This window comes from Manis javanica, chromosome 1, assembly GCF_040802235.1.
Source record: "Manis javanica isolate MJ-LG chromosome 1, MJ_LKY, whole genome shotgun sequence".
Taxonomy (NCBI): Eukaryota; Metazoa; Chordata; class Mammalia; order Pholidota; family Manidae; genus Manis; species Manis javanica.
The window spans coordinates 206,534,365-206,606,453 of record NC_133156.1 but is presented as its reverse complement, the minus strand read 5'-3'; the positions used below and the strand labels follow the sequence as shown (position 1 = coordinate 206,606,453).

The 72,089-nt window shown below is 41.9% G+C and overlaps 1 long non-coding RNA gene across 1 annotated transcript; it reads right to left on the bottom strand.

Moving 5' to 3' along the window:
- Positions 1-35,225: 35,225 nt before the first annotated feature.
- On the bottom strand, positions 35,226-56,788 carry LOC108398980 (uncharacterized). Its single transcript, XR_001853552.3, has 4 exons — positions 56,573-56,788; positions 47,058-47,152; positions 42,343-42,446; positions 35,226-38,688 (listed from the first exon to the last, which is right to left on the bottom strand). It is a non-coding gene; the product is annotated as an uncharacterized lncRNA (long non-coding RNA).
- Positions 56,789-72,089: the final 15,301 nt, after the last annotated feature.

The window sequence follows — 72,089 nt, the reverse complement described above, 5'->3', positions numbered from 1 at the left end:
GCAGTTAGAGTTGCACATGTCTTTGGTAACAGATATCCTCAAAGAGAAGCACTTGTTTATTTGCCTGATGGGGTCACTTATTATACAAAAACTCACTAGCCTTCTTTTATTTCCCCTCTGCCCTCCCTCCAGCCTCACTCCGAGAAAAATAAAGTGTCATAATAATTTCCGTAAATAGAATTCTTTTTAAAGCCACCTGATCATGGGGACACATTCTGAGAAGATCCTAGGATTTAGTTAGTGTCGGTGTGTGACAAAAGACTTCATTTTAGAGAGGTTTTTAAATACACACACACATACACACATGCAATCACACTATGAGAAGATTTTTCAGGAGTTAAGAACAAACATGTCTTGATTCCTTCAAATTCTCTCATGTTGCCTACTTCTTGTCATTTTCTGTTAAAGGAAAGGTTATGTTAGATTGTTGATTTCTTTTAGCTGGCCAGGCATCTATAATGTAGAATAAAACACAGTCTTTTAGTTATTATTTTCATAGGTTATATCAGAGAATGTTTTGAATAAAAAGTTTTCCATGTAATGCATTTATAGAGAATCTGAAGCAAGCAAGCAACATTTACCAAACTTCCTGGTGCTTTTCTCCTCTTGTGCTTATGTCAGGGTTTCTTTTTATTTATTTCTATAAAGTGTCCTTTGTCCTTGAGAATGTTGAATAGACCTCTTTCAAAAGTTATCAGAGATCGGTCTGATAAATCAGACGAGAAATTAGGAACATCTGAGTTATTTTCTAAGATGGGTTAATGAAGAGATGAGGATTTGCATTTTCATTTAAAGACCTAATGAGCAAGCAAAACAGACGAGGGAGGAAGGCTTGTAGGCTGTCACACTGTGAATTATCAGAAAGCAGAAAGGAAAATTTGATACAGACAAGATTCCAAGCTGGGGCTAGAGTACTCAGAATGTGTTAACTTTTTGAGAATAAATGTGTAATCACTGGCCTTTAACAAATAAAGATATAGTTTCAAAACCTCATATAATCTCCTCAGCCCTTACATATTTATCTCCATAAATGGCCTTTTAACGGAAAATAAAATAGTAAATACAAAAGAAAACATTGCTTCCTAAATTAGTAGAAACTGCATTTATATTTTCAACCTCCAGAGTTGAGATTGTTGAAATCTTTTCAATAAGAGGCTTATTCTTTACTGCTTTAAAAAAAAAAACAAAACTCGTCACCACATTGTCATATAAGGAGAGAAGCCTCATTGTGGAACATATTTATAAGTTTGAGGTTCTTCGAATGACTACCTTGAATTTGGAGCTGTGATTAAAGTTGGTGAAAGAATGGGAGTGTAGGGATGGTGCTGCATTTCTCTGATGTACTTGGAGAAGTTTTAGGGTGGGTAAGAAAGAAACCCAGGGATTCTTCGTTCCGAAGCCAGACCTCTATCCTTCCCGTTATAGCGTGATGGGGGCCAGAAAGGCAGCAAACAGGAGCAGCCAGAGAGAATTCTGAAAAGCCCTGTAAATACTTCTCACCAAGTCACAAGTGCTTTAAATATTTCAGGCTATTTGTGTCACAATTATGGAACTTCTGTTGGAACTTTAAAATGTTAGCTACTTAATAGTAACTTTTTGAAAAAATTCCTACTCATAAAAAATGTTACATGTTAATTTGTACTTTATGTTTGGTACAACAATACAAGAATACACTGTGTTGAATTTTAATGAAAGCTATTAGGCTGCATTCCCTAGTCCCTGCAGTTTTTTAAAAAATTAAGGTGAAATTTACGTAATATAAAATTCAGCACATTAAAGTATATAATTCAGTGGCATTTAGAATATTCATGATGTTATGTATATAGCTTGTTTTTTAGTTATAATTTCTCCCAGTTTTAGAATCACCAATAAGTCTTTGTACAATAGTCATTAAATACTAATATTCATTCAACAAACATTTATTGAGCAAATTGCTCTGAGAGAAGTGCTATGCTAAGCTCTGTTGTTAGTTATAAAGATGAAAAGGGAATTTTAGGCTCTCAAGACTATTTTTTTTTAATCTAGGAGAGGTAAAATATGTGCTAAAGCATTAACACTTTAGTCAGGGAATACTTAGTGATTTTATTAATAAACTTTATTCAGCTCCACAGAGTTTTGTCATCCTAAAACATCACAGTATTGCTGAATATTTCTCAGCAACATTAGCAGTACAATTAGACGACAAAGGGTTGAGACTACTTACTGTCGTGTTTCTCTCAGAGTGATTTCATTTTCTCTGACATGTTCCAAAGTCTTCACAACTTGTAATACTTTGTACAGCACATTCGCTCTGATGGGTGTTTACATTGAGTAGGTCTATTATTTCAATGTGAAATTCTCTGTGTAGCCTTTCAGGAAATTCCAGCTTCTGCATCTGTGAAAGGATGGAGAGAAGGCTCCACAGGGATATAAATTGCTTAACTTTGCTGGAAAAGCTATTCATGTTTCACAGAGGACTTGAAAGCAAATGGTGACTGTAAGGCCCCTGGTTCAGCACATTGGATGAGTAATAATAACGGTGATGAAACCGAGACTGTCGGTGACCTAAACTAGGTTTTAAAGGCTAAAATTGTTTACTGTAAAAAAAAAAAAGTGTGATGTGTCTGTTAAAATATTAGTCCTTTTCTTGAAAAACCTTTTTCCTTCAAAAATCTTTATTTTGATGCAGAAACAGAAGGAGAAGGAGAAGGCGGACATGGAGAGGAAGAAGATGATGATGGTGGCAGTGGCGGTTTGGAGGTGAGAGTTGGCACAGAGCAAAGGAGCCAAAAAACTTGTCTCACTGAAGTTAGGTTATACAGCTTTCGAAGGTCTTCCTTGGCCTAGAATGTATGAGAAATATAACAAATCAACAAATATTTATTAGGTCCCCTTTCAACAAAGGCTGTGCATAGTGTCATCTGGGGGAAAAAGAGCACAGTTCCTGGAGCTTGACTGTTTGGGTTCCAGTCCTACTTCCACCATTTTCTAGCTGTGTGCCCTTTGGCAAGTTACTTACCTGCTCTGAGCCTGGGTTCCTTCTCTTCTAAGGACAATAATAGCTGCCTTGCTTGGTCCCCTGTGAGGATCAGCAGTGGCATGATGCTACATCACATCCTCTGTGCTCAATAAATCAGTAATTGCTAAGATGAATACACATGTCAGTCCTGCTTGCCATGCCTTTCAACCAAAGAACAAAGTCTGACATTCTAACTGGTGAGAAAAAAGTGCCTTTTGGTGTGAGTTTTGCAAATCATAAAGCATCAAATTAATTTACCATAGTGTGTATGATGTCTGCATAGATAATTTTTAAAGCTATATAAGGAGGGAGGGAGGCTTCAGGATTACTATTCTGAATGACAGTGTCTAGAATCTGTAGTTTGACTGTTGAATACCATCTCTCGCTGCCACTGAAAGCTTACAAATATCACCTGAAAAATTATTCCAATTTGCCATCAGACTGGAACCATCAATTTACACCTGAAATGTGTCAAAATGTTGGGTATTTCTAAAATGATAAAAATGATTGGAATTTCCATGTTTAATTAAAATGTTAATCCACTGTCATCTTACATGATCTCTATTTATAGAGTATTTTCTATTTGCTGTTAAAATGTTTTATTATTAAATGAAAACCCTGCTGCTTTGCTAATGCCTGATGCTAACCTAAGGAAGAGGTGACAATCTGCGAGGGGTGAGGAGAGGTGACCCCTTCATCAGGAGAGTGCCTCTTATAGTTGAAGAAGGAGTGATTGCGGGGAGCTGCAAAGACCACCCTGTCTCTAAAATCCTCCCTATCCTGCTCCCTGATGTTCAGCATCTTTTAACAATGGATCTTGCTGAAATGCAAATGTGTCTGGGAAAAAGAACACCAAAGCTGGATTTACAAAGAGGTGTAAAATGCCTGATACTGAGCCCTTTGCTGAGAATGAGGGTTGGGGGGCTTAAGGGATACAACATAGGAAGAAGGAAGTGTATCTTCACTGTATTTATCATTTTGCTGAAATTGATCATGATCAGAGGAAAACTTCTGAAGGGTGCAAGGAAGAGAAAGGGAAGAGTGACATTTCGACCTTAGGAACTGATATCACCTCTGCTTTCCTGTCCAGAGGATGACTAGGTACAAGAGCAGCCTCTGTGGAGGTTCAAGAGCAGATCCCAGCGTCCGCACTCAGGATCCTTGGAAAGGACTTGGGGTAACTACAAAGGTCCCTACTTGGTGTGGCCACCATCTTAGACTAGGTTCAGCCTGTCCTGCCTGGGTCCCTTGCCCAGCCTTCTCCATCTCCAGCCATCTTGGCCCTAACCACTCCCTCCCTCCGTTGGTCAGCTTCTGGCTCCTCCTTCCAAGCCGCTGGTGACCTGGTCCTCGGCCTCCTTCAGCTTCTGATCCTCTGGATGCACTTTTGCTAGTGATTTGCTCTTCTACTCGTAGCCCAGTGCTTCCTGCAGTGGTGGCTCCATGACAGACACATTCCCCCCACTCCCCACTGAAGCCTCTGCCCCAGCACAGCTCTATGGATGGGGCGCTTTCTTGCCTGGCCTGCAGGATGGCTCCACAGCAGGTAGCACTCAGGCATCTCTGCCACCTGCCTGTACTTCACGGTCAGGAGCTGCTGGCCTGCGAGGCTCTCTCCTCCTGCTTAAAGGTCCCTTTGCACCTCTCCTAGCCAGATGCTACTCAAGGAGTACCTCCTCTATGATGCCATCTCTGACTTTCTAGCCTTTTCTGGATAATAATGTATATATTCTTAATTGCAGTAAAAATACATAACACAAATTTTACCATCTTAACCATTTTTAAGTCTACACTTCAGTGGCTTAAGTAGATTCATGATGTTGTGCAGCCATCACCACCATCCATCTCTGGAAGTTTTTCATCATCAGAAACAGAAACCCATTAAATAACAACTTCCCCTTCCCATAGCCTCTGGGAACCTCTATTCCATTTTCTGTCTCTATTAATTTGCCTATTTTAGGTGCCTCATGTAAGTGACATCATACAATATTTGTCCTTTTGTGTCTGACTTATTTCACTTAGCAAAATGTTTTCAAGCCTCATCCCTGTTGCAGCAGGCATCAGAATGGATTCCCTCTTTAAGGCCTTGTGTGCACATATTACATTAGTTTATCTGCTCATGGACACTTTAGTGGGTCACTTGAGACACTGATGGGGACTTTGGCCTCAAAACAAACTGTGGAATGTTGGTGCCCATAGGCTTTCTGATGCTATGGAACAGCCCTCCAGTGGCCCCACATCTGCACAGCTGCAATGAGCCTTAAGTTACCGTGACTATGGACATGTTTTCACTCCCTTTCCAAACTGTCAACCACAAGGGACTGTGTCATAATTATCTTTGTCTCTCCAATACTGTGCAGGTCTGGTACATGATAGGCCCTCAGTAAACGTCAGTTAAATGGATAAATGAATGAATGGGTTCTTGATGGAAATAGAGGTGACAAGAGGGAGGTGCCGCAACAGAGACATAGACAAGAAGGCCTCCTGGTACCTTCCTGCTCTGCCCTGGGTACCACCAGAGCTGGTGTCTCTGTATTGGCAGTGGCCTCCATTTCAGCACCCATCTGAAATGGCATTTCTTGCCCTGATTTCCCTGGCCCTGGGCATTCCTGCTCATGATGCAGTCCATACTCTGTTTTGAAGTTCACTGCTCCTGTGCCCATCCCAGCTGGATGGGAGGTTCCCTGAGGAAAGGCATTAGGCCTGTCACCCCAGCACCAAACCTCGTGCCAGGCACAGAATAGGTTCTTGGTGCATAGTTATTGTCTGACCAAATTTTGCAGTCACTGGACCTTGGGAACTTTCTCCTCTTAACTTATCCATGCACTGGTGGGAGGGCCATCAGCTAGAACACTGGATGCCCAGTTAAGTTTGAATTTCAGAAAAATAGTTATTCCTTTTCTTTAGTATAATGCCTTCTTTTCTTTTTATTAAGGTATCATTGATATACAATCACATGAGCAACATTGTGGTTACTAGATTTCCCCCATTATGAAGTCCCCACAACATACCCTGCTGCAGTCACCATTCATCAGCATTAGTAAGATGCTATATAGAGTCACTACTTGTCTACTCTGTGCTATACCGCCTTCCCTGTGCCCCTCCTACATTATGTGTGCTACTCATAATGCCCCTTAATCCCCTTATCCCTCCCTTCCCACCCCCCACAACCCCTTTCCCTTTGGTAACTGTTAGTCCATTCTTGGTTTCTGTGACTCCACTGCTGTTTTGTTCCTTCAGTTTTTGCTTTGGTCTTATACTCCACATATGAGTGAAATCATTTGATACTTGTCTTTTTCTGCCTGGCTTATTTCACTGAGCATAATACCCTCTAGCTCCATCCATGTTGTTGCAAATGGTAGGACTTGTTTTCTTCTTATGGCTGAATAATATTCCATTGTGTATATGTACCATATCATCTTTAACCATTCATCTTAGGTTGCTTCCATTTCCTGGCTACTGTAAATAGTGCTGTGATAAACATAGGGGCACATATGTCTTTTTGAATCTGGGATTCTGTATTCTTAGGGTAAATTCCTAGAAGTGGAATTCCTGGGTCAAATGGTATTTCTATTTTTGAGTTTTTTGAGGAACCTCCATATTGCTTTCCACAATGGTTGAACTAATTTACATTCCCACCAACAGTGTAGGAGGGTTCCCTTTTCTCCACATCCTTACCAACATTTGTTGCTGTTTGTCTTTTGGATGGTGGCCATCCTTACTGGTGTGAGGTGATATCTCATTGTGGTTTTAATTTGCATTTCTCTGATGATTAGCAATGTAGAGCATCCTTTCATGTGCCTGTTGGCCATTTGGATTTCTTTTTTGGAGAACTGTCTGTTCAGATCCTCTGCCCATCTTTTAATTGGATTATTTGCTTTTTGTTTGTTGAGGTGCTTGAGCTCTTTATGTATTTTGGATGTCAGCCCTTTATCGGATATGTCATTTATGAATATATTCTCCCATACTGTAGGATGCCTTTTTGTTTTGTTGATGGTGTCCTTTGCTGTACAGAAGATTTTTAGCTTGATATAGTCCCACTTGTTCATTTTTGCTTTTGTTTCCCTTGCCAGGGGAGATATGTTCATGAAAAAGTTGCTCATGTGTATATTCAAAAGATTTTTGCCTATGTTTTCTTCTAAGAGTTTTATGGTTTCATGACTTACATTCAGGTCTTTGATCCATTTTGAGTTTACTTTTGTGTATGGGGTTAGACAATAATCCAGTTTTATTCTCTTGCATGTAGCTGTCTCGTTTTGCCAACACCAGCTGTTGAAGAGGCTGTCATTTCCCCATTGTATATCCATGGCTCCTTTATCGTATATTAATTGACCATATATGGTTGGGTTTATATCAGGGCACTCTAGACTGTTCCATTTGTCCCTGGGTCTGTTCATGTGTCAGTACCAAATTATCTTGATTACCGTGGTTTTGTAGTAGTGCTTGAGTTGGGGAGCTTAATCACCCCTGCTTTATTCTTCCTTCTCAGGACTGTCTTGGCTATTCAGTCTTTTTTGGTTCCATATGAATTTTAGAACTATTCCAGTTCGTTGAAGAATGCTGTCGGTATTTTGATAGGGATTGTATTGAATCTGTAGATTGCTTTAGGCAGGATGGCCATTTTGACAATATTAATTCTTCCTACCCAAGAGCATGGGATGTATTTCCATTTATTAGTATCATCTTTAGTTTCTCTGAAGAGTGTCTTGTAGTTTTCAGGGTATAGGTCTCTCACTTCCTTGGTTAGGTTTATTCCTAGGTATTTTATTCTTTTTGATGCAATTGTGAATGGAATTGTTTTCCTGATTTCTCTTTCTGCTAGTTCATTGTTAGTGTATAGGAATGCAACAGATTTCTGTGCATTAATTTTGTATCCTGCAACTTTGCTGAATTCAGATATTCTAGTAGTTTTGGAGTGGATTCTTTAGGGTTTTTTATGTACAATATCATGTCATCTGCAAATAATGACAATTTGACTTCTTCCTTCCAATCTGGATGCCTTTTATTTCTTTGTGTTGTCTGATTGCTGTGGCTAGGACCTCCAGTACTATGTTGAATAAAAGTGGGAGAGTGGGCATCCCTGTGTTGTTCCCAATCTTAGAGGAAAGGCTTTCAGCTTCTCACTGTTAAGTATGATGTTTACTGTAGGTTTGTCATCTATGGCCTTTATTATGTTGAGGTACTTGCCCCTCTATACCCATTTTGTTGAGAGTTTTTATCATGAATGGATGTTGAATTTTGTCGAATGCTTTTTCAGCATCTATGGAGATGATCATGTGATTTTTGTCCTTCTTTTTGTTGATGTGGTGGATGATGTTGATGGATTTTCGAATATTGTACCATCATTGCACCCCTGCGATGAATCCCACTTGGTCATGGTGTATGATCCTCTTGATGTTTTCTTGAATTCAGTTTGCTAATATTTTGTTGAGTATTTTTGCATCTATGTTCATCAGGGATATTGGTCTGTAGTTTTCTTTTCTTGCAGTGTCTTTGCCTGGTTTTGGTATTAGAGTGATGTTGGCTTCATAGAATGAGTTTGAAAGTATTCCCTCCGCTTCTACTTTTTGGAAAACTTTAAGGAGAATGGGTATTATGTCTTCTCTAAATGTCTGAGACTATTCAGCAATGAAGCCATCTGGTCTGTTTTCGATAGCCAGTTCAATTTCCTTGCCCCTAATTGGTCTGTTCAGGTTTTCTGTTTCTACCCAGGTCAGTCTTGGAAGGTTGTATTTTTCTAGAAAGTTGTCCATTTCTGCTAGGTTATCCAGTTTGTTAGCATATAATTTTTCATAGTATTCTCTAATGATTCTTTGTATTTCTGTGGTACCCATCATGATTTTTACTTTCTCATTTCTGATTCTGTTTATGTGTGTAGATTCTCTTTTTTTCTTGATAAGTCTGGCTAGGGGTTTATCTATTTTGTTTATTTTCTCAAAGAACCAGGACTTGGTTAATTTTTATTTCTTGGTTAATTAATTTTTTCTATTGTTTTAGTCTTCTCAATTTTATTTCTTTCTTCTCTAATCTTTACTATGTCCCTCCTTCTACTAACTTTGGGCCTCATTTGTTGTTCTTTTTCTATTTTCAATAATTGTGAATTTAGACTGTTCATTTGGGATTGTTCTTCTTCAAATAGTCCTGGGTTGCTATATACTTTCCTCTTAGAACAGCCTTTGCTGCATCCCACAGAAGTTGGGGCATTGCACTCTTGTTTTCATTTGTCCCCATATATTGCTTGATCTCTGTTTTTATTTGGTCATTGATCCATTGATTGTTTAGGAGCATATTTGTGAAGCCTCCATGTGTTTGTGAGCCTTTTTGTTTTCTTTGTACAATTTATTTCTAGTTTCATACCGTTGTGATCTGAGAAGTTGTTTGGTACAATTTCAATCTTTTTGAATTTGATGAGGCTCTTTTTGTGGCCTAGTATGTGGTCTATTCTGGAAAATGTTCCATGTGCACTTGAGGAGAATATGTATCCTGCTGCTTTTGGGTGTAGAGTTCTGTAGATGTCTGTTAGGTCCATCTGTTCTAATGTGTTTATCAGTGCCTCTGTCTCCTTATTTATTTTCTGTCTGGTTGATCTGTCCTTTGGAGTGAGTGGTATGTTGAAGTCTCCTAAAATGAATGCATTGCATTCTATTTCCACCTTTAATTCTGTTAGAATTTATTTCACATATGTAAGTGTTCCTGTGTTGGGTACATAGATATTTATAATGGTTAAATCCTCTTGTTGGACTGACCCCTTTATTGTTATGTAATCACCTTCTTTGTCTCTGTGACTTTCTTTGTTTTGAAGTCTATTATGTCTGATACAACTACTGCAGCACCTGCTTTTTTCTCCCTATTGTTTGCATGAAATATCTTTTTCTATTCCTTCACTTTTAGTCTGTGTATGTCTTTGGTTTTGAGGTAAGTCTCTTGTAAGCAGCATATAGATGGGTCTTGCTTTTTTATCCATTCTATTACTCTATGTCCTTTGATTGGTGCATTCAGTCCATTAATATTTACAGTGATTATTGAAAGATATGCACTTATTGCCATTGCAGATTTTGGTTTCATGGTTATCAAAAGTTCAAGGGCAGCTTCTTTACTATCTAGCAGTCTACCTTAACTCACTTACTATGTTTTTATAAATGTAGTCTGGTGATCCTTTTTTCTCTCCCTTCTTTTTCTTCCTTCTTCACTCTTTATATGTTAAGTCTCATATTTTGTTCTCTTTATGTATCCCTTGTGGATAGCTGACTTAATTTTGCATTTGTTTAGTATTTAGTTGGTCTACATCCTTTGCTGTGGTTTTATCTTCTCTGGTGACAGCTATTTAGCCTTAGGCACACTTCCATCTAGAGCAGTCCCTTTAAAATATACTGTAGAGATGGTTTGTGAGAGGTAAATACCCTCAATTTTTGCTTATCTGGGAATTGTTTAATCCCTCCTTCAAATTTAAATGATAATCTTGCTGGGTAAAACATTCTTGGTTGGAGGCCCTTCTGTTTCATTGCATTGAATATATCATGCATTCCCTTCTGACCTGTAATGTTTCTGCTGAGAAGTCTGATGATAGCCTGATGGGTTTTCCTTTGTAGGTGATCTTTTTTCTCTCTCTGGTTGCTTTTAATACTCTGTCCTTGTCCTTGATCTTTGCCATTTTAATTATTATATGTCGTGGTGTTGTCCTCTTTGTGTCCCTTGTGTTGGGAGATCTCTCCACTTTCATGGCCTGAGAGACTATTTCCTTCCCCAGATTGGGGAAGTTTACAGCAATTATTTCTTCAAAGACACTTTCTATCTCTTTTTCTCTCTCTTCTTCTTCTGGCATCCCTATAATGTGAATATTGTTCCGGATTGTCACACAGTTCTTTTAATATTCTTTCATTCCTAGAAATCTTTTTTTCTCTCTCTGCCTCAGCTTCTCTGTATTCCTGTGCTCTGATTTCTATTCCATTCACTGTCTCTTCTACCTCACCTAATCTGCTTTTAAATCCCTCCATTGTTTGTTTCATTTCAGTTATCTCCCTTCTGAATTCATCCCTTAGCTCTTGAATATTTTTCTGAATACATTTCTTGAATGCTAGCTACATTAGCATGCTTATGACTTTTATTTTGAATTCTTTTTCAGGAAGATTGGTGTTTTCAGTCTCACTGAGCCCTCTTTCTGGTGTTTGAGAGATTTTGGATTGAACAAGGTTCTTCTGCCTTTTCATAGTCCTGGAGTGATGGGAATGGTCACCAGTGAGTGACGCAGGCATCAGCTGGGAGAACAAAGTCACTTCCTGGTTGCCAGTCACAGTGCCTCTCTCTGCTGTCTGTGCCAGTTAACCACACACAGGGAGCAGCCTCTGGGTTAATCCCCTGAACTGCTATGGGCGGGATGGCCCTCAGGGTGCCCTAGGGCAATGGCAGGGGTTGCAGGAAGGCCGTGCTGGTTCTGCCGTGATAACAAAGCCCCATCATGACTCCCAGTCTCAGTACCCATCTCAGCTGTCTGTGCCTGTCAGCTGTGTGCAGGAACATCCTCTGGGTCTAGGCCAGTTAGCCTCATGCAGGGAGAAGCCTCTGCGTTAAGCTGTTTAGTTGCTGTAAGTGGGGCTGCCCTCCGGCTGGTCTGCAGCAATTGCAGGGACAACCGGCTTGATTGTAGGTGCAGGTGGGGAGGAAGGAGTGGTGAAGGGCATCGGGCCTGGGTTGCCAACCAGGGGGATAAGGCACCTGAAGCTCCTGAAAGTTCCCAGCCTACTGGGCTGAGTGTGCCAGGATGATTTTGTCCACCTGTTCCTTCTCCTAAACCCTTGCCCCTTTAGCAGTCCTCTGACTGTTGAGAGGTCCTTTAAAGCACCTGCTTCTCTTTTGTCCCAGTGCAGCCCGTTGTGGAAACCTGTTCACATTCTTAGTTTCAGACTCTGCTTTTCAGCCTCTCTAATCTCCAAAGGACCATGCAATGTGGTCTGTGCTCCCAGGGTGAATTTCTAGGGCTGGGTATTTAGCAGTCCTGTCCTTCCAGTCCCTCCCTGCTCTGATTCTTTTCCTCCCACCAGTGAGCTGGGGTGGGGGGAGTGCTTGGGTCCTGCCGGGTCATGGCTTTTTACCTTACCTTTTTCTGTGAGATGTTGACTTCTCCTAGATGTCAACTGGCTGGTGTACTGTTACTTCTGGGCACTCTTCTAGTTCTATTTGCTGTATTTTCAAGATATATGTGGTTTTGGGAGATTTCCACCATACTACTCATGCTGCTGTCTTTTGTATAATACATTCCTACACTAAAAAATTATTCCTGTTTACCCAAAATTCAAATTCAACTAGGTGTCCTGTTTTTTTTTTTTTTTTTGCTAAATGGACAACACTAATCACTAGATGCTTCTTATGACTGTCACAGCCCCAGAATCCTCAGGAATGCAGAGGTGAGAGTGAGAGTCTGGTTTTCCAGAGCTGAATTGCTACCCATCTTTTAGTCTTAAAAATGCAGATTGAAGGGCTTTTTTTTTTCCTAAATGGAAAATAATCCTACACCTGCAGCAATTTAATTCTCATTTGAAATTTGAGTTTCTGCCTCCTCTCAGATAGCTTTGCTCTTGTGTTAAAATATTACAAGGGTCCACTCTGGCTTTGTCTAATGCTGGCACCCAAGCCATTTGCTCTGAGGATTTATGTGCCTGTGATCGTCGGAGACATTCCCCAAGGGCTGACACACATGGGTCTCTCTTGCTAGCAGGCCAACCATCCTGATGTGTGGAATTTATTACACTCATATTTCTGAAGGTTCTTCTGAGCTCCACTGGTCTATAATGCAGAACTTCCTGACCAAGACTTAATTAGGACATGGACTCAGTTTCTCCATGAGCCTGGGACACTGGCAGGAGACTGTCTAATCTCCCTCAGGGTCCATCCAGGTTCCTTTGCATGGGGGCCCTGAAGTCAGTTCTCTTCAACGAATGTACCTCAGACTTCCTGGAATGGAGGGGCCAAGGGCCCACATGGGGAGCAGCAGCAGCACTGCGCCTTTGACCAGGATGGTGTGGCTGGGGCTGGAAACTGGGGGGCTGGAGGCTGAGGCCAAATTGGGGTGAAAGTGGGGGCTACCAGAAAGGACCAAGAGAGAAAATGAGAATCCTTCATTTGGTGTTTACTTGTGTGGTGATCCTAAGTACTGAATTATAACACCCCCTGCTGCTTTTCTAACTCACCTAATTTAATCTTGCCAGGATGCCATTACTTATGCATCTGCTGAAATTAGGATTTTTTTTTTTAAACAATAGCTTTTCAGACTTAAGAGCAGTGTCAAAGAAGCAGCTGGGCTGATGAGAAGCCACAAAGTTGGGGGAATGGGAGGGCGGGGGGACTGGAGGTAGTGGCAGCTCACCCAGGGCATTGTGTGTGGTGGTCATTATGAATGGAGGGACAAGGAGCAGTGATACAGGAGAGGCTGCCAAGTGGCTCAAAGGCACTTCTGAAAGTCTGGGGTTTCACTCAGACAGTGACAGGGTTGGGGAGGGCAAAGAGGCCACACAACCCAGGGATGTCAGAGTTACTTAACACCAAAATCAGCATCTTGAACTTAAGAAGTTCTTGGGCTAAAGGATTGAAAAGTCTGTGTCCTTCCAGGGCCTTGATTTATCTGCTGCTTGAAGTGTAGAGAGTAACCTCTGTTACTGGCTGGCCAGGACAAGGGGAGGCTGCAGGAACTGGTCCAGGTCTTTGCATACTTAGGAATACAGATAGCATCCAAAGTCAAACTGGAATAGGTCCAAAGTGAACAGGGCAGAGGTCATCCTTCCAGAGCCATTGGTGGGGTGGGGAGGCTGGAATGTACAGAGGCGCCATACATACTGAGTTGTTCTTTCAAATCTCTGCTACCCTCTGGAATAGGAAATGGAATTTACCTCCTAACCTAAAACCCCAGCTTTAAGTTGGCTGTCACTCTCTTAAGGGAACCTGGTGGGAAGTGGAAGACAAGGATCCAGGTGGTCCAGGGGAAGCCAGCCTGCCCTATGAGATTTGTCACAAGGTCCCCCAAACTTTACAAATAGTAGGGCTTAGGCTGGAACAGAAAGTCCCACTGGGATCTCATCACCTGATACCCCTCATATGACGAAGGGAGGAGTTATATGGGGTAAAGTAGCCCTAGGTTGTGTTTAGAATCTATGACTAAAAAAAAAAATTGCTATCAGGAGATACACAACAGGAGATCCATGGAGATTTCATCATCTGATTACATCCACTTATGGGATTATATAGAAGATTTGACATGTGAGTTGCCCTCCAGCCACCTAACCATCAAGGAAGAGGCTGAGAGAGGGGAGTGTGGGGGAAGATGGTGGGTCAGGTTTGTGGAGAGCGTCAAGACCCGCAGCCCTTGCGGCTTCAGGAGAGGCCTCCTGGTGGGCACCAAGAAACCATCTAGACTAGAGACTTCTGAACGCTCAGCAAGGCCCAAAGAAGGCACCAGACCCCAACATCTGGGAGCTTATGGAATCCAAAAGATGTCAACTGTCCCCTTCCTGTATCTGGGAGGCCCCTTCCAGGGAGGAGCTTCTCTGACATGATCAAATAAACCTGATTAGATGATTTAATCATCAGATCAATCAGTCAATCAGATACATCTGATGAAAGGTCTAAGAAATCAGAGGGTCAGGCTTTATAAGCCCCACCTACTCCATTATCTTCCCTTTGTGAAAAGTCATGTTCATTCCAAGTTGGTACCATGGGCATGGGCACTGGGAATGGTGATTTATTCATAACGTGTGGGGCAGAAAGAGCTGGGCTGGCGCGAGGTGGGAGTTGCTGTGAACGGGCCAAGTCTGTGGTCGGGGAGCCATGTGCAGGAGGTGGGGGTGGACCCTCCGAAAGCTGCTGAGGACGGGACCAGAGGCGGGGCCAGAAGGCGGGGCCGGGGGAGGGGCAGACAGGCCCTTCCGCCCTAGCTTCCTCTCCTCACGGCTCTCAGCCCAGGCTTTGCTCCTGGGGCCCCCCGATTCCTTGCCATTTGTGTGTTGATGATGTGGGGATGGCCAGAGGGGAGCCAGTGTTCTGGCCTCTTGTATAATCCCATAATTGACTGTAATCCGTGTATGAAATATTTGGAGATCTGCCTCCCCATTAAGTCCTACTTGAAGGATAATCACATCTCCACACACAGGCCTCGGGGCCAAGTGCTCCCCTCACATCTCAAGCTCCTATCATGGCTTTGGCTCGGATATTTCAATTGCCCACACCCAGTCTGTGACATTTTTAATTTACCATAACTTGAAAAAAACATTTATATTCAAAGGGAAGGCCCTCCACTGATGTCTCTGAGTAAACATGAGGGTAGAATTCTTAGAAGCTGACAGAAAGGGGGTCTGTAAGGCAGAGCATGTGGCCAGAAGAGGGTCTTGATGAGCATGTGGGCAGAGGGGTAAACGCTGGGAGGGGGCGGGGATTCACATAGGTGTGAAACCACAGCAAAGCCTCTCATCGTCATGGAAACAGCACCAGGAGGTTCTTTAGGCACAGGGAAGGCCAGGACAGGAGGCCTGACACTCTTTCTAGGAGGGAACAACAATGAACCAAGGACAGGCATGTGTGTGAAGAGTCTGTTTTGGAGCTTCTGGGAGCACAGCCCCTTCTCTGCGAGCTGGCCTCTGGGCATTGCTTGGCCAGGGATGTGTTCTGGGTGGGAAACCGTTCAAGGACGGGCTGGGGAAAGAGGAAGAGGAGGAGGGGCTGTTGACTCTCAGGCGCTCAGAGCCGGTGAGGCCTGCACAATGAAAGCCTTTCAACCCCCGAAGAGGTGCTTCCCAGGGCAGGAGGAAGCAGCCTGGAGCAGGACCAGCCCCAGAGATCTGATTCAGGCTGGAACGTTGTGTTGTGTGTGATACTACCGCACTTGTGTTCCGTTATCAATTCATTCAGGCAGGGCTGGTGGACTAGGTGGTGACACAGCTGACCTATTTTGGGGAATACCGAAAGGGCCCTTCTCTTCCCAGATGTCTCTCCAGCACTTGTCAGGATGCCTGACATCCCGCCATTCCTCCTCCAGCTCTTCCTTTCCAAGCTAGTTCTCCTAGAAGGGCTCCACGTGAGTCCCTGCACCCCCGGCATAGACTAGTTTACCAAGTGCTTTGGCAGGACCAGGGCAGGCCTGAGCCTCAGGGACCTGGGTGCCGGAAGAAGGGAGAAGGACGGAGAAGCAGAGGTGGGATGTTTCAAAAGCCAATTTCTGACTCTTCCATTTGGTCCATGTGTCTGCCAAGGCTTAATGGCAGCTTGGATGCTGTGTTGATGGCTTTTCCTACAAGTCCCTACCTCTCCTCCTTCCCACTGTGCTGGAAGGCTCCATAGCTCAGAGGGCTGAGAGGAAGGTGCTCTGGAAGGAGGCAGCTGCTACACGGGGCATTTTGTTTGAAGATCCCAAGTACAGGAGGTGAAGACAAATGCGCCTCTGGTGCCCTCAGATGCTGCTGCTTGTCTCTGGTTGCACTGGCCCCCAAATATCCCCCATGTAGAGCAGGTACAGATTAAAAGGGATACCCATTAAATTGGTATTTCAGAAGACTACCAAATGATTTTTTTTTTAGTATAAGTATGTCCCATATATTGCATAGGGCATAATTAGGATTATTTGTCATTGATCTGAAATGTAAATTTATATCATTATTTACTGTGAGCAGCTGAGATTCCAGAGCCCTGCCTTCCCTTCCTTCAACATGGGGCTTCCAACAGGATCGACAGTGCTTTCCATCATTCTCCCTCCTCCCTCCACCTCTGGTTCCCCACCTCTTCTCCTCCCTCTGCCCCCCAGCATCCCTGTCTCTATCTCTATTTCTGTCTCTATCTCTGTCATCCGTCTCCCTTCAAGAGCAGAAGTTTTAGAGTCAGACACACCTGCATGCAGCCCTGTTCCACTATTTACCAGTCGCGTGATCCTGGGCAAGTGACCTTACCTCATTGAGCTTCAAGTCCCCGAAGTGAGATGGGAATGATATTAAAGCCTCACGAAGCGGCTGCCAGGACTAAACGAGGTCATGTGTGGAAAGGACCAAGTGCAGTGCTGACGTCATAAAATGGGCCTGTCTGCTCCCCTCAGACCCAGGTGCCCAGGTGCCATCTGGTTTCACCCCCATTCCAGCCCCGGTGGACACAGCAGCTGGTGCCAGAAGAGCCCTTTCACACAGAGTGCCTGTGAGCGGTGGACACTTTCCATGGGAGAAACAGAGGAGGGAAGTTAAGCCGCACAGTCCACAGCCAGCTGGGGAACCTGCTGGGGCTTTTCTCTCCTCTAGCATCACTCTCTGCGATCCCTTTGTTGCTTTTTAAAAAAATCTTCCCCTTTGCTCACATGGTGGATGGCTTCTCTTTCCCCTCTCTCAGTGAGGATGCCAATCCAGCATTTTGTCACATGGAGACAATTAGCCCCCATCTTTTGCTCTTGAGTGTTCCTGTCCTATTTTACCCCACTCTCCATGTTGTTTAGCACTATATTTCCTCCAAGCGATACAGAACTCTCCCCAAAGGGCGTTCCGGAGAACATGATTCTCTGCATATCCTTATCCTGTGTGATATTCATTTACATTAATCCTTACAACAACTCTATGATGTAAGTGCTGTTAATATTCCCATCCACAGATGAGGAAACTGGGACTACAAAGATTTAAGTGACCACCCAGCATATGTAAAGAACCCTTGCAAATAAATAAGGAAATGATGAGCAATTCAATAGAAAAATGGGCATCAGATATTAACGGGCAACTAAGGATAGAAGAAACCTGTGCAATAAACATTTGGACAAATTCCCACCTCTCAAGGAATTACAAATAAAATGAATAATATAACACCATGCTCATCATTTTGGCTAAACAGTTAATAGTCTGACAATACTAAGTATTGATGAACATGTGGGGAAACAGAAGCAGTGCCAGGAGGAATGTTAATGGGTATAATATAGCTTTGGAGGGCAATTTGACACTATCCAGGAAAACTGAAAACACATACTCTGTGCCATAGCAATTGCACATCTTGGTGTCTAGTTTCGAGAAATGCTCATATAGTGCTCAGGGAAGTGTGCACTGGGATGAACAATGCAGTGCTGTTCATAGCAGGAGAAAAGGGGGACCAACCCACCAGTCTCCAGGGTGAGGATTGGCTAACTGGCCTCAGGTCAAATCTGGCCTGCCACCTGCTTTTGCAGGGTGTGAGCTAAGAATGGTTTGTACCTTTTAAAATGGTTGATAATAACCAAAAGAAGAATAATATTTTGTGGCACATGAAAACTATATGAAAACTTATGTCCACACAGAAACCTACACACAGATATTTATAGCAGATTTATTCATAATTGCCACAAGTTGGAAGCAACTGAGATGTCCTTCAAAAGGTGAGTGGGTAGACTGTGGCACAGCCAATTGGCATGTTATTCAGCACTAAAAAGAAATGAGCTAGCAAGCCATGAAGAGACATGGAGGAAACTTAAATGCATATCCCTAAGTGAAAGAAGCCAGTCTGTCAAGGCTCCATACTGTATGATTCCAACCATATGACATTCTGGAAAAGGCAAAACTGTGGAGACAGTAAAAGGATCTATGGCTGGTAGGATGATGGTGGTGAGCAGAGAAAGCTCAGAGGGGAGCACAGAGAATTTTAAGGCAGTGAAACCACTCTGTGTGGTACCCCAATGGTGGACATGTCATTGTACATTTGTCCAGATCCATAGGATGAAAAACACTAAGAGTGAGCCCTGCTGTAGAGTGTGGATTCTGAGGGATTATTATGTGTCAGTACACTTACCAGTTGTAACAAATGTACCAATGTGGTGGGGGAGTGGCTAATGGGGAGACTATGGATGGGGAGGATGTATGGGAACTCTGTACCTTCCCTGTGCTGTGAACCACAAACTGCTCTAAACAATAAAGTCTCACTTTAAAAAAGTTGTATGAAATAAAATTTTTATTGGAGCACAGCCACACTCATACCATCTATGGCCGCTTTCCCCCTATGATGGTAGAGCTTAATCATTGCAAGAGACCATACAGCCTAAAATACTTACTGTCAGGCTCTCTACAGAAGGAAATTGCTGACCCCTGCTCTAGGAGATGCAGAAATAAACAGTGGCTCACTGTCAGAGCAGTCACACAGCCATCGACAGGATAAATCCCAGAAGACAATGCTGAGTGGAGGAAAAAAGAATTTTCAAAAGGATCCACAAAATGCGTACCCATCACTTAAAACTGGAAGCAGGATATATTATTACAGCACATATCATTTACACATACTCACATGGTAGTACAACTTTTCAAAAAATGCACTGGAATAATAACCACCAACCTCAGGACACTGGTTACTTGTGGAGAGGAAAGAAGGGAAGGCAATGAGAGCATAGTTTTAACTGATTGTTAACATTTCATTTCTTCTTTTAAAAGAAGGTGATAGGGAATACATATGATACATGTTTGTGTCTTTGATGCTAGTGATGTATACCAGAGTACTGTTTCACATAAATGTAAAAGATTATATATTTTATATAATATATATTATTGGCTGTTGTATATTTCTCTGAAATTTCATAATTAACTTAAGACATTATGGGAAACAAAAGAAAGATTAAATAACTCACTCAAGGTCACCCAGCTGGGAAAGGACAGATTTGAAGAGGCTGGATTTGAATTCAGCAGAGGTTGTCTAACTACAGAGATGAACTCCTAACCACACAGTCTCTGTCTCCCTTAATTTACTGACATAAACATTCAATAAATGACCTTTCTCTTTCTGCCTCCCCTAAGAGTTCATAAATACAAGTAGAGGTGGGTTCCTTGGCACCAATGCGTCAAGCGGTTTGGCTCAGCTGCCCTATCAGGCTCTCAGGTCCTGTCCATTTTTGTACAGAAAAGGATCCCAGCCTGTCCCCTGTGAGCTCACTGACACCCATGGGCTCCATCAGGAAGAGTTCGGGGTGCTGGCAGATGGAGCATGATGAAATTCCTAAGTGTAGCCTGGACATCCCAATGGGCCTGGTGTGTGACCTGGGGTCAGTGGAGGGCATGGGCGCATGTGAATGCTTTCAGACTTTGTAGGGCCACCTAAGGCCTTTTTACTGTTGCCACAGTTTTGCCTTTTCCAGAATGTCATATAGTTGGAATCATACAGTATGGAGCCTTGACAGACTGGCTTCTTTCACTTAGGAATATGCATTTAAGTTTCCTCCTTATCTCTTCATGGCTTGCTAGCTCATTTCTTTTTGGTGCTGAATAACATGCCGATTGTCTGGCTGTGCCACAGTTTACCCACTCACCTTTTGAAGGACATCTTTGTTGCTTCCAACTTGTGGCAATTATGAATAAATCTGCTATAAGTATCTGTGTGCAGGTTTTTGTGTGGACATTAGTTTTCAATCATATAGGTTTCATGTGCCACAAAATATTGAATGGGAATCTTTCCCCCACCCCATCTCTCCTCCTCAAAATGGCACCCATTCACCATTCCTATCATCCTTCCCCTCTCAGAATAGTGGGGAACCAATGGGAAAGGGGTTTCCTATAGGTGCAACACAGTGTACATAGTGAAGCTCTCCCCCACCACACCCAACCTTCTGGGCCACAACAGCCCAGGGCACGAAGGAGTCAGGGTTCTGGCTTCTATGCCCCCACTCACCCATACTTCCATGTTCTTCTCACCTCCAGAAATGCCTTCCCTTTTCTCTGCTTTGTTTGTGTTATCCAACCTTTAAGGCCCATTCTAAAGCCCACCTCTCCCAAATCCCCTGCCCACCATGGCCTCTCCACTCAAAACCCCTCCAGCATTTGTTGTCTGGTGTTCTCGTGGGTTCCTGAGGCATTGCTGTGTTCCTTATGCTTTCACTTCTGTTAGGTTGATCTGTGGGTGATTTGAGCACTAGGTCTATACCTCATTTGTACTTTCCTAAGATATCTAGCACAGTACTGAGCACATAGAAAGCATTTAGTAAGTATTCATGAATAAGTGAGTGAATGAATGAAGCATATTTGAGTAAACTCCTAGAATTCTGTTCCTAAGCAGGGACAGAGCCCCATCCTAGGGCAGGTGACAGCCGGCCTTGCCACTGCATCCTAGTCTGGCTTTGGGGAGACCTCAGCACCCTGGGCCTTGGAGAGGAGGTGTTTGCCTGATCTCTGGCCTTGGAAGTCAGGGACGACATAAGACTAGATGCCTACCGAGTGGGTGCAGGTATCACCGGCTGGGGGGCTGGGGTTCTTGGCATTGGCAATTCCTTATTATATTTTTGTTTATTTTTCTGTTTGTGCCAATTACTTCAGACAATGCCTCATGCTGGCTAAGAAATGAGAAAACAGCCTAAGAAGAAATAAAGCAAAAGAGAAAAAACAAGGAAAAGAGGGTAAACAAAGAGAGAATTCACCTTTCATTGGCCTGCAAAGTCCTCCGTTGGAGAATGAAGACACAAAGGCTTTGCAACAACAGCATTGTGGGGGAAGGCAGGAGAGGGAAGCAGACAGCCATTAAAGCAATTAAGAAAAGATTAAGGTTGCTTGTGGTGGAGAGAGGGAGAGACCCATTAATCAATAGGCCAGAAATCTCAGCAGGCTACAAAATTATAAGACTAGGCAAACTGGGGAACACACAGGCTCACCTCAACCTAGATGCCAGAGTAACTCAAAAGCAGAAACATTATATTCACTTCTCAGGCTTGGGGAAAAAAATGGTTCTTAGAGGAACTCTTTCCTTTTAATCAGCTAATGGGGCATCCTGAGGTGGGGGTGAGGTCCCCATTGATTTCAAGGCAAATTCTAAAAGCATCATGGTCTAAAGAAAATTTTGTAAAAATGCATGATATCAATATTATTGTGATGAAGGGAACATCATGGCAGAACCTATGTGATAACATTAGGAAAGATCATAAATCTTCCTGGAGGAGGTTATACTATTGTTCACAAATATCTGCTGCCCTTTCCTGCGAAAACCTACATCCCTGTCCCACTGACAGCAAGCTTGGCTGTATGACTTGCTTTGACCAGTGAAACTGGTGTTGCTTCCCAGAGGAAGTTTTAAGAGCCAGCACACTTTGCCGTGTGTTTTCTCCCCTCTTTGCAACAACCCTGAAATGTTCTAGACAGAGGCTGTTTCCTCAGTCTGGGTCCCAGAGTGAAGCTGGTGTAGGGCAAAGGCTCAGACTGTAGAAGACATATATTATGAGCAAGAAATAAACTTTATTTTACACTGCTGAGAATCCAAGTGGGGGTAGGAAGGCTGGGAATGGTAGTATGTTACACAGCCTATCCTGATTGATATGTTTCCTTACAACATGTCTGGGCTGCATGGAGCTTTCATTGATTCCCTATTATAGAATAAATCTGAAAGTTCTGGTCCTGACATCAAGCCCCTCCCCTACCCGCATCCATCATAGATTCCATCATTCTCTTCATGGACTCCACAGTCTTGCCTGACTTCTTTCTTCCCTATGCGCCACATATACCTTATTGGGCAAGTTTTAAGAGATCTGAATTGCTCAGGTTTTGATCATGCTTTCTCCGACACCTCCTCTGTGAATCCATTTTGAATTACCCCCAGCCAAAGCCATCTCTGGACCATTATAGCTTATGATCTATGCCATTTAAACAACATTTATTTTTATTTAACAAATATAGATGAAGTGCTTGCTAAGTGTCAGGTACTATATTCATAGCTTTACATATATTATTACATCTAATTCCCACACAATATTATTATTCCCATTTTATAGAGAAGACGTGGAGGCAAAAAGAAGTAAGTTCAGAGAGATATCAAGTGCCAAGTGGGCATTTAAATCCAATCCATGCAACTGGGCTCCCTGCTCTTGACCTTCCCAGCAAGCTACCCCCACGTGTTCCCAACCCATCTTCCCAAAAAAACTATAGTGTCCTGGAAGGCATGGGCTTCTCTAGACCGCCTTTATCTTCTCTGGCATTTAGCTCCACACATTGTCCACTAGCTCCCGGCCAAGATCTCTTCATTGATTAAAAATCTAACAGGTCACATCCTTTTATCCATCTCTTTGCCTCCAGGTAAAATAGAAGCAAAGCCATCTCAGAGGAAACTTGTCCCTAGCATATCTATTCCATTACTGGGGAGGCTCTCTGATATCTAGCTCAAGTATCTCCTGCTGCAGCATTGACTTGTTTTCCTTTGTTTTAGGCTCCCATGAAGATGGATAGCAGTTAACCAGCTCTTACTTAGGATAATAACTATTATTCCAGAAGATCATTATTTTATTAATTCCTTCCTCACTGGAACTCTGCCTTGTTGCTGAACGGATATATCATGGCTAATAAGGAATCAGAAAATAAAATAGAGAATACATAGAAAGAGTGAGGAAAGATTGCCAAACATAGCATTAAATAAATAATAGAGAATACATAGAAAGAATGAGAAAAGATTGCCAAACATAGCATTAAATAAACTAAGCACATTGCAGAATAATGCATTCAGTGTGAATGAACTATTCATAAAATTCATACAAAAAATAAGTCCACCCACAAATTTCTATAAGCACATATAAATATTTATTAAAATGATAAAAGGAAATATCTGAACTAAATTTAAGACAGTGCTTTCTGCTAGGGTTGAGGGGCAGGAAACAGACCCATAGAGGAACAGTAGGCATTTCCACTTTGTGCTACATTTTTTCAACTTGAAGCAAATAGAACAAAATATAGACAATTGTCAATTTTGTATGTCAGGTATCAGGTATAGTATTATACTGTGTGCTTTTTACAATTTTAGGTTCTTTAAGTTAAAAAAAAATGGAAAAGAAATAGAAAAAGATTTGGAAGAATACCTCAAAGTTATATTTACTTGCTCTAGGGAGCTGCTGATTTATCTCAGCTTTTTAAAGACCAGTATAAAAAAAGGAGCCAGGTTACTCATATAATTCACAGTGTCATGAGTGTCCCCAGGTGAGAATATATCTGGGCTTTGGAGGAGCCCGGAACCTGTGCTGAGAACACCAGAACCCTGGTGGCTCCTGAATGTCTGTATGGAGGGGCAGAATCCCGGGTGTGCGTGCACCTACGTGTGTGTGTGTGTGTGTGTGTGTGTGTGTGTGTGTGTGTGTGTGTGTGTGTGTGTGTGTGTTGAGGGAGTGAGCTATTTCTTGTGAATCTGCATGTGTGTAGCTCTTTACCTAAATTTGTCTGTAACAATGGCTCAGGTGGGGGCCACCCTTGGTCCTACTGCCTCCTTCTGACAGCCTTGCCACCAGCCAACGAGTAGCTTTCTAAAGGACATCGCAGCAAGGCCGGGTTCATAAGGCGGCTCTGTGAGAGGCCACCTCAGCCCTCTGCCTGCCTGGCCTGGCCTAGGGGTGGGTTTTCAAGCCCCTGAAGGAGTAGAGGGGCCGTGTGTCCTTAAAGTAAAGCAATGCAAACTATTCCAGCCCTTGGCAGAGGCTGTGACAAACACAAGGAGGAGATGAGGCAGAGCTGGGCTGCTGGCAGGCGCCTGGGAGGCTGCCAGTGTTCCCGTCCTCCTGTGAGGTGATGGCAGCCAGCTGGGGACAGGCTTGGCCATTCCCTATGGAAGCCAGGAAAATGGGGACTCTCCTCTCCAACAGCCATCCCCCTCCACTGGAAATGAGCTCAAGGAGACTCACTGCTCTGCCAAGTTTTCCCTCAAAAAGCATTTGGGGTTGGCTCTAGCAAAGAAATACACCATGAATCCGGGTCGACTCCTGGTGGCGTGCCTAACAGTCTAGTCTGCACAATGTTTAAGGCAGGTGTAACCAGATATCCACACCCACCCACCCTGCCAAAAAGGAATTCAAGAACAGTTGTCCAGACTGCCCACACTTCCTGGTGTGTCCCCTGGATGCACTGCTTGGGAAATTAACTCCACCAGAACCCCAAGAAGTGCAAAGCTGACATTTTGCAATCGTTTAACATGATTTTTTTCCCCTTCTTTGGGACAATTAGCAGAAATCCAATTGCCTGTTCAGGCCTCTCTGGAACACATATTCCCTAAACATCCATACCTCAGAGCAAGGGTTCTGGAGCCTCAATCCAGCCCCCCAACTCAGTAGTTGGCACATTACTTTAACTTGCTAAGCTTTGGCTTCTTCATCTGTTAAGTGGAGAAAATATTAATAATGCCCTTGCTTCCCTGGCTTGTTGCAGGGAAATGTATCAGTGTGGCTGTGCTACTCATAAATGTTAGCTACTATTATTGTTATGTGGGTGGTGGTGGCATTTCTATTTCTACCCTTAAATGCTTCTCTCTGCCTTTTATTCCTTTGTGACTTGAACCTCCAGTGCTTGAAAGGCTTTAATTGATTTGATACTGAGCCACAAGCTGTTTCACCTTCTCACGGCAACACCATCTCACACACACAGTCCTTCAGCCTGGGCCTCAGGACACTTTCCTGGGTCAGATGGCTTTGGGGATTCTGGTGTGTGTCTCACTGAGTGTAAGCTCTCTGTAACAGAACCAGGATGCTCAGCCTGGCAATGGTCTTCTGGAAGGGACACCCCCTTCTTCCTCCTTCTCCCCACTTCCCCTGTCATCTCCAAGGGAGAGTGAAAATTGGGATTCAGCTAATCCTGAAGGGTAGGCCTTGAGAAACAGTCTCTTGGCTCTTGCTTTGGGAAGAGGGTTTGTTTGTGAGCTGAGCAGTGCTGGCTGTTGGAAAGGTCGAGTTGTGTGGAATGAGACGCCTAATTTCTGAGGTGATAAGAGAGGCTACTGGGCCTCCACAAAGAGGAAAAAGCAGAGGCCTGCTGGCCCGTGCGGGGAAGGTGCCCAGGGACCCTCACTAAGCTCCCTTCCTAGCACAGCTGGTCTGTCTTCATTAGCATGCCGCCACTCAGGGCCACTGGGAGCCACACTTGATGGATTATCCAGCGCAAAGAGTAATCCCCAAATTCACAGTCACAGGCTCCAGGAATAAAAGAGAGATGGAAATAGGGTGAATGGGGGAAAGGGGCGCTAACTACCAGACAGGCGAGAATACTCATGTTCTAGTGCAAAGATGTTGAAACTTTATGGTCTTGTTACATGTTAGCATAAATAGAATGTGTTACAAAAAATAACTATATTTACTAAAGCAAAAAGAAAAGTCAACGAGTAGAGTGGCATTGTTTTGCATTTTTGCAAATCCCTTTAGTGTCTGACTTAATAGAAGACAGCTGCATCCTTGTATCTGCTTCTGCATTCTGTCTTTTGTGATATCACATACTATGTAGCTTTTGGAAAGTGCCAGTGTGTATTCCTGAGAGAATGAGAGTGAAGAAAGCAAATAATATCTTAGTATTATTTTGGAAATACTTTTGACCTCAGAGCCCCCTGAAAGGGTCTTGAGGACCCCCAGGGATCTCCAAACCACACTTGGAGAACTGTTGTTTTAGTGAACACTGGCGATGACCCTTCTAAGATTCCTAAAGTTTCATTTAACTTTGAATCGTCACCCCCTCTTCCCCTACCCTTGATCTGTACTTGAGAGTTTTCTTGAATTAAAAACCCTCCATGCTCCAGGCACTGCACTAAACCCTAGAGACACAAAGAAGAAAAAGTCAAAGGCCCCAACCCAAAGGAGCTGGCGGTCTGAGGGGAGGCGGACACACTTGGGCTTGAGAGAAGCTCTTTGCTGCCCCAAGCTCAGAGGTTATGGCACTCCCCCTACAAGTGAAGGAGAGGCCCTTTCCAGAGTGGACACAAGAGAGGCAGGCATAATTGGTCAATGAGCCTATCAGTGCTGCCTGTGAAGTGCTGTTTAGGCTGAAGTAACCAGAGAGGTCTGCCTGGAGGAGGTGGGATTAAGAGTCTAACATGGTTTTCTGGGCACCTCCCAGACTGAGTGAAGGCAGAGCATGGGGCTGAGTGGTGAATGTGGGAGATAAAGGAGATTGCCTGAAGGGTAAGGGTACAGGGGAGCAAGGCCAGATGAGGGCAAAGAGATGACAATGGAGTGGAGACCAAAGGTGGGCTTGGAGATTTGGGACTCTTACACAGGCCTGGCCACTTTCTGCAGAGTAAGAACTCTGGGCTGCTGTGGATCAGCAGGGCCTTGTTGGGACTTCCTAAACAGGCCTCCAAATCCCACCCTGCCATTGAAATTTGGGCTGTGAGGACTGGGGACCCCAGCGTGAAGTTGGGCCCCTCACACTTGGGTCCTGGAAGCCCACCTGGGCTTTTTCCCCTTCTTCTCTCACCCAGTTAGCACACCCCCATGGCAGGACTCAAGCTCCTGGGCTCTGCATCCAAGCCAGTATTCTTTTACCAAACTATTCACTTCCCTGGATGGCAATGAAGAGAGAAGGGAAGGAAGGAAGGGAGGAAAACAAAAAGAAAAAGAAGTGAATCAATTGAACAAGAATACTTTCTAAGTCCTTCCTAGCTCTGGAGTTTAGCAAATCTCATTTCAAGTGTGCTAATTGCCAGCCCAGCTCCCTGGCCGAGCCTTGGCCATCATGTCCTAGGCCAAGTGCTCACATCAGTAGACCAGGGAGCTCCCCTTGGCAGATCTTCTGGCATGTTATCCACAGAAGAACTGAGCCCACGGTGATGCTCCTAATGCTGCAGCGTTTTCTGAAGACGCAGCTGCGGGAAGCTCAAAATTTCTCTGTAATGAAAAAAAAACCAGAAAACAAGAAACTTCCTTAACCTGGTGAGAGGGTAAACCTCTCCGTCATTGTCATTTCTGTTTCTGCTGCTCCATCCTCGTGTCTCCAAGAGTCAGGCAATACCCCTGCGTGGAGAGAAGAACCCATATCAGCCCCTTCTCATCTGCTGGTACAAGGTACAGGGGCACCTATTATCAAATGAGTGGTCAGCAGTGCACAAAGGAGCAGTAATATATTATATGTAAGAGTAATTGGATCAGGCAGGAGCCGGAAGATGGGGGATTAATGAATTAGGAACCAAACAGGAATGGAGGAGAGCCTCAGAAGGCTGGAATGAAGCTGACTGAAGACCCATTCCCCATAAATCAACCACCTTCCCTAATGAGACTCAAGTCTGTGTGGACCATAATATGCAAATTTCCAGGAAAGCTATATTCCTCCCAAGCTGGACAGAGACACTGATTTTGTGGAGTAGAAAAGGAAGAGCAGCATAAAGGGAGAAATACATCAGCAACCGTGAGGGCCATTGCTGTTCTACCTCGGTCGGCTTTCTCCAGGTTCCGTGGTTTCTGATTAGCTCTGTGGCTTGCTGGGTGATTCAACGGATTTGTTTTTTTCTAAACTTACTGACAAGGAGGCCCCAAACTTCCAATAAATTTGCCATAGAAAGCCAGCTGGGACCCAAGGAGGGAGGCACATGGGAACTTATGAAAACATGGCTCTAGTAATTCTCTTTCCAGCACTTCCTTCTGCAGCCTGGTTAGCCCTGATCTCCCCCAGGGAGCAAGAGGACTTTGGCTGGAGGAGGGAGATGGGGTGCACCACAGGTGGGAGGTAGGAGAAATGGCCTGAGCCCCCATCACTGTTAGGAAGCCAAGCGCTCTCAGGGGAGCTAGGCCTACAGAACTAGGCCCACGTTGCTGCAGGCCTCCCTTGTTATTGTTCCCGTGTGATGCTTTTACAAAGGAGATTCAGGTCCAGGGGAGAGCCATGACTTGCTAGGGTGGGGCTGATCCCCCGTCCACACCTACCAACTCCCGTACACGTGGCATTCTTCCATCACTCTACGAGCAGAGATGATGTGAAATGCTGCCATGGCTGTGGGGAACAGGCCTTCCAGTGCAGTGCTGTAGAAATATAAAGCTGCACCTCGGGGTAGGGTGGTTAATTTGGTGATATATGACAAAAGCTTCGATGAGTAGAGGTACTTTACCCTGGCCATTGCATTTCTAAGAATGTATTCACGGGAAATAACCACATAGCGTGCACAGTTGAATGTGCGAGGATGCTTACTTGCACAGTTGTTTATAACAGCATTAGAACACTAACCACCTACCGAACGGGTTGGTTGGTTGATAAATGGTGGTACAGCTGTGCTTGGAGTAGTGTGCAACCTTTCCAAATGAGGCTGTGGACCCATATCTATCACCATGGACATACATTCACAACATAGTTAGATTTTAATTGTCAGGTTGCAAAAGACCACTGCACGATAGGATTCCTTTTTTGGTAAGTAAACATCACACATATGCATGAAAAGAGTCTAAGAGGTCATATATCAAAATGTTGACAGTGTCCATCCAGCATGTGGGGTTTCAAGTGGTTACTTTCTTTTTGCTTATTTGTACTTTCTAAATTTTGTACAATGAATAAATAGTATAGACTTTAAAGGGCCAGGTGGGAAAAAAGGGGTGTATATCTGCGGGTGAGCCAAGATGGGTCTAGTAACAGTCAGATTCCAGCTCAGCTATTTCTCATCATTGAGGGCAGCAAATGGGACTGACTCCACTTTCCAGAAAGATCATCAGAGACACAGTCTCATAACAGCACAGGCAGCCCTCATAGAGGGTCTGGCCCAATGCTTCAGAGCCCTTGAGTATATTTAGGGCCTCGGAGCCCCTGGCTCTCTCCCCCAGGAAGGGAGAAGGCCCACCAGGGCAGGGGCTCTGAAGTCGCTTGCCCCTCTGCCTTCAGGGGAAGCTCTCCCAGGGCCTCATCATGCTGCCTAGGTCCTGGTGACAGAGAGTAAGAGAATAGCAGGCAGGTAACAGAGAATAAAAGGCATAACTTAAATCTGTCTAATGTTACAGTAGAGAAGATCTGAGGAAGCTGGCAAGCATTAAAAACATTTTGAACCTAAATAACAAAACATTTTTATCCCAGGGTCCGTCTCTCAACTTTTTCATTCCTCCATCAAGGAAAAGTGTAAACAGAAGTCTTGAAGGCATCCCACCTTTTTACTTGTAATTCAAACTATGGCCCTGACCATTGCGGCAGGATGGGGCATTTGTGAGGCTGGAATCTGCCACGGGACATGCCCCAGTGGGTGGAGCAGACCCTGGAGGGACAGCCAAGAGAGGGACTACATGAGGTCAGGGGCAGGTCACACGTGGAAGTCTGGACAGATGAGCATTGGCCTCTGAAAAGGGAATTGGCAGAGAACTGGGCTGAGACAAGAAAGCACAGACAGGGAGAAGCGAACTGGCCTGGTCAAAGCAGGGGTCTAGTTCTGGAAATACTGGACAGAGACTTACCCAATGGATCCCAAACCAGCCTGGGGGCCAAGGTGGGCCAAGATGGTGGGCCTTCTTTAACGACAGGGAAAGAACATCTTTCAAAGAACAATGAAGAACCTCTTTGTGTTTCCAAAAGCCACACAGAGTCTGGGTGTTTATTTAAAAGGGGTAGTGATTGCCAAGCTCCTACAAGCTTTGGAGGACTCAGACTCTATCTTAAAGGTGCCTGGGACCTCTACCTAATTCTCCTAATGCCTCATCCTATTTATTGTAGATTCTCATTATTTGCAGTAGTTTTGTTCTATAAAGCCACCTGAACACTGAAGTAGCAAACACTGAATCTTTCTTTTCTTTTTAGAAGAAATACGGGCTTTGGTTCCTGCAAGCCTCTGGTCATGTTTTCATTAATTGGTCAAAGTATAGCCTTGTTTTATGTGTGTTTCTGTTTATAAAGATGCCTTATATAATATATAGGTGATTCATTAACCTTGAACTCATGGCCAAGAGCACTATGGCTCATGCATGAACAAAAAGCTTATTAACATGTATTTTCTTTGTAAGGCACATCACAGCCTTCTTGTGCATTAGGACCCTTGATGCTGGTTGTCTTTATGTTCACTTCTACCCAAAATAATGACAGCACTTGGAGAGATAAGAATATTTATTATTCCTTACTAATTTTGTAGCTATAATTCTAAGCATAGTATCTGGCAACTAATAATCCCTCAATAGTAAGAATCATAGAGTCAGGGAGGAAGTCCATTTCCAAGGATTTACACTGGGCCACTGTGCAAGTGATCACACGCTCTGTAACTCATCTCTCTGATCCGATCAGACTTGGTCCTCTCCTAGGCTAAGCTTGCAGCAAGGGATCCAGCCAAAGAAAGACAAGTGAACACTGGCAGGGCTCATTGCAGACAGATGAGCACAGGGAACCATTAACTTTCAGTGGAGGTGCACACTTGGCCACTCATAGCATAGGAAGCCAAGTTCTAGGACTCAGATGGTCAGCTCAACTGGGAGGGGTCAGAAAGGTATCCCAGTTGGAAGTGAAAGGAGATGCATCTGTGCAAATTGCACTTACATAAATGTTCTGAGGAATAATTTGCTGTATTAACATAACACCAAAACTTCTAGTAACATTGAGTCAAATAAATAGATTAGACAACAAGCCATACATACAGATCATTGTTTTCCTAACGTTTTTTTTTTATTTCCCAATTCATTTTATTCAACCAGCATAAACTTGATGGCAAACCAAACAGAACATTAGAATAAAAATAACTGGTCATTCCACTTAATAAAGTAGTACAGAAGACATATGATCTGTAAAGATTATACAACACAGTAAAGTCTGGTTTATTCTAGGAATGGAAACTTTGTTTAACATTTTGAAAACCAATGTTATTCACCACATTAACAGAAAAAAAGAAAAAATATGATCTTATATGTAGAAAAAAAGCATGTGATAAAATTCATGTTTGCATAAGGATGTTTTGCTCAGACCTTGTTCCAGCAACAGTGTGGACAGTTGGTGTCAAGTGCATATAAAGTGATCACAAGTATATATAAAAACTGAATTAGCAATTTCATACTTGTTTCAGGAGAAAATAATTTCAAGGAAATAAATATGCAAAATTGGAAACAGTTTCACTGCAATGTACATAAATTCTTTGAGGAGCTACACTTACATTCCTGAAATCCTAAGAAGGCGATAAGAGAAGAATGTTTTGGGTCCAGGTTACTAAAAATGGGGCAAAGGTCTCTAAAAAGGTGAAACTGTCTGCTCTGCAATTAGCAGGATGGTTATAAATCCCTGCCTCAAATCGATGATATTATGTGGAGAAAAGACTTAGGCAAATGAAGTGCACAGTAAACTGGGTGGAACAGACCATGTAGCTGGTTCTGCCTAGTGATAGTGGTTGTTTTCCTAACTTTTTATCTCCCTCTTTTATTAGTTTACCCCCTGGTCACTGTATTTTAAAAATCATGTCCATGAAACAAGTAGCATTTTAAGTAACTGCTTTTTCATTTTGATTAGAAACACAGAACTGCCACTCAAGCCTCTGACCATCAAGAAATGTCACATGAGTTGATCAATTCTAACCAAAAGTAAAGATGCTTAAAATTTACTCTGCTTATGGTGGTAAACTATATGATTTCTACCTGACTTTTAAAATATTGAACTAGCTTCAGCATGCCTTTCACTAAGAGTCTCATTGGCCTCTTTGAAAACCTCAGATTGACAGTAACTGAAGTCAGTGTCTGAATTCACCAGTGGCTCCTAACAGCAGTACATTCACAGTGAACACGGGAAACCACTTCTTGGGTTTTGACTGTGACTCACCCAGCCGGGGTACAGTGGCTTCCAGTCTCTCTCTTGTGCTCTGTTCTCAGCAGACCCAGACAGTCCTTCTGAGCTGTCCTTGCTCCTGGCATGGTGAGCTGGGAACGTCTACTCTTCTCTGTACTCCGCATACCCATCCCAGCATGTGCCAAACACACACTAGGTGCTTAATTAATGTTGCTTGATGTACTGTATGCCTTCTATTCCACTATGTCTGGCTCCCTGGCTCCCCTGTGGTAATGTATGAAATTCTCTTGTTTGAGGTTCCTCTTCCAGTGTCCCTAGGGCTCTCTTAGCCGTTTCCCCGCACCAACAGATAGAAGAAATGCCCAAACCTGACCTAGCAAGTTCAGAGAAGGAATTTCAGGGGGCTGTGGCTGGGCCGGGGTAGAGCAGGGATGGAGCAGCCTGCTGTTTTACCGTCTCTGCTCCAGTGAGAAGAATGAAATGCCGTAATTATACATTGGGTTGCTTCCATAGGCACGAGATTCAGTCTCTTGGCAGACCACCATTCCTGTCAACAGGGAGACGTACCCGAGATCCTGCCTGTGGGTCATGCTGGCCAGTTAGTCATTCCCATACCCCGGACTGGCCATCTGGGCCTGCCTCTTCCCTGCTGCCCAGCATGGGCTGTCAGCTCACCCAGGCTGGGCCCTGCAGGCAAGCCGGGCAGTTTTTTCTGAAGGTCATGGAAACACCTTTGGCCAAGGGGCCCGTAAGGCCTGAATGCTGATCCTTGGCGGGCAGAGCACTCAGTTGGGAAGCAGTCCTCTGGCTCTTCTCAGCTCCGGCATTCCTGAGATTCGCTTAACTTAGAGGCCTCAGTTTCCCCACCCAGGGTCATGTGCTCTGGATAAACATAATCTCCATCCTAAACAGTCCCAGCTCCTCAGCAGTAGAACATGCTGGAGAAAAGCAGGTGGCCATGCCGGCTGAGCTCCCCTTCATCTTATCACCACTGTCTCAAGTGGGCACGCAGCGCCATTTAGAAGTCCTCCCATTCCCCAGGCTGTTCCCTCACTTCAGATTCAGATGAGTACTGTCCAACCTCTCTCTCCTTAAACCTTCAAGCCCTTCTCCCTGCTCATTACTCTCAGATATATTCTTTATTTCACTGAAAAAAAATGGAAGCATCAAAAGGGAACCACTTTTTCATCCTGTCACCAAGCAAACAACTTACCCACATCCGCATCACCTGCTCTGCCTCGCCTACCCCCGACTCCCTGTACTTAAGGCCCAGTCTCCACTGGGTGACCAACCATCTCAGTTTTCCTGGTTCGGAGGGTTTTCCTGGGAGGTGGCACTGTCACATCAGTGAGCGGGCAAGTCCTGGGCTCACCAAGATGAATGGCTCACCCTGCTTCCCGTGGTCCACTGGACTCCACCTCCTCATGAAAGCGGGGATGCCGCTCCCATAAGTGTGCCTAGTTTCTGCTGCACCACTGCTTGCCTTCTCTTCTGGATGAGTCTCTTCAATACATAAGCATGCTGTGAATTTGTCCATTTTAAAAAAATCTTCCCCCCAGGCCTCACCTTCCCCTCAGCTCCTGCCCTCTTCTGCTGCCAGCTAAGCTGGCAGGTGACTAGGTCCCATCATCAGCCAAGTGTCTCCTGCCATGTACAGGCCTCCCTGAAGCCACCACTCAGCACTAATGGCTGCATGTCATGGGCCTCAACGCTGACCACTAACATGAGCCAAACCTCCACGTGGTAAATCTGGGAATGCCAAGGGCCTGATATATTGGAATCATTTGGTTATGTGTCAGTCCCTCTTCCTCACCTCCCATGAGGAGCATCCTGATGACAGGGCCTTGTTCTACTTATCTTTGCATACCCAGTGTCTAGAACATTGCAGGGACACAGTAGAAGAGCATAAGTGTTCATTGAGTGAATAAATGACTAAACACGTGAATGAATTATAGGCTCAGTTCAAGGCCCTTGATCACTTTGGCCGATTGAGCTTCACCCTCCTCAGTTCCCAAAGCACTTCTTGCCTTGGCTGGGTAGTTGCCATTTAGCCACACTTTCATGTCACATGTCCCCTGTCATCATGTGGCCACTGATCTCCTGAAGCATCCTCACCCTTACGTGCTAGGCCTGGCTTCCCCATAAGCTTGCTCTTTCCTTGTCAGCAGCATATACCCTTTACAGCATCCAATAAACATGTATTGAGGCAGTAGATAGTTGGTATAAACCAAGAGTACCTAATGGGAATGGTCTTCCGGGTGCAATGGGCCATTCAAACAAAAAACATGGCTCCTTCTAGTAGGTGCTTGCACAATAAAATAATGAGAGCGAATAAGTAAGTGACAGAAGCATATTGCCAGCAGATAGGGACACTTTCTTTTAGCTACCCTATAGCTCAGGAAGGATAGGTGTTTTGGGATCCAGTGGAGAGCCAGCAGCCAGAGGGGGAAAATCACTGAACAAAGCTTGGAATGTGGTTCATCCATGCTGCCTGGATACTAGCGGAAAAAATAGACCTGACTCTAGAAATCCTCATCTGGAGGGATGGGCTCTGAGGGCATGCTCCCCAGAAAGCCTCTTCCTTGTGTGGTTGGAATGTTTGGTGTTGTTATAATACGAGATTTCCCCTTAAGGAAATGTATCAGTCCCTGCTCAATTAGGTTGGTCGTCTTTAATTTTGTTCTCAGAAAACACCACCCTCTCCCGCATCCACTTCATCTCCACCCCCCAGTCTCCTAAAGAAAACCCACCAAGTCACTTAGGTCCCAGCCTCCAGCAGCCTTTTAACCCTCCCCTCCTATGCCTTCCCCTTTCTCCTCCCCTGGAAGCACCTGCAGCCCTAGCAGAAATACGGAAGTCAATGTATGCAGCTGATAGAAGCATTTTAGCATATTGAGTGGTCCAAATATTTAAATATCTATGATATAGGAAGTGTGGAGAACATTAAAACCCATTTTCTCCCTGCTGAATGCAAGAGAGGAAATAGACACAGTCCCTGTGCTCCAGCACAGTCGCAAAACCCCGGGCCTCATTATATTGCTGATGTAAAGTACCTCTCCCTCCTCCTCTAGTCTGTCTTTAGGTTGCATTTACTGTAAACAAAGATATATTTTGGGGGGCAGTTGGATTGAGTTTATTGTTTATGTAAATCTCTCAGAATGTGACATAGTAAGATAGCTTCCTATGTTGTGTTGATCCACATTTTAGGCCAACAGCCAAAGTATTTTATCTTTTCCTTCATTATAGTGATCTTCCAATTAGCTGTGGTCTGTAATACCCTGATTTTGGTGGCAGTGGTTTGGACAGGATTGTTTGATAGTTCTGCTCGAGAGGCAAAATAAGGGGTCTTATTATAGAAGTGCAGAGGTTGTGCAAGGGCTGAGTTCTGTTGCAAAGTTTGCCGATAAGGGGAAAACCGGCCCTTAAGCGTCCATTCTGTTCTGTATATTAACACTTCTAATCTGCACTGCTGATAAAACTGCAAGCCATTTGCCTTTGGAGGAATTAGTTCTGCCTCACTTGTGTAACCAGGCGATGGTGATTAACCTTTAAACTGTCCAATATTCCCAGCAGCCTCCTGCTCCAGATTAGAAACTATTTAGTTATGACCAACTAAATTAACAACACTCCCTCCTCTGAAGAATGAGATTTGGAAGGTGGATGCATTTTAAGGTGGAATTGTGTTTTGAATTGGGGATCCATATCTTTCTAAGGTGCTTATTTCCTTGTTGTTCAAGTCTAGGCTGCCACATTAGGGAGGGAAGGCTCAACTGAAGGATGGGGAGGAGGGAGAAAGGGGAGGGGACCAGTTGTCCCCTTGGGCTTGCTGATCTGAGGCCTCATAGGCACAAAGGAAACCTGTCTTAGGTTTAGATTTCTTTCCCTGTTACCATCCTGGGTGAAAAGGGGACTTCGGCTCTTCTGCTAGGCCAAGCCATGCTCACAGTTGTTCCTAATGGGGAGATTAAAGAGTGAATAAAGTAGCTTCCTTACTATCCTACTCCCAATTTCTTCCTGGAGCTGAATGTTAGAAAAAGATGCTAACCAATCTTCACGTTCCATTTACTTGGATCTGCCCACCGCAGGTGGGTCTGCCCACCTGAACTGGAATCCTGCTAACAGTCCACTTCAGCCCTCTCCTCTCTGCCCATTTCAAATGTGTAATTTATCAGTGGAATAATACCCTCGGTGGTGAGGGCCAGGCAATTACGTAATCGTGTCATGCCTTAAATCCCCAAATTGTTGGTCATCCCTGGATAACAAATAAAATGGAGCAACACATCCTCCCCACCAACACCCAGTGCCACCCAATCCTGGTAGCAACCTTTTCATTTTACTAGTTTCATATTAGCTGCCTCCTTAAAAACTGCTAATCTAGATACTGCATTAGCAGGATGTCAGTCAAGCTGCAGTCACAGCGAAGCCTTCTTCATATACCAATTTAAATCATTCATGGTCTTTTCTTTGGCATTATTCAAAAGATCATAATAATTTTCTTGTGCCCACGGCACAAAAAAATCAATTATTTCCCCACAAAGACTTGAAAGTACTTAGCGAGTGTGGCAAGAAAAGCTGAGGGTGATATCAAATTGAAATTGCACTCATTACATACAACACAATTAGTTGCCACTAGCCTGGCCAGGCTTTAATTCTGAATGGCATATCTTTATTATTACAGAAACAAGCATGCAAATGGCATTGTTCAGGATTTGCCGAAATCAATAGGATATAGTGCTGTGTGTTTGGTGACCACTGTCACTCACGCTGCTGTGGATGCGAGATAATGTGTGTGTTCGAATTAATGAAGGGAGCGGGCAACATCATAAGTGACACCCAAATAAAAGAAATGGGTACATGATATTTGTAATTATTCTACTTGTGTTTTTGTTGTAAATACTTGTGCTTTTTGTTTTTTAATCAAAGGATTAATTGCATTTTAATAAGGCATTATGATTTGCAGAGCTTTAGTTAATTAAAACTTGTAGTATATAATTATGAAGTGATGCTGAGATTTTCTAAAGATCACCCATATGTTTAGAATATGTATAATTTTTCTGTTAAGCAGTTGTGATCCTCCACCCACCCCCCCACCCAGCCTTTTTCCTTGGTCCCTCCTCCAACCAGAAGATATGAGTGCCTTCTGTAAAATATTGGTGAAATGACAATTGCAGGTGGATTTCTCCAAGTGGCAGCTAGGTCCCAATTTATGTCATTGCACAGATTAAAATGACTCTGAAGCAGTATTCATGTGACAAACTGTGGCAGAAAAGTTTTTTGTTGACACCTGCTTTCCAGTTAATCCTCCTGAGGGTACAACACTCAGGTCTGGGGAGTTGATGTGAGGTTGGAGTGGGAACGTTGAGCTTTTACATCCAGCTGAGGTGGTGCCATTGTGAGTTAGACCGCGGTTGGTTCTCTGGGGCTCGGGCCAAATCCCAGCAGAGTCACGGAGCCCTGACACCTACCTACGAACTTACTTGGGAGGGCTGGGCTGGGAAGAAGGGATGCTGAAAGTCAAGGGAATTCCAGAGTGTTAACACATTAGTAAGCCACAGTGGAATCCAGCCCAGAGGCACGTGAAGCGCGTTTCCTGTAGGTGTGTATTATGTGAAGGCTGATGGATTAATTGCTAGATAGATGGAATAGAGCTAAGGTAAAACATTATTAAAAAGTTTAAAAATCTTAATGTAACATTTTGAAGTTTGCTTTGGGGAATTTTTTCATTTCAGTCTCCTAGATTTCCATTCTCTTTGGGATCAAGAGTCTTACTTGTCTTTGGAAAAAGAGGGATCCGTTTGCTGAGAGCTTAAGATGTTCTTTGTTCAGACTGGGTGGCCCTGTGATGGTGGGTGGATGTAGGAGCTGCCGGCTGTGCCTCATGTGGCCAGTGATGGGATGAGCTGATTCAAAAGGCTGGACTCCGGGTATTTTTTGGGACCTGTGTTGGCTGGGCACCCAAGGGCTAATTTTTCTCTTCCTCAAAAGACCCAGACACTGCAGTGAGGAGCATCAAGAGTCCTCACTCCCCTCAAGGCAATGGGATGAAGATGAAGGGAAGAGGATCCTGCAATGTTCATGCCCCAAACCTGGTTTTCCAGGAGACCCACAAAAGTGCTTCAGTAGGGTGGCCTGAAGCTGATTCAAAATGGATTATTATTAGGTTGGTCATGGCTTCCTATTTAACTCTGAAAACCTAGAGCTTGAAAAGGTGGTTCATTCAAAGCTTGCTAAAATATTTGCTCAGCAGCACAATGGTGTGTGATGGAAAATAAACTCTGTGGCTTGCTTCCTCCTATCAGCCTCGGCCTGCAGCAAGGAAAGAATGAGGGAAGGTCAGTCAATTATGTGTGGTAATCACCGTAAGCATATTATCTGAGACACAGATGTCTTCTATGACCCCACACGACATGGCTATTAACCTCAGAGCAATATAAAAACGGAGTGGGCTTGGGGGGAGGAATGGAGGTAAACCAGACTTTCAGTGTAGCCTTGTCCACAGGCTCAGAAAAAGAAGTTGTGGACATGAAGACTGTTTTCAGGACCCCGGCCAACAATCTGAGCCGGTGAGCCTCTCTCCCACGGCCTTTCTGTGGGCCAAGTCAAATGCCTAAGTACCTGCTCCATCTGAACACAACTGACCAACTTGCAAGATGCCTTAGACACACAGTGGTCCTGGAATGCTACTTTCTTTTCACCAAAAAAAAGATACATTGGGGGGTGTAATTTGGGTGTTTGTGTATGTGTTTAAGTTCACTCCAGTCTTAAATGTTAGTGGGCAGGGAAGACAACGGAGTCACCTGGGCATGTTGGGTAACCCAATGAAGTTACCTACTACACACGGACTAATAGAAAGTCAGTGTTGATATACCTAATGGGCTTTTGCCTCCTCCAAATTCAGCCCTGATTCTGGTCTGCCTGGACAAGCTTGTGCCAGAGCCTGGCCAGGGGGTGAGCACAGAGCGATATCCTATGAAAGCTGCTGAAGGGTAAGTTGCAGCTGGCCTGGGATACACATTCAGGTAAGCGCCTGCCCTGAGAAACACCCTAGACAGACACTGAGAATTCAAAACTAAATAAACTGGTCCTGCCCTTCAGAAGCTTATAGTTAGTGGGGCAGGCAAGGAGAGGTGGAGGGATAGGTAGTAACCTTGAATGCAAATTAGCGTTCAACTCATTTCTAAACATATTAGGGATGCTGGAGTAGGCCATTAGGAAGGGTTCTGTGCAGAAATGAACAAGAAACTCTTCTAGCCTAGGGACTTGGGAGATTCCCTACGGAATGACACTTAAGCTGAGACATATAGGCAAATAACAGTAACAACTGTCCACTGGGGACCCTATGGGCAGCAGGGCACTGTCCTGGCCCTTTTCCTGCTGCTGTCTAGTCCTCCCAGCCCCGTGAGCAGCACTGGGCCTGTGGCCAAGCTGAGACACAAGAGGGTAAAGGCCGCTTGCACCAGGCCTCACAGCTGGCTGGGCACAGAGCTGAGCTCACGATTCGCCCCCAGCTGATTCCACTAAAAGGGGACGTGTTCGCCTGCTAGGCAAGAGGAACAGCATTTGAGGTGAAGGGAGAAATGTCTCAAGGGCATAAGGTACATCCAGTGTAGGGACAACTAGGTTTGGGAGAAGGTAGGAGGTGCGTGACCAGGAAGCTGGAGAGTCCCAGTCCTGGCTGGTGGCCCGTGCCATGGAGTTTGACTTCATCCTGTGGGTGGCCAAGGGACAGCATGATCAGAAGTGGGTTTCTGGAAGGTTTCTTTCAGTTGCAGGCTGAATGAGCTGGAAGGGCTGCAGATGGGAGTCCTGAAGCCTGTTAGGGAACTATTACAGCAAGGCGAGGCACAGGATGGGGATGCAGGCCCAGGACAGTCGGTGTTAGACAGGGGCTGGGAGGACTGGGCAGCTGAGGAGACATGGGTGGCGGGGGGAGACTCTGGGGTCACCTCAGGTCTGTACACAATCCCTTGCATATCTTAGGCCTGAAGAGGAACGAACAAACTGCTTTCATCCCTCTTGTACAATAAACACATTGAGATTTGAAAAGTTGAAGTCTTAACTTTTCTCCTGCTTCATGGGTCCACCTTCTTTCTGTTCCCTGCTCAGTTCTAGAAGGACCAGCTCCAAGGTCCCAGGACTTAAAGGCCCAGAGGCAGCCAGGCCACCCTGCCACCGAGAGTCCTGGGCTCCGGGTGGGGGCACCTGAAGGATGGTTTATAACCCTGGGTGGTGTGGATGAAAAAGAATAAAGGAAGCATGGACCCATGATCCACTGTGGGAATCTGAGGAGGTGTGGCATGAAGAGGACCTGAGGGCTTCCCTGAGGGAGGCACCAGCAGGCACAGAAAACTCCAGACACCAGGACACAGTTGCCTGCCCCCAGCAGTTCTGGGGAAGAAGTCTAGCTGTCCCTGTTCTAAACTCCCTGCTGTCACCATAGAGGAGCTTTTGATGTGACTAGGAGGGAGGAGAGAGAAGGAAGATCGCCTGAAAAGGTAGAAGGCAGGAGTCAAAGGAGCAGTTCTGTTGATAGAGATAGGTGTGTGTGTGTGTGTGTGTGTGTGTGTGTGTGTGTGTGTGTGTGATGTGTCTTAATTTCTCCATATGCATCAAGAGTGGGAGAAAACTGCCTGCCTCTCTTACATTATGAAGACCTTGGCAAGAACAAATGCAATACAGAGTTGATGGCACTATATTTTATGATTGGGAAAAAAGAACAAATGAAATAAGGCATTAAAAATGCTTGGAAAATAATGAAACCTTCAAGGTAAATTGTTATTAGTGTAGCTTTTTAAGATGTCATTTAGACCCAACCTCATGGTGACAGAAGGAAATTTGTACTTCTGTTGTGATGAGGACACACCTTTGGATGTGACTGATTTAGCCGCTGGTGGAGGTACTTTAGGAGTCTTGGATGCTGATTCCCTACTACGTTCTTGTGCCTGCAGGGTAGGCCCCAGAGTACTAGGTTGGACCGAAACTCTCTGAAACCCAGTTGGACAGAAAGGATAACAGACTCAGGTTTCTAGTTGTGGGAGGGGAGCTGAGAAAGGAGAAGTGCCACGAGAAACAGGGAGGCTGCCTGATAGACTGAGGGAGGGACAAGGGGGAGATAAAAGATTGAAGAATGTAATAGAAGATATGCTTACACTTCTTGGAATGGTAATTAAATTTATTTATAGTTATGGAAAACTTGAGGAAAGGAGGAAAAGCAATTTAAATGCAGAGTTTTCACAGGGGAACCACAAATGGCTCGCCTTAACAGCGTCTCTGAAGGTTAACAGAATGGCAGGAGGTCAGACTGAAGTGCATATGATAAGTGACAAGTGTTAACATGGCAAATCATGTATTTAAAATTACTCGGAGCTTTATCAAATGTTTCCTCTCAAAAATAAACTATTCTGGAAGGAAAGGTTAACTGAGAAAAGAGTATTACCCTAATGTTTCTGTGATGACTGGCGGGAGGAAGGGAAGAGGGTTCTGTAATGTAGGAGAAGTGGTAATAAATATAAATAGGTTGTTACATAATTAACAGTATAGAAACACAAGTATTCCAAACTTACACTGCACTAGGAAGAGAGGCAAGTAACCGTCCCCTCTCCTCTTTGTCTTCACTGTCTCCATGACTGAGCATCTTCCCCGTCCACCCCTGGGCTGGAAGTCAGACACAAGGCAGAGGAGATGCTAATGCAGGCCCACCAGCCAACGCCTCTAGAGCTTAACCACCCACAAGCAGCTCTGCCTGGTAAGAGGAATCCAGAGGGTTTTCTGAAGTCCCCCATCCACAACTCCCCTCGCCTGGCTTCCCTCTGTCCCAGGGCTTCTCTTTGACTCTGCCTGGAGGGAGGGTAAGATGAGCGACTGAGCAAAGCAGGAGCATCCCCACACCCCAGCCCGTGGGACACCGCCACGGACTTTGCCACCATCTTTTCCCCAAAGCCTCAGCTTTCTCCAACTTACTGGAGCAAAACCTCAATTGGCTGGGCAGGAAAGAAGAAGCAGTCTTCTTAAAGTCAGAATCAAATCAGGGGTGGTCTTTCTCAATGCCTTTATTTGATATTGTGCTGAACAGTATAAGGAGGCAAGAAAGAAGAAAAGAAATGATCATTCTTTGCATATGATGGGATTTTTATCAAGAGAAAGAAAAACAAGAATCAGCTGAAAGACTAATACAATTCAGTAACATCACTGTGTATAAAATTAACATAAAGAAATTTATAGATCTTCTAAATAAAAACAGCAACCAGTTAGAACAGGTAATGGAAGAAACAATACTTAGGGAGAAATCAAGCAAAGAATGTCCAAGGGCTGGATCATTTAAAATGCAAATGCTAATGAACCACACAGACCAAAAAAGACTTGAACAAAAGAGTATTCTTGTACAAAAAGAGTCAACATCATAAAGATGTCAGTATTCCCTAAATTCATCTATAAATCCCAGTAAGTTTCTTGGCAGGAGAAGGGGAATCAGACAAGCTGACACTAAATTTCACATGGAAAAATAAACAAGCAAGAATAGCCATAAAAATTCTAAAAATGAGGTGTAATGAGGGGAACTAGCCCACCCAGATCTTAAAATACATTAAAATGCTACAAAATTAAAGTAGTCCACTACTGGTGCATGAAAAAACAGATCAGTGGAACTACGAATAAAAAATAATTTGTAAAACAATTATGACCTATTTTAGACCTCATATCTAAAGAGACTCCAGACAGATCAAAGCCATAAGCATTACAAATGAACATTAAAAGAGCAAGAAGAAAATATGGGAGAGTTTTTAAAAAATAATTCCAGAGTGAGAAAAGCATCTCTAGGTATGCCAGAAAAGCCAAAGACCCTTAAAAAGTGTTAAACATAATTATATAAAAATGAAAGTTTGTGCATGGGAGAAAACACCACAATGTCAAAAACAAACAAACACAACCTGGGGAAAATACTTGCAATTCATATCACCTAAAAAAGGACAAATCTTATTATGAAAATTTCTAAAGTCAATGAAAAAAAGACCAACAAACAGAAAAGGAAATAAAAATAGTTTTTAAAAGTGAAAGAAGGCCTAACTTTATGCATGATAAAAGAGATAAGAAATAAAACAAAAATGAAGTGTCATTTTCCACTTATCAAAGAAGATACAAAAAGATTTAAATGTATTGGGGAATGTGTAGGGAAACAGGAAATCTATATAGCTAATGGGAATAAAAATTAGCGTAACTTTTAAAAAGAACAGTTTGGCAATGTCTATCAAGAGTTGAAATGGACATCTTTGACTCAAAGATTTAGCATCTAGGAATTTATTCTATTCATTTACTTGCACATGTATGTACAAGAGTATTTGTTGAAGCATATTTGTAATAGTAAAAAATGGAAAACAACCTAAATGCTCATCATTTTGACACTGGTTGAATTACTTATTGTTCTTACAGGCAGTGCTATGGAACAATCTCCAAGATAATATTTGTAAGTGGAAAAAGCAAAGTGCATTACATTCAAAAACATGGATGAATCTTCAAAATATGATATGGAGCAAAAAAAAAAAGCAAGACACAAAAGAATATACACAATATGACTCCATTAATAAAAAATTTTTTAAATAGGCAAATCTAAACTTTATTGTTTAGAGATGCATTCAGAGGAGGCAAACCCATAGAGAAGGCAAAGAAATGAATATCACAAAAGTCAAGATAACGGTTCCCTCGGCAGGGAGGGAGGGAATGGATGATGACGGAGGGGCAGATAACAGGCTTTGGAGGACGGGCAATGTTCTGTTTCTTGAGCTGAGTGTGGTTACACAGGTGCGCACTTTACAGTGATTAACTCGATATATGTTTTTTGCATTTTCTATGTGCATGTTATTTTCTCCCAGTGAGTTTTTATTCACAAAAGCTGGATGCAAATCTATATGTATACCATTCATTTTCAAAAATAAAATACATATATGTCCTTGTATATGCATAAAATAACTCTGAAAGGGTAGGTACATGACTGATAGTGGTATTTGCCTCTGGGAACCCGAGTTGCTGGAGGGCAGAGAAGAGCAGGAGACCTACTTTCTATTGTATACAGTTAGTGCTTTTTGAATGTTTGACATATGCCTTGATTACCTTTCACAATAAAAATGTTTAAAGTATTGAATACACTTTAAAACTGTGACAATAGTACAGATAGGTCAACAAAATTTTAAAGGACTTTTACGGAGAAGGAACTGAAAACATAATGCACCCTGATTCTAGGAAAAATAACCACAAAACCAATCTGTTGGTTAAGGTGTTGCAGGGAACATCAACCACTCTAGCAAGTTTAAATAGAAAGGAGTTCCTTATAGGGTATTAAAAAGCCCACAGAATCACTGCACTAAAGAAATAGAATCTAAGTTGAGCTTTCAGAAGCAATTCGCAAAGCCACCCTGAATTGGGCCATCAAGACCGCTGTTTACTCTTATATGATCTGTGTGATCAGAAAGCTGCTGCTCTGATCTACACAGGCAACACCCTGCTCTCCACCCGTTGAAGCTAGGGGCCAATGCTGCTTCAGAAAACAAGTGCCTCTGTCGCTGTGCTTGCTAGCAAGTGCAGCAGAAACATGATCTCTGCCTCAATCCCCCTTCCTGGTTTCACCTGAATGCATCCTATTGGTAAAACTAGACCATATCTGGAATCCTAGGTGCAAAGGAGTCTTAGAAATACACCAAATATATATAAGTTGGTATTACCACTGTGTAGAGCAACTTTACAATATCTAATAAAGTTGAATTGCACCTACCCTAGGACAAAGAAATTCTACTTTAAAATAAACATTGAAAATGCTCTCACTCATTTGCCCAAGGAACTATGTGCAAGAAAATTATTCCAACATTTGTGACAATGAAAAATTGGAAACAATCTAAATATCCATCACCAGGAGAATGGATCATGACACAGTTTTTCAATGGATGCTATATGGTAATTAAAGATATGAAGTAAAGCCACATGTGCTAAAATAAATAAATCTTAAAATAATGTATAATACATAATAAAAACAAAAGTTGTAGAATTATGCATACATTAACATATCATTTATATAAGTAGAAACCACAGGATAATACTATATATTGAACATGGAGACATACATATACCGCATCAATGGAAATGATAAATGCCAAATGCAGATTAGTGGTTGCCTGTGGAGAAAAAGGAGGTGGGATACACAGAGCTTTCAATTGCTCTGTAATGCTTTATTTCTTTATAAAAAGAAATCTGAGCCAAACATGGTCCACAGAGCTGAAAATAAGTGTATTATTATTTTGTACAACTGTCTATATATTTTAAATATTCCATAATACATTTTTTAATGTATGGGTAACCATTAAAATAATTAAAATACAATATGCAATTTCCAAATTAGCAGAGAAAACAAAAAAAGTGGGGAAAAAGAAAACATCATTAGTGTAGCAATGAACAGAAAAGAAGCAATAAAAGGAGCCAAGAAAAAACCTGGAAAAAAAGAAATTAAAAGAAGATGCCAGAATTAATCTCATCTGTCAGTAATCATCATAAATATAAATGGGCTAAAGTCAACTATGGAGACCTGAGACTATCACATTAGATTTTTAAAATCCAGACATGTGCCACCTACAAATTCACCTCACACCAAAGTAATAGAACTATTAAAACCAAATTGATCTAAAGGTACACAAGGCAAATACTAATCAAAATAACTATTCATGTCAGAAAAAATACAATTTAAGGCAAAAGGCATAAATAGCGATAAAGTGACATATTGCATAATGGAAAGAACAATTCATAAATAAGGTGTAATTATCATGAAATTATATGTGCTTAATAAGATAGTCTCAAAATATACAAAGTAAAATCTGACATAAGTATTTTTTTAAATCCAAATTTACAGTGGAAGATTTTAATACACCTTTATCAGATTATCAGATTAATAGATTAAGCAAAAAACACTTTATAAATAATAATGTTGAGTGGTGACAGGGGACTGTAACTACAGATGCAGTAGGAATTTTAAAATCATAAAATATAGACAACTTCTTGCCATTAAATTTGAAAACTTAGATAAGTGGGTAATTATAAAAACTGACTCAAGGAAAACTGTTAACTTTAAGGGACCTCTAATTATTATTAAATAAACTGAAACAGTACTAAATCCACATCAAAACAAACTTTTCTAGAAGTAGAAACTTTCCAGCAATAGGAAGGTAGAAAAAGCTAACTTAATTGTATATAGCTAGCTTAACCTGGACAAAGATAGTGGGATAGTAGAAAATCATATGATAAAGAAAGAGAAAGGAAAGAGAAAGAAAGAGAGAGGAAGGAAGGAAAGAAATCATATAGTAATAGTAATGTTTCTTATGAACAGAGATGTAAAATACTAAACCAAATAAAATTCAGAGATGTTTAAAAGCAATAATATGTCTTGATCAAGTAGGATTTATCCCAGGAATGTATTTCAATAGCACAAACTGTAGCAATGTAAATGACCATGTATCACACTAAAAGAGATTAAACTTGTAATTATCTCAGCAGATGCAGAAAAGTACCTGATAAAATTAAATACTCATTCATAACTAAAAAAAAAATAACAAAAAAAGAAAATATTTATCTAACCAGAAGTAGAAGGGACCTGTTTTAATTTGATACAAAGTATCATTCAAATATCTACAATAATATCTTACCTAATGTTTGAAGTACAGCAGAATTTTCTCTGATGTCAAGAAAAAGACTTGGATGCCCTCTATTGCTCCTCTTACACACGACTATACTGGAGGTCCTAAAGAATACAATAACACAAGGAAAAAATTAGTTATAAGGAAAGAGAAAAAATTATTGTTTACAGACAACATAATTATCTACATAGAAAACCCAAAACCAAACTTAATCAATGTATTTAACAAGACTGCTGAATACAGTGCCAACATACAGAAAGTATTCGCACTTCTTGACACTAATAATAACCTATTAGGCAAGACAGTACACAGTGTAATTCCAAACAAAGTTCAGATAGGAATTTTCACAGAGCTTAATCTCTGATTCTAAGATTTACATGCAAAATTTGAAGTGCATAAGTAACAAAGATAAATCTGAAAAAAAAAAAAAGATAAAGGATTTGCTCCATATACTATCAAGGTATATTATGAAGTTGGCCAATCCATCAAATAGCAAATTCAGTGAATGGCCAGTTTGCCAAAAACCAATTTCTCAGATGTGCACATGCTGAAAGATTAATTCCACAAATGACTGATTCACAGACTTTCTAAGATGTACTAAGTAGCTACAAATGTGTTTTAAACAATATTTTTTCCTTTAGTCATAAGAATTCTAAGCAAGAATATCGACACAGTAAATATAGTCAAGGAAATATAAAGTCATGAATATATGTCTCGAAGGACATAGTCTTAATAAATTTAATCCATACTTTGTAAGTCTTCATTAATATATTCTTAAAAGCAATATACATGAATATATTCAACACCATCGAATATAGTCTTCAAATTTTTTGACTAATAAAACATCCCTTCAAATTGCTAAGAAAAATGTAATTTAGAATACATCTTTTCTCCAGATAGAATCCATTTGATAAAATAGCCTCAAGAATAGTATTGTTGTACTTTAATATATTGGAGAAGGCTATTTCTTAACATTTTAAATAAATTAGTAAATAGGTTTATCAAATTGGACTATGTGTGTATTGACATAAAAATTAACTTTCACAAATGCAAAAGACTACATATTGTGTGATTCCATTTCTACAATATGCCCAGAAAAGATCAATTTATCAAGCAAAGAGCAGATTAGTTACTGCCAAGGGCTGAAATGATGGTGGGTAGAAGTGAGGATTAATTACAAAAGGGCATGAAGGAACTTTATGGGGTAAAGGAAATATTCTTGAATTGTGGTGATTGTACAACTCTATAAATTTGCTAAAATCATTGAATTGTACACTTGCAATGGGTGAATTTTATGGTATGTAAATTATAACTCAATGAACTTTTAAAATGGAAAACTGGCTTTCAGTAACATGATTGCCAGCATATTAACCCAGAACTATTATTATAAAAATATAGTAATTAAGATAGTATGGTATTGATACAAGAGAAGATGAAAAAAACAATGGAGTAAAATAGAAAGCTCAGAAACAGACCTGATTCTATTCGTAGGCTCTTGATAAAAAGCACTGAAAAAAGGGGGGAAAGACTGAACTATTCAATAATTGGTGTTGTAATACTTGGCTAACCATATAAAACTAAAATGTGAAATCTATGTAACATCATCCACAAAATTAAGCTCCAGATTTATTAAAGAACTAAATATAAAAAATAAAACTTTAGACTTATGGTTTCTGGCCTGACAAATAAGGAGCTTAGAAATCTTCACAAGATCCTAACAAAGTAAAAAGCTGAACAAACTGAAAATCAACACCTCTTCTTAGATCTATCGGAGAGGTGAGGTCACAGGGCAAAATGTGATTTTGCCCCCAAATTGGAGAGAAGAATATAAAGATACAGAGAATCACACCTTACTGGAGCAGAAATCTCCACAGAAACCAGTACACAGTATAAGACCCACCTACGCATCCTTTCCCACTGAAGGTTGGGGGAGGCACCCCTGAGAAGCACTGGTGAAGTTTGCAGTCCAGAGGCCCAGGCTCACCAAGAAACTAAGCCTTAATCATAGAACTGTAGACTGCTTCCCCTTTCTCTATACCTTACCACTACATTACATAAGGCTTATTACTGCAGTTTATTTTACACAGTGCGTCATGTCTAACTTTCAACCAAAAGTTACAAGATATACTAAAGGCAAAAAATACAGTTTGAAGACACTGAACAAGTATCAGAACTAAAGTCAGATATGGCAGGACTGTTGGAATTTTCAGACCAGATTTTTTTAATTATGATGAAAAAGCTAAGGATTTTAATGGAAAAAATAGACAATATTCTAGGACAGATGGAGGTAATATAAGCAGAGAGATGGAAATTCTATGGAAGAATCAAGAAGAAGTGCTAGAGACCAAAAACACACACTGTATCAAATATGAAGAGGGCCTTTAACATGTGCATAATGGGTGTACTAGAAGGAAAAGAAGGAAAGAAAGGAGCAGAAGTGGTATATGAAGCAGTAACAATGGAAAATTTCCCAAATTAATGCTAGACATCAAACCACAGATACAGGAAGCCCACAGAACAAGCAGGATAAATGCCAAAAAAGCACTCAAAAACTAAAATCCCACTACGCATAGGCATATAATATTCAAACTTCAGAAAATTAAAGCCAAAAAGAAAAAATCCTGAAAGAAGCCAGAGAAGAAAAACCCCTTACCTATAGGGGAGTTAATAGTTTCATCTTGCTTCTCAGAAACCATGCAAGCAAATAGATTAAAATATTTACATTGTTGAGAGAAAAATGCCCACCAACCTAGCATTCTGTGTGCTGAGAAATTATCCTTTAAAAGTGAAGAAATAGACTTTCTCAGATAAACAAAATTTGAAGGAATTTGTTGCCAGTAGACCTGCCTTGAAAGAAACGTTAAAAGTTCTTCAGAAAGAAGGAAAATGATATAGATCAGAAACGCAGATCTGTGTGAAAGAAGAACATTGAGGAATGAATAAATGAAGAGAAAATTTAAAATTCTATATTTCTTATTCTTAATTTATTTAAAAGACAACAGTTCAAACTAATAGCAACAATGAATGTGATTATGTGTGTATATATGTGAAATGAATGACAGCAATGATACAAAGAGGGAAAGAAAGAGAGGAATTATGGATATTTTACTATGTTAAGGAGGAATTATAGATATTTTATTGTGATAAGGTGCTAGAGTTATCTATGAAGCAGAATAACATTGTTTGAAAGCAGACTTGGATTAGTTGTAAATGTATATTCAAAACTCTAGACAATTAATAAAAAAGTAAAAAAAAGTATAATTGATGTTAAGAATGGATAAAAAATTGAATCTTATAAAATGGTTGGTTAAAACTGGAAAAGGCAGAAAAAGTGTGGCAGTCAAAAATAGGAGCAAAGAACGAGGTTGGGAAATAGAAAACTAGCAAATATGATAGATATTAATCCAACTATATCAATAATCACCTTAAATGTGAAAGGTCTAAATATACTAATTGAAAGATAGAGACTGTCAGCATAGATAAGAAAAACAAGACCCAACTATATGTTGTCTACAGAAATCCACTTTAAATATAAAGACACATACAGATTGAAAGTAAAGGGATAGAAAAAGATATACTAAGCTAACACTAGTCAAAAGAAAGCAGGACTAGCTATACTAATTTCAGGCAGAGCAGACTTCAGAGCACAGAGATTTATCAGGGATAAAGAAGGGCATAACATAATGATAAAGGGGTCAGTACTCCAAGAAGAGATAACAACCCTTACTGTGTATGCATCTAACAACAGAGCATCAAAATATGTGAGACAAAAACTGATATAACTGCAAGGCGAAATAAATGAATCCACTATTATAGCTGGATACTATAATACCCCTCTGTCAGAAATGGGCAGATCCAGTAGGCATAAAATCAGTAAGAATATAGCTAAACTCCATAGTGCCAATAATCAACTGGAAATAATTAATGTCTATAGACTACTTCATCCAACAATGGCAGAACACACATTCTTCTCAAGCCCACATGGAACATTCACCAAGATTGACCACATTCTGAGCCAGAAATCTTGTCTTAACATTTTTTTTTAACAAAGAATAAAAATCACAGAATGTCTACTCTCAGACCATACTAGAATTAAACTAGAAATCAATAGCAGGAAGATAGGCTGGAAAATCCCAAAATATTTGAGAGTATACAACACACTTCTAAGTAAAACAAGAAGAAACCTTCTTGAAATCTTTCTTCTTTCATGAAAAATTTCCTCTTGAAGAAATCTTCTTGGGTCAAAGAAGAAACCTCAAGAGAAATTTTTAAATAGTTTGAACTGAATAAAAATGAAAACACAATCTATCAAAATGTATGGGATGCCATGAAAGCAGTGCTTAGAGGGAAAGTTATAGCACTGAATGCATGATTTGGAAAAGAACAAAGATCTAAAATCAATAATCACAGCTTCCACCATAGGAAATTAGAAAAAGAAGAGCAAATTAATCCAAAGTATGAAGAAGAAAAGAAATAATAGAAATTAGAGCCAAAATCAATGGAATTGAAAATAGAAAATCAATAGAGAGAATCAACAAAATCAAAAGTTGGTTCTTTGAAAAGATCAATAAAATCATTGCAGACTAAAGAAAAAAGAGAGAAGATACAAATTACTAACATCAGCAATGAAAGAAGGGACATCTCTACAGATTTCATGGACATTAAAAGATAATAAAGGAATGTTATAACTTTATGCCCACAAATTGGATAACCTAGATGAAATGGACCAATCCTTTGAAAGACACAACCTGTCAAAACTTACACAAGAACAGATATATAATCTTAATAGTCCCATGTCTATTAAAGAAGTTGAATCAGTAATTAATAACTTTCCAAAACAGAAAGTAGCAGATCCAGATGGGTTCACTGGTGAATTCTACCAAACATTTAAGTAAGAAAGTTTGCCAATTCTCTACAGTCTCTTCCAGAAGATAGAATCAAAGGGAATACTTCCTAACTCATTCTATAAGGCTAGCATTACTCTAATATCAAGACCAATGACATTACAAGAAAAGAAAACTATCAACCAATGTATCTCATGAACACAGATGCAAATATGTTGAACAAAATGTTATCAAATTGAATCTAAGAGTGTATAACAAGAATTATATAGCACAATCAAGTGAGATTTATTCCAAGTATGCAAGGTTAGTTCAACATTCAAATATCAATGATATAATTCATCACATCAACATACTAAAGAATCACATGATTATGTTAATAGATGCAAAAAAAGCATTTGACAAAATCCAACACCCATTCATGATAAAAACTCTCAGCAAACTAGGAATAGAGGGGAATCCCTCAACTTGATAAAGAACATCTACAAACAACTCACATCTAACATTATACTTAATGGTGAGAAACCCAATATTTTCTGCTAACATTAGGAACAAGACAAGGATGTCCCCCCTCACCATTGCTTTTCAACATCATACTGGAAGGCCTAGTTAATGTAGTAAGACAAGAAAAAGAAATAAAAAGTATACATATTGGGAAGGAAGAAATAAAACTGTTGGCAGATAATAGATCACCTATACAGAAAATCTGAAAGAATCAACAGAAAATCAACAAAAACTCCTGGAACTAATAAGCAATTATAGCAAAATTACAGGATACAGTTAATATACAAAAGTTGATTGCTTTCCTGTATACCAGCAATGAACAAGTGGAATTTGAAAATAGAAGCACATTATCATTTACATTAGCACCTCCCAAAATTAAATACTTAGATATAAATCTAACAACATACATACAAAATCTATATGAACAAAACTATAAAATTTTGATGAAACATATCAAAGAACTAAGTAAATGGAATTTTTCAAAGAAATAGATTCCATGCTCATGGATATTGTCAAGATGTCAGTTCTTCCCAGCTAGATCTATAGATACAACAAATTTCAATCAAAATCCCAGAAAGTTATTGTATACATATCAACAAAATGATCCCAAAATTTATATAGTGAAGCAAAAGATCCAGAATAGCCGACATAATATTGTAGTGCAAGAACAAAGCTGAAGGACTGATACTACCCAATTTTAAGACTTTATATAAAGCTGTGGTGATCAAGACAGTGTGGTATTGGTGAAAGGACAGATCAATGGAACAGAATAGAAAGCCCAGAAATAGATTCACACAGCATAGGAAAAATACAATGGAGTAAAGATAATCTGTTCAACAAATGGTGCTGTAACAACTGGACATCCACATGCAAAAAAATGAATCTAGACACAGATCTTACACCCTTCACAAAAATTAACTCGAAATGGATGATAGAAGTAAATGTAAAATACAAACCTGTAGATCTCCTAGAACATAGGAAAATCTAGATGACATGGGGTTGGCAATGACTTTTTTAGATATAACACAAAAGACATGATCCATGAAAGACATAATTACTAAACTAGACTCCATTAAAGCTAAGAACTTTTGTTCTGTGAAAGATAATATCAAAGGAATGAGAAGATAAGCCATAGACAGAGAGAAAATACTTGTAAAGTACACATCTGACAAAAGACTGTTATCCAAAATATACAAATAACTCTTTAAAAACTCAGCAGTAAAAAATGAATAACCCAGTTAAAAAGAAGGTAAAATACCTGAACAAACACCTCACCAAAGATACACAGATGGCAAGAAAGCATATGAAACAATGTTCAAAATCATATGTCATTAGGGAACTAGAAATTAAAACAATGAGATACCACTACAAACCTATTAGAATGGCCAAACATCAAATGTTAGCAAGGATATGCAGCAAAGGAATTCTTATTCATTGCTGGTGGGAATGCAGAATGGTCAGCCCCATGGGAAGACAGTTTAGCAGTTTCTTACAAAACTAATATTCTCTTATCATGTGATCCAACAGTTGTGCTCCTTAATATTTACCCACATGAAGTAAAAACTTATGTCTGCACAAAATCCTTGTGTTTATAATAGCTTTATTCATAATTGCCAAATTTTGGATGAGTGCATAAATAAACTGTGATACATCCAGACAATGAAATATTTAGCCCTAAAAGGAAAGATCTATCAAGCCAAGAAAAGACATGCAGGGACCTTCAAAGCACATTACTAAGTGAAAGAAGCCATTATGAAAAAGCTCTATCCTGTATGACAGCTATATGACACTGTGGAAAGGTAAAACTGTAGACAGTAAAAAGACCAGCGATTGCCAGAGATTACTGGAGAGAGAGAAAAACTAATTGGTAAAACACAGAGGATTCTTAAGGCAGTGAAAATATTCTGTATTATACTATAATGGTGGATATATGTCATTATATATACAGTGGACCACAGATTGGACAAAACCCTTGGACTGGACAACACCAAGAGTGAAACCTAATGTAAACTATGGGCTTTGCATGATAATGATGTGTCAGTATCAGGTCATCCTTTGTAACAAATGAACCACTCTGATGGGGGATGTTTTTAGTCCCGGAGGCTGTGTGTGTGTTGCAGGGAGGACAAAGGAGTACATGGAAACTCTGCATACTTTCCACTCAATTTTGCTGTGAACTAAAACCGCTCTAAACAAAAGTTCGCTAATTAAAAGATAAAAATAGAATGAAACTTTAAAACTATTAGAAGAAAATATAGGCATATAATTTATGACCACAATATAAGGAATGATCTTTTTTAAAAAGACAAATACATATAAACACAAACACACACAGAAATTATAAAGGAAAAGGCTGAAAAAAATGTGACATCAAAATGTAAAACTTTCTGGAACAAAAGACACCATGAACAAAACTTAGAGCCAAGCAGTAGACTGGGAGAAGATATTTACATCATATATAATGACCAAAACATTACTATTCAGAATAAAGAACTACAAACAACCAGATAGAAAAATGATTTATGTAAGAAGAAATGTAAATAACCTAAAAACACATTTAAAAAGGCTCAGCCTCAGTACGATCAAGGAGCACTAATTAAAATCATAATAAGAGATCATTTCAAACACATAAGATAAGCAAAGAATAAATTCTGAATGGTGAAAAGGATATAGGGAAATGGCAACTCTCACAAAATGCTGGTGTGGTTATGCAAATTGGCATAACCACTTTGGAGATCAACTTGGCAATATCTAGCAAAATGCAAAATGCACATATCTTATGTCCTGCAGACACATGTTAAGTATGTTATCTGTAAAAGTCATCTCATTATTAAAAGATCTGAATTAATATGGCAGAATATTTTCCTGTTTGGAATGACGTGGGCATTCGTTAAAGTATCCTCTATACTTTTATTAATTTTTTTTTTTAAATATAAGATTTCAAAACCAGGGCAGAGCAAAGTCTATGACCATGGATGAATACTCAGCAAATTGATCAGTCTGGCACAACAGGCAAGAAGCTCCCAAGTTCCCAAGCGGCTGGTCTCTCACAGCTACGTGATAGCCGTGCTTGGGATCAGAGTGCACCTAGCGCATAGTTCTGTCAGCCCATCTACATTCTAGTCATCTTTCCAGACTCTGCTGAACTCCCACTCCTCCAGGAAGGCTTCCCTGACTATTCAGCTCACAATGATCCCTCCTGTTACCCAATTATCTGAAAGCCTAAAGTCACTGCTCACTAGTGTGTCATTAAGTCTGCATTTCAGGAATTTTAGATAATCCCAAACAGAGAGGTCTGAAGCCCACAAGGGCTGCTACCAAGCTGACAGGGACTGCATAGTGAACACATACTCTCGAATGACTGGGGAACCACTGCCGCTCACTGGGCCTTTCTACCTGCTCCCTCCCACCCACCACCACAGACTGCTCCCCAAACCACAAGCCCATTAATGGAAGATGGCCTCAAATGTCTCCTGGCTGACAGTGTGCAGCTGGAGGAAAAGGGCCCATTTGCCACAATTCAGCAGGTTCACCTCTCTGCTCAGAGGGGCCCTGATCCCCTGAGAACCCATTTCCTTTTGTGTGATATATGTAAAACACTCCTGACGTGAGCATCCTCAGAGAAAGCTCACACTGCCCGCCTAAGTGTTTTTTAAAAAATCGAGCTCCTACCTTTTAAAATTACACCAGGGTGGTATTGTTCAAACATGTAAGACTGACTACTCCAAAAAGCAGCAACAACAGGATACAATGCGCTAATTTTACCCACTTTGACTTAGAAAACATAATCGGTACTTACAAAAATTGTAAATACTGAAGAATCAAGGGAATAGGATTATTCTAAAAAAGGGTGCTAATACATCAAGCAAAATAGCTTTTGCAAGCCTTAACTGAGGGCCATTATCTATCAGAGAAGATATACCTCTGGCCTTGAGAATGTAAAGAAACACAAATGACTAAAGAAGCTTGCCAATATTTCTGGGAGGGAGAAGAGAGGAAATAGTCTGTAGAGACCGAAACTTAGAAAAGCTGAGTGATTCAGCAGGGTAGATAAACAGCCTCAAGCATGCTCAGAGGGGGCAAACCCTGCCTGGTTCAATCACCATAATTTCCATGGAGGCTCCATCCCTCCCCTCTGAACTGCTTGGCTATCACACAAACCAGGACTTCCTTACTTACCTCTTGGCGGCTCTGTTTAATATGGCCTGGGTCTTCCCAACTAAACACAGCATCTTGGGATGGAATGGGCCCTATATTTCTCTCCTATATCAGCTCATGTCATCCTACTTCCAGCCCTCAAACCCAGCACAACCTGGCCCACAGAGCAGTCTTGAGCCTATGCAGGAAACGGTAGAGTGGGGGGCGCTAGGCCACTTTCTCCCTCTTTTCTTTCCCTCCCTCTGCCTATGGTAAATGGAAAGGATTGTGAGACAATCTGGCATGCATCCCCTGGCCGAAAATAACCATGTTGTCTTCCTGAAAGTATGCAGAGCTTAATAGGAGACATTCATACTGGATGTAAGTCCAAGATGGAAGATAAAATATTCTAAATATAGAATACTTCAGCTGGCAAGCACAACTGAGGTACATCTAAAAGTGTTTAGAAGATATTAGTTTGATTTTCAGGGATGGAAACTGGTGGGGAGTTGAGGGACAACTGTGGGGAGTGGAATCCCCCATCACTTCGCTAGCAACTATAGACTGTTTGGTAATGAGCAATGTGCATGACGTCCTTCTTTGATATCCTCAGTTCTTGTGGGAGCCACGTCTTTACAGAGATCCCCAGTGGCCACCAGTCCAGCCCTCTGCCCCTGAGTATCAGCACACCTAAGTGAAGACCAATTCTGGTGGAAATCAGTACCTACATTCTTTTTGTGCTTTTTATGTTTTGTGTGATTCTCAGTGGATGAGGGAAAAATGAGTAGAGGAAGCTTCCATTTCATATTATATATATATATATATACTTATTAGAGCATACTTATTTTTGTTCTCTATACCAATTCCAGGTCATTTTTATCCAAGGGCACCTGGACACAATCCTAAGGCCATGTTTTCTTTTCAACAATTATGTGTAAAACATTTCTTTAACTACAAAAGTAAAATTAATCTTTTCTAGATTGAATATCTAAATTGTGTCCTTTTTGTCATTGTTCATTTATCATTCATAAAAATAACATTTGAAAATAATTTGCAAACTAAATTTTGCCCCATCCCCAAATTCCTGGGTAAGCATCATCTTGCCAGTATACAATTATAAATTATGACTTAGATGCGTTACTGTTAGTCGAGTACTTTCCAAGAAAAAATTTTAAAGTATAAAAAGCATTTTATGAAAAATGTTTCATATGCAAAACACACCACATATTTAATATAGGTGTGAGTGCATTTTATCATGTTAGATATGATGGGGGAGCTCCAAATTAAGATTACCATTGTCCATGATGGCTCTAGGACGACCCAGGATATCGCGCCCGCTTCCCGTGGGTCTAGTCGACGCGATCACAGGAGACCTGGTTGGGTTTCAATCAGCTTTAATTTCTTCCCACAGGCGGTGTTACAGAAAGTTTGCAGCTTGCAAGCAGGCAAGTGTGAGTTAGAGCTCTTAGCTTCTCTCTAGCTTATTCCTCTGTCTCTCCAGGCTGGCTCACTACCTTCTCATTCTGCTAGCTTCTCCTTTTCTCCCTACTATTAACTACCGCTATATATATGTTTCCTAGACCAATCAAAGGGGAGAGCATGCGTGACCTTTAACTCTATTGGCGACAGGGCGGAAATCATGCAGTGTGCACGAGCACGGAACTACTTATAAGGTCTGGGAGGGGGATTCTCCCACTCGGCAGAGCGGATGGTGGGATGTGCCATTACCGGATGAGCGCCATCTTAGAAGGGCTGGGGTCCAACCTCGGCCTCGGCTCGGACCTCTACACCAGGACAAACATTTCTTAGTTCCCATGAAAGGGATTTGCTGTGTGTGTTTAAAATATATGTATGTATGTGTGTGTGTGTGTGTGTATACACACACATATATATAAAAAATAAAATTTGCCATTTAACCATCCCATTTACTTTAAAAATAAACACAATATAGATTTATAGAGCCTTTATCATTCTTTTGGGCACTTGATCATTCCCGCTCTGGATTGCTCCTTACCTGACTTGAGTGTTTCTAATCTTTTCTCTAAGATGGCCACCTTCTTGAGGCAGAGAGTAAGTAGCTTCTCTTGTGATGTACAGGGTTAAGAAGAGAGCTGAATATTTAATTGGAAGTCAGTAAATACTTACGAATGAGTGAATGAATATGTGGATAAATGACAGAAATCTTGATGAGACACTTGATTCAGAACTGTCTAGTGCCGTACTGGTTTTCAAACTATTTTGTATGAGGAAAACCAATATACCTAATTGATTACAAAGGAGGTACTCTGGGTGATCTGGGGTAAAGGAAATGAAGGCTACTCCCCCCCCACCTCCAAGTTTCTGGAAGCCTCCTTTATGCACTCCAGACTGAATCTCTTACAGAGTCAAAGGCTCATGAAAAATACATATGACTCTTCCTGACTAAAGGGCATTTCTGCTTGTCTAACTTCCATCCATGTCCTTATAATAAAGAGTTGACCACAAGTGAGATGATAACCCTTTTCCCAGGACAAACAATTCTTACCCATCTACCTTTCCCTTGGCACTCACCCTAAAACTATTAATGGACATGGTGTGTCCTCCAACTTCTTCCTTGGTTCTCAGTATCTGTTCATATCCTGGAACCCGTACGAATGTACAAAGACTGAAAAGCCCATGACTTGAAATCAAACGGTTTGGAGCCAGTCCTAGCTCAGACACCAGCTGTGTGGCCTTGGACAAGTTACTGAACTCCTCTGACTCTTAAGTTTCCTCCTTTGCAAAGTGGAGTTGATAATACAGAATTTACAAGGTATGGATTAAATGAGATATGTACTTGAAAACAGCACACAGTGCTCAATCATGATTGTACGTTTGAACTGTTATTGTTTCTTGTCTTGATTCTTCTGCTTCCTTCTGTCACTTACGGTTATCCTTGATTCTTGATAAGCCACTGGTCGTTTCATTAACTGCTGTATGTAGTTTTAAAACATTTGTATATTTGACCATATATTTGTTGCCTCCTTACAGATAGAAATGAGGTAGAATTTAGATTCGTGCTATTTTCTACAGTTACTTGTGAACAGCTGTAAGGTAGACGTGTCTGACTAGCAGCATTTTACCCTTGCGTTGCCGGTCGCTCTCAGCAGAGTCCTCCCTTTCTTCTCAGTGTCATAAGTGACATAATGGCAGATATGCACGAGCTCCCTGGAGAACAATGAAGGACTTCACAGAGCTCAATTTGAGAGAATACACAAGAGTTGTTCAAGAGTGATATTCCTGTGACACTTGCAAGTGGGAAATGACACTGGGCAAAGTGAGGGAACTGGACACTGCATAAAGTGAAGGAAGCTTGAGGGGAGAGAAACTTGCTTCCAAAAGGAACAAAACATAAATGCCTCCAACCAGGCAGGACTGGACAGGGGAGGCTGTAGATGGGATGTGCGAGGTTAGTTAACCATCTACCCTCTATGTCTGCCATCAATCCCTTGGCCACCACTGTAGGTGACTGCTCTGAACTCCCAGAACAAGATTTATTTACTGAAACTTTCTTTTCTTTTCTTATTCCTTGTTACTTATTTATTTTCATTTTTTATTTGGGGGTGGGAGTTAGTGAGTGCCTTCATCCTTGAACTCTCTAGTAGCTTTCTAGCAATCATTAATTCTTTCTTCATTCAGCAAGTATGCATTCAGTGACTAATGAATGAAGTAGACAAATCTTCATTCACCTAAATAGTCAACCTCAAGGGTGACAACTGATCCCTTGAAGGTCAGCTTAGAGGGAAACTCTTTTCTTCTACTTTTGACAGTATTCATTTTCTTCTCCTTCAGATGCAATAGGGAATAATTCAATTCCAAAATCCAAATCAATTCAATTCAATTCAATCCAAATTCCAAATTTAATTACAAAACTTTTGTGAGGGTATCTAGTTAGAACCTAACTCAAATCCAGAACCTTGCTACAAGAAAATTTCAGAAATGTAATTTTCATATTTCCAATCTCTCCAACTACAAAGAGAAAAGAACGTATTGTAAGCCAGTCCAGAATATCTGGCACATGAGTGAAACCAGATTTCATGGAGAAGATGGACTTTGAAATAGGCCTTGAAAATGTGTAGTATTTGTTTTAAGAGAAAAACTTCTGGGAAGAGGATTTCTGGTTGGTGAACAGAAAAAATGAGCAAGGGATAATAAGACTAGTGTATCTTGACTGGACTAGGAGGGAAAAGTGGGTAGGAACTTGGAAGGCTCTTTAGAGAAGACTGAATTTGATCCTAGAGATAGAGGAGTGGAAGAGACATTGGAGGTCATTAGATAAGGAAGGGAGTTTGATGAAGTTAATACTACCATTCCTATTATCACAATCAATATATACCAGCTAAAGGGTGATCTCTTTAACTTTTCTCTAGTTCTTGAAATCTACCAGTAGACTATCATTATGCTAATCACTGATATTATTTTGCTGGTTTAATATTTTCAGAATTAGTATGCAATTACAGGATGCAGAGAAATGTTTTAAAAAGCTGGAGAGAAATTTCTTCCACCCAGATAGTCAACCTCAAGGGTGACAGCTGATCCCTTGAAGGTCAGCTTAGAGGGAAACTCTTTTCTTCTACGTTTGACAGTATTCATTTTCTTCTCCTTCAGATGCAATAGGGAATAATTCAATTCCAATTCTATACTTAGCCAAACTATCAGTCAAGCATAAGTGCAGAATAATGACATTTTCATTCATAGAAGAGCTCAAAATAGTCATCTCCCCCTTAACTAACATACCTTTTTAATGAGTCTTCTGAAGGAATAAACCAAGAAAGGGGAAAATATTGGATGCCAGAAACAAGGAATCCAATACAAGAGTAAAGCTGAAGGACTCACTAAGACGATCATAAAAAAGATCTCCAGACAATGACTGCACAATAGCCTAAGGAATACCCAGTCCAGATGGAAGCATAAGGATAGAGAGCTGTAAGGTGGAAGTCTCTAAAGAAAAAATAGAGTTAATAAAATCCTTAATATTTTAAACATATCTAGAGAAGATTGATAATATTTAGGGATGAATTAATGATAAGTATATAACAAACTAAGGAAAAGAGAATTATTAATTCTACTGAAAACAAGAGAAGTTAGTGAAATACAGTTAGTGCAAGAAAGGAAATACAGTCATAGAATACCTTCATAGAAAATAATTATTTTCATAATCATAGTAATGTAAATAGTAAGCATTGACTCTATCCGAAATTATGGTATAAGTGTTGTCAGTATGGGAGCAGAGAAAGTGTTAGTGGGGAGGGGGCAAGTGTGAAGAGGATGGGGAGGGGGGCCCAAACCTCATCTTCCTTAGTAGGAAGTTAGTGGACAGTGTCTAAATTGGAAAATGTAAAAATATCAGCATAATCATGTTATTTAGATATATGGAACTAAATAGTAGAAGAAGTTGCTGAAAGATTTAAAACTGTGGCCTTTGAAGAATGTGAAAAGGGAGTTGGGAATAAGCCTTAAAGAATTACATTTTTTCCCTTTTAAACTATGTATGTGTATAACTTCAATAAAAATACTGTTTTATAAGGGTTTCCAGTAAATGCTCAAGCTTAGTTCTCTGATCACAAAATCCCTCAAAGTCTCAAACCCTTCTATGTACTAGCTACTAGCTGACCATTTGTATCAAACCATAGACTCCCACTGGCAATGAATTCAATGTTTGTTGCAAAAGCAGAAGCTTTGGGAATTGATTAAAATATTACTATTACAAATGACCTCAGCCTGTCATGTGCAGCGAAGGGAAGACAAAAATGGTATGGAGGAAGGCCACAGCTATAGCAGGTCTTTTAAAGAGATGCTGAGGCCATGGTATGCTTTAGCCAGGAACAAATCAACTTAAGAACATTACAAATGTTGGAGGAACAAAGATGAAACACAGTCTAAAAATTGGTTTTGTCTATGGCTTGATATTATGTATTCTATCCCTTGGGGGGAGTTACAAAAGCAACGGGCAATTGCTCAAGGAAACCATTAAAGAGAGCTGCTTCTGAGTGAAAAATCAGAAAAACACTATAATATTTTCAGACCTTTCCCTGGCTGTGTTCTATCTCACCACACTTCCCTTGGGCTGCCTGGCTTTTGGAAGAAGGGGAGATAATCATTTGTGTTCAGGAGGGAGGAAAAGCCATTTGTTCAATATCAGAAATTTAGAAAGTGTTTCATTTTCTTAGCTCCCAGTTACTAATGTATTAAATTCTCTGAAAAATTCTCTTCATTTTCTGTGATTTTTTTTTCTTTCGAAGCAGCATAAAGCACCAGTAGAAGGCAAAGACATTTCCTTGTCTGAATTACTGCCACCATGAAATAGATTGAAAAAAAATGTATCATTTTATATCAACCAGTAGCATCCCAGTCGGCGGAGGGGTGTCTCCTAAAGCTATCAAGATAGTATCAGAGTATTAATCATTTCTGGAACAGTGAGAGCCCCAACCCCAGCCAGCACCCACAAAGCCTGCAACCCCAGGGCCAGCTGCAGCTGCCCATGGAAGACACCTGCTCAAGATTCAATCTTCAAGCTCTGTGACAGGGAGCACATGCTGGCTGGCTCCTGCTTTGTGGCTAAAGGGCTGTTGCAAGGCTCCGTGGCTGAGTGGGCCCTGGCCTCCCAAACCCGGGCAATCACAAAGCCATGGTCATTGCTGTCCAGAGGGCTAGGAGTGGTGGGAGGAGGACACATGGGATTGCTGTGGACACCCCCACATACCAGTGCACGCTTACTTTATGTCAGCAAATACTCCTCATTGTGGACACATAATTAATGCAGGCTGGCCCCGTGTGAAGCTGTACAACATAGTGGTTAGAGGTACAGTTTTAGAATGAAACTGGGTTCATATTCAGCTGTCAGTTACTTAACTTCTTTAAACCTCTGTTTTCTTATCAGTAGAATAGGGGAAATAATAGTACCCACCTCACAGTTTTATAAGGATTCAATGAAGCCATATGATAGAGCTCTAGCCCAGTGCCTTGCATATAATAATAATAATAAAATTCCACTGGTAGTAGCTATCATTATCAATAATAAAAAATGGAAATTTACAAATGGGTACATTGAGTCAGCACTTAATAAATGTATGTATTGATGGTGACAACCAAGGAATTCTTCCTTTTACAAGAAAAAGTCTTCCCAAAACCTTCTGTGGGTAGGGGACTCCTGGCATATTTAAGTATCTATTTTCAGATCACTAAGTATCTGACGAATGGTTGGAGCTGTGAGGTACAGAGAGGTTTCATAAGAAATTCGATAGATTGACTCTGAGAAGATAAGGTGTAGCTTAATGGAGAGGTAGGATTTGCTTTATAAAAGTTCCTTTGGCTCTCTTCCTGCCAGGAAGCACAGTGAGAGGAACCAGAGGAATACAACTGACTGTGCTCTGAGGGCAACTTGTTCCTGTAAATAAATTTGGCAGCAAAAAGGTATACTAATGGGTCCCTTATGCAGCTTTGGTAAATCTTGCCTTTATTGTGAGGTGGGAGCCCTTCCTGGGTTGGGGGCCTACCTTCAGCCCTCGCCCCAAATCAGAAATGGTCCAAACAGCTGGGCATCTAATCTAACTGGACTGTCTCTTTCCCCTAAAGGAAGGCCCTCTGCACCCCATCGCTTGCCTCAAACCAGCCCCAGGGAAGATTCCAGGAGGACCCACAATTCCTCCAGAGCTCATGCTGTAGTTCCCTGGGACAATAGTCTCTTGCCAAGCTGCAGCATGGTGTGTGGGCAGGGCCCAGGGGCCAGTGGTGGAGGGTGAGAGATTTTCTTTTGGTGCCAGCCAACAAAATGGACTCTAATGAGCCTGGCAGGCCCTGGAGAAGGAGGTAGTTATTTGCTAACGTGCCATGTTGGTGTACTTCCTGACCAAGCCTTTCTCATCTGGTGTAGTCATTGGACCCCAATACCCCACACTCTGTAGGGTGGGTTTTATTGTCCACATTTCACAGAGGAGGAGGTTAGGGGTATGTGATGATGTGATGGAAGGTGACACAAAGTTAGTCAAGGTTGTACCATCTCTTGGCCATTTGCCCACAGATATTTTTTCAATTTCATGGGACCTAGATGTAAAACTAGCCCTTTTCCCATCAAAGGCACCTCTGGCAAGTCTAGGCTGAGAATGCAGAAAGAATTCACATATAGTTCCTGCCATTATGAAGTTTATAATCCACCAGATAAAACAGAACATGTATGTACTAAAGGATAGCTGATAATTATTCCTCAGCAAATAATATCAGGTCCTCAGAGGAAGAGTATGTGTGTTTGAATAGGGATACAGCATGAGCCACTGTCTGCCCATGGTAGCTTATGTTCTAGATTGAGGTAAGTGAGGAAAGATGGTCAGGCTGTGGGCATGACAGGAGCCCAGCTGGGGCTTGCATGGGGGCCTTGCAAGCTTCAGGCTTCAGAAAGCAGAGCAGTTTGAACTGGGCTTTGCAGAACAACTGAGTGAAAAGAAGCTTCCAGGGGTTTCCAGATGGGGAGAAGTGCATGTGATTCTTTTCAGCAGCCAGTGAGCAGTAGGTCACCCTTCCAGGACTGGAGGTTCCCCTGAGGAAGAAGTGTGTGATGAGTGAAGACTAGCATTGAGATCACACTGCAGAGGATCTGCAGGGCAGGCTTGAGGTGTGATTGTCGTCTTGCAGGCAGAGAGAGGTTTTTTGAAATTTCCCAAGAAGGGCATAAGTGCAGTGCTCAGCAGGTGATGGGGGGAGGGAGTGCAGGTAACAGAACAGTCAGGTGGGAGCTGAGCTGAGGAAAAGGCACGGATGGAGAGGTGAGTTTACTCTTATGAAGAGCAAAGCTCTGAGGTCAGGTGGACCTGGATGGCTGCCCTGGGTGTGGTGCTGGGCAAGTTGCTTTGCCTCTCTGGACCTCAATGATGGCACTCCAAAGTGTGGACAGTATAAACAACAGAGGTGCATGCCTCCTACTGGGAAGTTTAAATGGGATAAGAGAGCTTGGGGCAGCGCCTGGCATATAGGCTCTGATAATGACAACTACTCCCACTACTCTTCCTATTATTTGTGTTAGCATGGGGCAAGGGACAGGGAGGTACTGATGCAGGAGATTGGGATCTATGAACCTGAAATTAGGTGTGGACCAAGACAGACACCAGCCTCAGGATGCTTGGTGGGGAGGCAGAGTGGGGTCAGACAGGTCACAGCCGGAGCTCCCAGGGCCACCTCTGTGGAGAAGCCCCTCTTGCCCACTTGAGCCCTCCTCCCTTCTCTCCACCTGCCTCTAGCTTCTAGAAATCAGACTTCATTCCCAGAAGGAATGAACAAATGGCTTCTTGGGGGGGATCTAATTCTACATGGAAAGACTCACTCTCCTATTCCATCTCCCCATGCAAGGCTGGGGGGCGGGCAGTGAGGGAGGGGGACAGGTGGGCCCTGGAGCCTCGGAACCAGGGCCTCTCGCCCTGCCGCGCAGGGCTCAGAGGCAGCCGGAGCGCCAGGCCGTGGGCTCTCCCTGTGAGAGTCAGTTTCAAATATGAGGTTGATTTTATTTTCCCCCGTTGCAATTAACTGAGAAAAATATTTCAAAGCCGTATAATTAAAGGCCGGCATTTTATTAGGGTTTAAAATAGTCGCTATGAAATTTGCTCCTGCCACTGGTAATTACCACGTACATCTTAATATCCCCCTGCTTGCCAGCCCCAAGATAACAGAGCTGTGTGCGCTGCATTTGGCTCTGCAGAGAAGGTAAAATCCTTATCTTATCTCCATCTGCACACAACAACCAGCCTCTCTTCCAATTCAACCCTAATCTTCTTAGTAAATAATACTGATATTTTTCACCATAACAAAATGGAGCTGGTGCCAGATTTTCACTGATAACACCTCTCGTTTACACACCATTCTCTGTCAAAATCGGCCTGATTTTTCTTCATCTCTTTAACTTATCAAAAAAATACTTTTTACATTCGGCCATAGTAAGGTCTTTTCTACCAAATAATAATATTATAAATAAATCCTTTTGCCTACAGCTGACTCATTGAAAAGATACTCGGCCTCCTCATTTTCTTCCTGAATGGGAAATTGTTCTCCTCTTCAATTTTCCTCTAAGTTTGGGGGCTACACCGAGTGAATTGTTCCCAGGCAGGCCCAGAGCCATTTTTGTATCTCACAGGGGTTCAGCTGGGTCCAAGATGTGCAAGCTTGCCTTTATTTTCTTTGTCCTGGCCATGGTGCTCTCTGTGTTATCCTCCCAGCCCCTTGACATCCATCCACCTCCAACCCGGGCTGCCCAGGAAAGATGCAGATTTCAGGCAAATCCTTGCAGGCTCTTCTCCAGGCTGAGACGACCCCCGCCCCTCACTCACCTGGGGGAGCAGGCCTTGCTGCAGAGCCCCATGCCAAAACTGGGACCCACCTGCCTTCCCCTGCCACCCTTCAATGTGAGCCTCAGAATTCTCACACAGCCAGGGAAGGCAAAATTGAGAAGTGTTCATCACACAGCAGGTATTTATTGAGCACATACTGTTTGCCCATTCTGGGCTTAGCATGGCAGGAATCCCAGAGATGAAAAAACACAGTTTCATCTTGCCAGGAGCACATCATGTATGCAGTAGGCTCTCTCCAGGCATGAAGAAAACTTCCAATGTAGGAAAATTGGGATTTAAGAAATTTAAGATGCTTTAGGAAAAATAGGATTGGAGCAAGGAGGTAGAGGAGGAACCCTTTCGAACATTTGTGTAATGAATAAGGTAATGCAGAAAGAAGATAGTAACAAAAACACCATCAATAACATTTTATACGGTTCAAATTAATAATAATCAGCACTACTTGGAAATTCAATTTCCATTTCCAATTTCCTTGTCCACTAAAATTTTCTGTGATTTCCCTCTCCTACAGTTTCCATAATATGCTTATAAATTTGCTTTCCTTTGTTGCAGATAATGCACACCTAAGAGGGATTTTATTTTCTGTATCTGTCCTTGTTCCAAGTACCCAGTGCTTTTCCATTTTATGATGCCCCAGTCTTGGGCAGCTGTCGCCTATCTCTGGGGCCTTGACTCCCTGGAGTGGGGGTTCTCCCTCCCCCAAGACCCCAGTGAATCCAGATGCTTGAAATAGCATAGGCTGGGGATGCCTTGTGGCCCCAAATATCTAGGATTGTGGGATGTGGGCTCAGTCTATGGTGCATGACTTGTCAAAGCATGTGGTTCCAGCTCCTCTTACCCAGGTGTCTACTGCCCTATAGCCGAGGGGATATTATTGTTTTCCAGTTCTGTTTGCTCCTCTTATCTTCCTTGTTATAGCATTGAAAGTCCTCCCTTTTTTATTCTCATCCACTGCCTCACATGTCCCTTTTATTCCTGATCTCCAATTGCCTCATCATCCAGGAGGCAAGAGAGTACAGTTATTAAAAATCAGGATCAGTCAGACCCGGATTTTAGTCCTAGCTCTGCCACTTGCTTGCTATGTGATTTTGGGCAAGGTACTTAGCTTCTCTGAGCCTCAATTTCTACATGTTTCATAGGATCAAGGTAGAGTATTTAATAATCTGATTTAATTATGTATGTACCCAGATCAGTAAAGGTTCAATAAATGATAGTTAATTGGAACTCAGAGAGAGATATCAGTGTGAATTCCCAGTCACTCGCTGGAAATTTATTTACAGTTGTAACATATCATGAGAGCTAATCACAGAAGGCTGGGCAGATTCTTCAAAGAGGTCTCTTGGCATTTTGGTTTGGGGACGTCTTCAGAACTCAATGTTTCTGAACCCACTGACCTCTTGGGAACAGCATGAAGGGCAAAGACAGTTCAATAAACAACTTTGTGCTCTGGCTAATAATACTAAAGACAAAAGGTGTGCAAAATTTTGAACTTTGTGCTCTGGCTAATAATACTAAAGACAAAAGGTATGCAAAATTTATTTTTTAAAGAAAAATGCTTCCTGCAAAACTGAAGGAACAAAATAGCAGCAGACTCAGAGACTCCAAGAATGAACTAGTGGTTACCAAAGGGGAGGGGTGTGGGAGGGCAGGTGGGGAGGGAGGGAGAAGGGGATTGAGGGGTATTATGCTTAATACACATGGTGTGGGGGTTCACGGGGAGAACAGTGTAGCACAGAGCAGGCACATAGTGGATCTGCAGCATCTTGCTGCACTGATGGACAGTGACTGTATTGAGGTATGGGTGAGGACTTGATAATATGGGTAAATGTAGTAACCACATTGTTTTTTCATGTGAAACCTTCATAAGAGTGTATATCAATCATACCTTAATTAAAAAAAAGAAAAGAAAAATGCTTTCTAATCATTCCATGGGGTTAATTTAACCCAAATTTTGTCTAACAAGCTCTCCAAGATCTTGGGCTGCTGTTGACATGGACCCACATAACAGGCAATTTTTGTGCAAAAACAACTAAATGGAAATGGATCTTGGTACCAGATCTGCCCGCTTCTCCATCTCTGAGGGACAGTCATCCTTGAGTTCTGCAGCCCTCTCCAGATGCTCCTGAGATTTCCCTCCTCGTCTGAGTTCCAGCCACATGATTTGAGCAGAAGATAACCCAATGTGTCAGTCATCCCCTAGCAGTTGTGCTCGGACATGTAATGAGTGCTTACTGACTATGCCCTGGGCTCTGTGCCAGACTCTTCATGTATGATCTAATTTAATCTCCCAAAAACACTGTTAGGCTGGTCCCCTGCCATCACCGAGCTTGCCCCCTCCAAAGTGATCCAACCTTCCAGCGGTCCTCTGGAGATCCTTCTCTATCTTAGACAGCCCTGTCATGTCCCACAGACTGGAGAAAAGTCTTAGATCTTCTTCAACCCCATTGATCTTTCCCTCCTTGACCTCTAGTCACTGCCACATTAGTGTATATTGTGCTTTTTTCTAGCAAGATCCTGAGGCACCTTGGGGCATAGATCACACCATGGAATCATAGAACATCTGGGGCTACAAGTAGTGTTAGACATCCCTTCACCCATACCTCATTTTATAGATGAGGAAACAGAAGCCTGTAGAGGAGGAATCTGTTTTCTTTTGTATTCCCCAGGAAGCCTGCATTGGGTGGGTACATAGTAAAATCTCAATAAATTCTAAGCCCATCTTTTTGGATCCACATTGCTCCAGCACTCACTATTAGATCTGTGATACAAACCTGTGTCTAGCACTCATTTTAATTGACTATTTCACAGTGACACCACACATAGGTACCCCACTACTATATAATGAGTTATAAGAAATACATATTTGGTCATTCAAATGACCAAATATATATGTCTCATATATATGGACATGCATATTTGATCTTCATGCACAGTTCCTGAAAATGCTTCAGAGCCGTACAGGTGAAATGGGTGTCTTGTTATGACTGGTGATTTTTGGGCCCCACCCAAGGTCAGGGACTGGTTGCCAGGATGACCAACCATGTGATTAGACGGTTGGATCTTTCAGTCCTATTTCCAGACTTATGGGGAGGTGAGAGGAGCTGGAGGTTGAAGAGTCAGTGACCAACGACTTAGTCATGACCATGTGATGAATTCTCTATAAGAAACCAAGAGAACAGCTCTTTGGCCTCTTTCCACAGAGCTCCCATGTTCCAGGAACCAGAGCACTTCCAGAACATGCCACCAAGCTGGGCGCCAAGCTCTGTGAGGACAGAAGCTCCTTTGTTCCAGACTTCACCCTATGTATCTCTTCATCTGGCTTCTGATCGGCATCCTTTATCACATCCTTAGCAAACTGGCAAACCTAAGGGAGTGCTCCCCAGAGTTCTGTGAGCCGCTCTAGCAAATTAATCAAACCTGAGATAGAGGTCATTGGAACCTCCAGTCTCCAGCAGAAGCACAGGTAACAGCCTGGGACTGCGACTGCCTCTGGAGGGGGCCTTGTTCTAGGACTTGAACTCTTAATCTGTGGAAACTGATTCTATTTCCAGGTAGATCGTGTCGGAGTTAACTTGAATTCTCAGTCACCCTGTTGGTGTCTGAGAACTGCTTGGTGTTGCGTGTATGGAAACCACACACATACATTGGAATGGGGTCTGGGAAATTAGCAGATTAGATAAGAAAATTTAATCTGCTAATTTCCTGAATCAGATAAACTAATGTGAATTATTCATTCTGAAAAGCAGGGCTCTTTTAAATAGCTACTATATTTATGATAAGATTGGAGTTTAACACTGAATTTAAACTGAACTTTTCAGCCACATGTCAAATCACAGAGAATAAGGCCTTCTTGTGCTTCACTTGTTTTACAAACAAAATGATCTCCAGAGTAGCTGATATTCCAGCAGATCTGCCCTGAATCTGAATCATAGCTGGTTACTGAGAGGGCTCCATGAATGCGCAGGTAGACGCGGGTATGCAGTTCCAACATCTCTGCGTGCAGTGTGGGAGCGGGCAGGGTCAGCACCTTGCCCCATTCAGCAGGGGTGCAGTCCTGCTGCACTGCCGGGGCGTTCTCTGGAGCAGGACTGCCTCCTCAGTCCAGGGCAGGCCGACATGGTGCCCACTGCCGTTCTTGCCTCACCACTGGCCATCCTGGCCTCTCCTCCTGACATCTCCTCCCTCCCTACTCCTTCCCTCTCTCCCCCATCCCCCTCTTGCTCTGCGGGTAAATACGTATAGGAGAAGAGAAGTACCCAAGTAAGTCACACTGTCAATAGTAGGTTTGTTATTATCTGGAGGTTCTTGAATGTTCAGATGAAATCAGGAGATAAACATTGGAAGCTCTAGCAAGCACAGATAGAGCAATTCTAAGAAAATTAATTAGAAGTAAACGGCTGATGCAGGGACATTAAGTGCCTCTAGAATTCCCTTCCCATCTCCATTATCCACCCTGGAAGAAAGCCTATTCTACTGGGTCCAGCTTGCCATGAATAGACCCTACTGTTGACCAGATTTCAGAGCTCTTGGGGTAAGTACGAGGCCTGAGTAATGAATATGCCTCCAGAGGCCTCCGCTACCCTTGCCTGGGACTGCAACTGACCAGGCATCCTCTAAGATCGGAACCACAGAAGTTCTTAAGAGAAATTTGCCTCTTCCGGGCAGCCTTTACTGCCCAGCCCCACTTGCCCTGCACTTACCTCCTCCTTCTGCGAACCTTTATCCCTTACTTGAGTGTTTTGCACTCAGTGCCATGTTGTTCCATGATTATTTCCTACTGTTTCATGTGGTTATATTTTATTCAGTCAACTAAATCATAAGCTTAATGATAATAATAATGGCGAACGTCCATTAAATGACCCTTATGGGTCAGACACTGTGCTTAGCACTTGGCATGTATGATCTCATTTAATCCTCAAACAATCCTGCATGTAAGTATCATGTTCCCATTTTACAGATGAGGAAACACTACAGTTTTCATCCCTCTGCAGGATGTGGCCTGTGTAGGAAGCAGGTGAAAGTCTTCCCTTCCTTCCTACCCAGGGCTCCATGCATCACATTTACTTGGCAAGTGCCCCTAACCAGGAGCTACACCGGGTCTCCTCATCCTGGGGTCTCAGATTGTTGAGCTGCATCTTCTCCTGGATGTGTTGTGGGACACAGAGCACCCACATCTCTCTGTCCGACTCCTTGTTCACTGCCTGCTGTAA